Genomic DNA, 72,089 nt, shown 5'->3' with positions numbered 1-72,089 from the left:
TACTGAAATAGAAGAACAGTGTGCTATGTTAAAATTTAATAATATGAGTTTGGTAAGCCAACTAAAGAAAACAGATGCTTCTGATAGTAAAGGGATTAAGGAAGCTCCAAAACTTCAAATTGAGCTTGAAGATAAGCTAAAGAATCTTAAAAAAATCTCATGAATGCACTCTAGAAAAATGAGGAGTTAGACCTAGTCTGTTTGATGAAAGAACTTACAAATCCCTATAATGGACTACATCCTCTCAGATTTTTTCTAATGTGACTGGTCAAGGAGTTAATTATGGTAAAGGTTTTGGGAATTAGTACAAAACTCAATCGCATGGGTCTCATGGAAAGGATACTCAAAATACTAAGAGCAAAGTTCACAAGCCTCTATGTACTCACCGTGGTAGAGATGGACACATCAAAGAAGATTGTTAAAGCTGGATCAAAGCACCAATGATTAATGAAAAACATATCCAGGAGGGGAGTATCTATCCTAAAGTTTTAATACCTTTGAAAAATATTAAAAAACTCTCATTACCTAGATGGACAAAGAAGGATTTAATCACACCTCTATCTTCTTACGTGGAACTCAAACTCAAGTGGGTTACCAAGTCTAACAAATAATTGTAAGTGTAGGAGGGAGAAAGGGTTTTCCATCATAACAATCTTCTTAATATGAAATCGTTCAAGGCCATGAATGGAAGGTTTGAATGTATTTTCTTTCTTGAGACACTTCAAGGTGAAGGTGTATTATGTGAATAGATAAAAAAGGTCAAATATTGCATAAGTCTAGAGGAAAGAGTGTAAATAAGAGCCTAAGTTAGAAATCCCATGGTTTTTTTAACACTCTTATCCTAAAGATGAGCTCACAAAGATGTTAAATAAGGTGTCAAGTTCAAAGAAACACAGAAGGAAATATAGACATTTGAAGAATTACAAGTCTAGGACTTGGTCCTCAGACCTATTTTTAGAATAAGTCATGGTATGATGTGGTGTAATGAATCTAACAAGCTGATGCTGGGATTAATCATATTTTCCTGACATACTATGAAGTGAATTAGTGTCTCCTCACAAAATTAACTATGTTTAGGAAATAGGTATCCTTGGTAAATTAGGTACCTATTGTCCTAACTCAGTACCATACCTTTGTAGGTACACATCTATGGGAGAAACTTTGGAGGTGGAAAGATGTGACGAGAACAAAGTTAAAAATTCACTTAAACTAGAGAGAGACCTGGTCCCATCTTTCAAGTTAGTAATGTGTGCAAATTTTTTCTGTTCAATCAAGAAAAAGCCATATCCTCCATGTCCTCGTGTAAGAAAAAAGGTTGTCCTATTCTAAAAGGGAAGGTGAGTCACCTAAAATCTGATATTGATTATATCTTGTTCCCTCAGAAAATCATTCCTTGTTCTTATTATTTCTTAAATCTTGCTGCACCCATTTGTTCTTCTATCAAAAAGGAAAATCCAAAATCTAAATAGCCCTTCAAAGAAAAAGATCTTCTTGATGGCTGAAGCTCTCCCCATTTTATGTCCTCCAAAGCATTTTGAGCTTAGCTTTGTGAAAAATCCCTTCCCAAACCGTCCTGAAAGACATCCTTCTTCTCTTACTCTTCTAAAGCTTAACTCTTTCATCACTCAACCTGTTAATAAAAAATCATCCCCGAATCTTCAAAACAGTATGATAGTGTTGTAGTGGATGAAACCTGGGTTGTTGAAAATATCATCTTGTTGTCAAATAGCTTAGGAAAGAGCATTGTTGATAACAAGAAAAACAATGTTAAAACACCCAAAATTTCTAGAAAATAGTTTGGAAGTTTTACTGAGAAACAGTTGACTCTTGAGAGATCTGGTCCTAAGAAAAGAAAAGTAGCTGAAAGAGAATCTGCGATCAATTATGCTAGAAGAAAGAATGGGTAGAAAAGTGACGTTGTATCCATGAAATTTACAAATAGGTTCTTAAAGAATCAAAAGGTGTTAAATGGAAGGATTTTTGATTCAAATATGCTAACAAAACCTGGTATGGTGGAATTAGTTGAGCTGGTTAAATATCAAGGTTGGATGCATCTCATGGAAGGACCTATTCCCATTATTTTTGATGAGATAGGTAGGGAATTCTATTTCACTTCTAAATTATGAGAAGATGGGATAAATCTGACTACAAAAGTCAAAGAAAAGAAAATAAAGCTAAATGAGGAAACACAGGGAAGAATTTTGGAAGTTCCTATATATGTGGTGAGAACTATCTCCAAGAAGCTGCCTTCAATAAAATTCTTAGCTAATGCATCAAAGGTCAGAGGAAAATTAGTAGCTGTAGTGAATAGGAAATCACTTAAGAGTGAGTTTGAATTGGTATTTGACTTTATGAATAAGGTGATTCTGCCTAGATCACAAAAGAAAAACATTGCCTCAGCCACTAACTTGTATGTAATGGAATGCCTTAGTAGATTTGAATTCATTAATCTACTTGATTTAATAATGGAACATATTTAAAGTGGTTTTTGGAAAAAATGGAAAACATGTCATACCTTATGGATATTTTTTAAATAAGACATTTGACTATTTTGGTATTTTCTGTGGAAATAAAACCCAAGGGACTGTGTTATAAATGCTTGGCATGAAGACATTAGTCAAAACTGAATGTGTCAAATCAGGTAGTATTTTCCAAAGGGAGCTTAGCAAGGAAATAGAGGAACTAAAGTTCAACCTAGCTTCTAAGGATGAAGAAATCAACAAGCCCAGGTGATAATTCAGTATCTCTCCATAAGAAGCCCATGTGAAACTGAAATGCTCAGAACTGAGAATACTGAACTGAAGAAGAGGGTGTCAATCTTAACTGATGAGGTCCTTAGCCTGAATGCAGAGATAAGGCATCTTAACAACAACCTGACCCTGTCCCTTTAAAATCTTTTTCCCTGTCCTTCACCTATTAATCCTTCTTAATTATTGTGGCTTTTTTCCTAGAACATTTAAATTATGCCCTACTATAATACTTATCCTATACTTATAAATGAATCTTTTCTTTGTATGTTAAATTTGTTCCCATTAAATTGCAAAGTTAATCTTCATGTTAGTGTGGCCCTAGTGGCTATGAGTTAACTAATTTGTGCTTATTTTACTCTTGGTTTACTATACTTTTTTTTCAATGATTCCAAAAGGGGGAATACTGACTTTATGTAGTAGGGACTAGGTACCCGTTGAATTAGGTTGCAGATTTAAATGGCATGCTGATAGGGGAAGTAAGTGATGTGCTTAATAGATGAATAAAGGAAGTCATGTTTATAGGGAAAAGTAAGCAAATGCACTAAATGAAGGTGCATGATGACAGAGAGAAGAAATCAAAGTTTTTTCTACAAATGACAATAAGAGACCAGGTCCCTGTGTTGAATGATGATGGAAGCATGATGATGGGGGAACATTCATATTTAGAGTAGTAATCATACTAATTAAATATGATGGATGTGACCAAAGATGTATAGTTGGTTTGAAATCATCAAAAAGGGGGAAATTTCTATATGTAGTTTTGATGATGAGAAACTAACTCCAAGAGACTAGGTCCCTGGATGTTCATGGTACAGTACAGTTGGTACGCATGTCTACACAGTTTTGTCCTCATGTGTAACAAACTTGTAGGTGTTGCTTGTACTAAATAAGATGCCTAGTCCAATGAGATTTTAGCCTTAATAATCACCCATATACAAAAGGAAAATGAGGATTCTTCATCAAATAGTTTTTGCAAAAATCTAAAGAGTTAAGAGAGGCGACAAAAACTCCACTTCAAGATTGCTCATATTCTTATCGTTTTAGTACGCTTAAAGAGTGAGTGAGTGTTCTTGAGTGCTAATTTTTAATTGAACTACTCATGCTATATGAGTAGTGTTTGCTTTGTAGTTGCTAGAGAGTTCTTAGGTAGAGTTTCCTAAGTTTGACATTGATTAGAGTTGACCAGTGTAGAGGGTTATTGGTAAAGTTACTGAGATGAGCTTGTAGTAGAGTTATTACAAGCAAAAAGAGCCTGGAGTTGGGCTGAAGTCGACTCTGTAATCAAGAGATTGATTATAGTGGATTTATTTGGTGCTGGTGAGGGCAAGGTATGGTTTTTTCTCCCTTGAGTAAGAGGTTTTCCATTTTAAATCTTGTGTAGTTATTATTTTCCTACACAACCTTTAGTTTTCCTGCACTTTATTATTTGATTGCCTGTGATTGACTTTGAGGGACCTAGTCCCTTACTCTGTGGTGAAACCCCCAAGGGTTCCAATAATTGCTTAAGTGGTCACATCAATAACTTGATGCACCAGATTTCTTCGAGTTCACAATGGACTCTGATCGAGTGTTCGAGATTCATTCGGAACCCCGTGCAGGCAAAAAAATATGTTATCATACCAAGTTAGACATTCCAATCTCAATGGAACTATCAAAACTTTCATCTGAGTCATTTTGACAAAGTGTGGGGCGTATATCTATAGTTCTATTTTTCACGTAATTTGCCTAGTAGCCCAAAATGAGTCTGGAAGTGTTGGGACCTAAACCAAGGATACACCTAGCCTAAAATTATTGTCCTAGAATTGATGGAACTATTAGAATTTTCATCTGAGGTTATCTACTTGGAGTTTGGTTTGAGATCGAATCCTAAACAAAGAAAGCTCTAAAAGAGGGAAATAGGCCTAAAATTTAAACGAACTCTTTGATTAACGAATTGACAGTTTTGGAAAGTTATAAATGATCTGTAGCCATAGTGGGAAAGCTTGAAAATCCAAAAATACTTCCAAATCAAGGAAATGACCTGAAGGTTTATTATAATCTCAGACTAAAATTCCTAGTAGACTACTTCAGATAGGAATTCCAACCAAACCATTAGATTTGGAGTATTGATTTTAGGCTTGAAGGATCTTTGGTTCAGGTCCCGATACATTCTAACTAATTTTAGGCTATTAGGTGAATTATATGAAAATAGAACTATAGGTGTGGGTCCCATATTTAGTCAAAATAATCTTGGTTTAAAGTTTTAATAATTTCATTGAGTCTGAAATATCGCATCTTGTATCGTATCATAGTTCGTTTAAGCTCTTGGGTTTTGAATAAATCTCGAGCATACAACCAAGTACATTTTGGACTTAGCAAAATCTTGTATCTCGTAACTAATATGACCACTTTAGCGGACATAGAGCTACTTTAGTAGCCAGTGCTTTAGTTCCTATGAGACTCTTAAGAGGCCTTGGCCTTTTGGAGAAGGCCCGCTTTAGCGGCAACAATGCCATATAAGTGGACCCTGCTTAATCACCAATAGGTCTGCTTTAGTGGTACTCACTCCTAGCATGCAAGACCGCTATAGTGGTTTAGATGATACTTTAGCGGCAAGCTCTTTGGCGGTTGGCTTACTATTTTAGCAGTACCCGAGGGATTTTAAATCCTCTTTTTTCACCCAATTTTCCATCATTACCTCCACTATTATCACACCATTCGAGATCTTGAAAAGAGGGAAAAATTGGGAAATAATCCATTGAAGCTAAGGTAATGTAAGACCCCACAAAGTTCCCTCGTTGTCCGAGCCTTAGAGCGTGTCAAGTGAAGTGTAATTCTAGCCCTAACAGATTGAGAAGAGACTTCCTAAGTTATTTGTATTTAAAACATATAGAATTTTCATAAATTTGACTTTTTTTAATATAGAGAATTGAATTATCTTTCCAACAATACCAACTTCATCCAAATCCGATATCGGGGTGAGAAGTTATGGCCATTTTACTGAGAGTTGTCGGAACTGCCCAGGTGCGACGGACAGGTTGATGGACCATCAAGTTTGTGATAGAACGTTGTCCGAACCATTGCAACCAAGGCAATAACTCCCTTTCCTGGCCTAAGTGCAATGGCCAAGATGACGGATCGTCAAGGCTGCGATGGACCGTCGCTATGACCATCACCACTGAGGCAGTGTTGTCTCATCCTGGCCAACGTGGGATGGACAATCTGATGGACCATCAAGACTCTGATGGACCATCTCACCAAGTCAGTGTGTTCTTTTTCTGACCAACGTGTGACGGATGATCCGACAAACCGTTAGACTAGCGACGGACCATCGCAGCTTCTGTTCAGTATTTTTAACTCATTTTTAAAAGGGCTTTTTGGTCTTTTCCACTCTTTTATCTACCAGATATATTCCAAAACAAGAAAATGACTTCATTCATCATCCAAAATATAAGAGAGCTAGGGTTTCTCTCTCAAGATCAAATCTAAAATCCTTCTTTAAGAAATCCAAGAACTCACCATAGATTCTACAAATTGAGTTGAGATTTAAGTTTTCCAAGTTTAAGGGTTGCAAGAACCCTCTCTCAAGAGTAAGAAGAAGAGTTTGAAGTTAGATTTTTCATCTAATTTTATAATCTAAGGTATGTGGGGTTTTGAACCAGGGTAATCCTTTCACCCTTGTGCCCAAAGGCTTATTTAAACTATGATTATCTGTAATCTATAAGATTTTACATGATATTGAATTAGGGTTTTTCACCCATTGTTATTGATTGCAATATCTTGATGTTTCCCAAGAATTGAAAGTCAAATAACATGATTTTGCATATTCTCTTAAGAAATTAAAGCTAGGTTTATACCCTATGTTGTTAATCCTTAAGAATTTAAGAGTTTTAATGTTCTAGAAATTGAACTATATGAGTATGTTGATATTTTGAGACAAATTGCTATAACTTCCAACTTACTACATGAATTATGAATCTATATGCTATCTATTATGCATTATGATGAGTTTTAACTTGAGATTGAATTATGGGTCATTAAGCCCTAGTTGAGACTTGCAATTTTATGAACTATTGTGCTATAAGCACCCATGATTTGAGTATTTTGAGATTATTGAGAAATGTTTTGACCTAATGGTCATAGAGTTTTGAAATCCACTCTACCACATGAGATTATAGATTTGATTATTGGGTTCTTATGAACCATGAGATTATTTTGAAAGTGGATTTTCATGAGATGAGTGAGATAAACTAAAGGGAGTAGTATTTAGCACCGAGTTGGGTATTTTACCACAGTTTCTTATCCTAGAACTATGTGCCACCATAGGTTTGAGATTTTGGGCTTGAGGTCGAGATGATTGGGCCCGAGGCAGAGATAAGTAATCACTGAGTTGAGGTTATACTCTTTGGCAAGAGTATGACTCCTCTCCCTAACATGAGGTTTCTTTCTTAGGAGGATAAGACATTGGACTCCATGTAGCTCGCATTATTTATGTCAGTTAAGAGAGCCTCCCTAAACTAAAGTATTTTCCATGATATAGAATATTTTTCCCTAAAGCTTTGAGATGAGATATTTTCTAAAGTGAACGAATTGCTTTTGAGTATTTTCCAAAGAAGGAAGTAGTTGCCTCTACTACTAAGAGTTGATCATCAGTTTTTAAAAAAAATTCATATGATTCCGAGTTCCAAGTGTTTGAGTTCAAAAGAGTTATAAGTTCTTGAGCATGAAAGAAGTTTTACTCTCCATAAGACATATGCATGAGTTGAAAGTATTGTTTAAAGCTTTGTTTAGTATTTGAGTAATGAGAATAAGAGGAGAGCGCAGATTTAAAGCCAAAGTATAATAACTCACGAGATTTGTACTACAAGCTTAATTCTACATAATTTATGAGCTTTACATTTTAGACTTATTCAAGCCATGTGAGTCATTCCTATTTGTATGCATGATTTGATTAAAGAGTATTGATATTGGTTTATGTAAATTCATACACCCCCATATACTTAGTACATTCCCAAGTGCTGATCGACAAATATGTCTATGTTCTAAATTATCTTATAATGTAGGTTCAGGTGCTTAATCCCAACCTCATCAGTGATTCTCGAGTACCTTCGTCTACATTTCTACAGTGGTGAGTCCTCATGGTTCAAGGACCTATCTTCAGACATTTCAGTATTCGAGTGTTTATGTTATTACTTTCAGTTCAGTTTGAGTCAGTTGGGGACCTATCCCAACGGCTCTCAAGTTCATGGAGTAGTAAAGGCTTTGTCTAACTAGTTATCAGGTTGTTGTTGTATTGATATTTCTAGTATTGTGGTCATTTGGACCGAGTATTACCTTTGTATTCCCTTTTATTTGACATGAAAGTGCCAGTGTTTTATATATTTCTTCTTGAATGGGCTATTATCAAAAGTAATAGGCTCAAAGGGTAGCCCTAAGCACCGTGTGACATCTCGGGAGGTTATTTTGGGTTGTTACAAACTTGGTATCAGAGCCTAAGGTTTTAAAGGAGTCCTAGGGAGTCTGACAAGCCGCGTTGAGTAGAGTCTTGATCATTGGTGTGTAGCGTGCCACATCTATGAGCAAGAGGCTACAAGACATTTTAGGAAAAAGTTGTTTCCTTCTTTCAGATTCTATTATTCCTATAGTTGTTCCTCTTATCTAATAATTCATGCTCTTCTATTTTATAAAATGCCTCTCCAAAGAGCGAATTCCCATGGAAACGATGATGAGCAACCCCCACCTATTGATCGTTTGAATAAGACCGTTTCTCATGCTGAGTTTTGGGTGGCCTTTCAGGCGTTATCCCAAGCACTCACCACTAATGTTCAGGCCAATAACCAGCCTGTAGTTGCAAATCATTAGGGTAGTAATGTAACTGCTTTTATGATCTGTGATTTCATATGGATGAATCCGCCAAAGTTTTATGGGTCTAAGGTAGGGGAAGACCTACAGTTATACCTTGAGAAGGTGAGAAAGATCATACAGGTGATGTATGTTTCTGAGAAAGAAAGTTTGAGTTGGCATCTTACAGGTTAAAGGACATAGCTTATGACTAGGTTGTATTATGGATGAAGGGTAGAGGTGAGGATGCTGCTCCTATGACTTGGCAGATTTCCAAGATGCATTCTTGAACAAGTTCTTTCAGCTTGAGATGAGGGAAGCAAATATTGAGGAGTTTGGCATGGCTCCATAACTATTAAGGCGTACTGCTTGAAGTTCAACCAGTTTGCCAAGTATGCTCCTGATTTGATTTCTAACACCCGAGCTAGTATGAGCAAGTTCATGGCAGGTGTTTCTGGTTTGGTGCTGAAAGAGTATAGGACTGCAATACTACATAGGGATATGGATCTGTCTAGGTTGATAATGCATGTATAGTAGGTAGAGACAGATAAGATTAGAGATAGATATAGTGAGGGGTAATAAGAGGGCTAGATCTGAGTAACATGAGTATAGTCATCCTAGGTTCTAAGGAGGAAACCGCCCTTAGTTTCTGAGACGTCCATCTATTCCAGTGCTTTCATCAGTTGGTTTTCTCGTGCCTAGAGGCAGGCAGGAGTAAGAGAGCAGGTCTTTTATTTCTAGGTCGCAAAACAGTGTTGGTAACAGGCCCCGTTATCCTCCTTATTCTAAGTTGGTAGGTATTATCTTGATGCTTGTTTTATAGATTTGAGGGGTTGTTTTGGTTGTGGCAAGCAGGGCTACTGACTTAGAGATTGTCCGCATGCTAGGCAGGGGACCAGAGATGCCCGACCTCAGGCACAGACTACTAGTACACCAACTCCTGTCCTTTATCCCTCCCCTATTTAGGGCACTTCATCTAGCACTGCTAGAGATCAACACTAGAATAGATTCTATGCCTTACCATCCTGTTAGGAGCAGGATGACTCTCCCGATGTTGTTACTGGTATGCTCCGCGTCTTTTGTTTTGATGTTTATGTGTTGTTGGACCCCGGGTCAAGTCTCTCCTATGTGACCCCACTTTTGGCTGAGAATTTCAAAATAAGTCCCAAAAAGATTCCTGAGCCTTTCCTAGTCTCCACACTAGTAGGGGAGTCAGTTGTTGCTAAATAAGTGTCTAGAGATTGCCCTATTACTGTCCTTCATAGAGTCACACTTGCTGATTTGATAGAGTTAGACATAGTGAATTTTGACCTTATTCTGGGTATGGATTGACTTTATTCTTGTTATGTATCTATAGACTGTCGTACCCATGTGGTCAAGTTTCATTTTCCTGATGAACCAGTTTTTCAGTGGTCTGAGAGTTTGGTATCTCCCAAGAGTCATTTTATCTCCTATCTCAAAGCTAGAAAGCTAATATCTAAAGGTTACCTCTATCACTTAGTTAGAGTCAAAGACACTAAGTTTGAGGCTCTAACTATTCAGTTAGTCTATATTGTTAATTAGTTTCCTGATGTTTTTCTGGAAGATCTCCTAGGGGTACCTCCCGATAGAGAGATAGAATTTGGGATTGACCTTTTTCCCGACACTAGTCCCATTTTTATTTTTCCATACCGAATGGTACCTGCTGAGCTTAAGGAGTTGAAAGAGAAACTCAAAGATCTTTAAGACAAAGGTCTTATTAGGCCCAATATTTCTCTTTGGGGTGCACCTGTTCTATTTGTGCAAAAGAAAGATGGTTCTTTGCATATGTGCATTGACTATTGTCAGGTTAACAAGGTCATGATAAAATATAAGTATCCTCTTCTGAGAATTGATGACCTGTTTGATCAGTTGCAAGGTGCAAGTTATTTCTCCAAGATAGACCTTAGATCTGGCTATCACCAGCTTAAAGTGAGGGAATATGATGTTCCAAAGACAGCCTTCCAAACCCGCTATGGTCACTTTGATTTTCTAGTTATGTCTTTCAGGATAACCAATACCCCAGCAGCTTTTATGGACCTCATGAATCGAGTGTTCAAGCAGTATCTTGATATGTTTGTCATAGTGTTCATAGATAACATCCTTGTCTACTCTTGCAGTGAGCATGATCATGCGGATCACTTTAGAATTGTCTTGCAAACTCTTAGAGGTCACCAGTTTTTCACCAAATTCAGTAAGTGTGAATTTTGGCTAAGGTATGTAGCCTTTCTGGGTCATTATTTCAGCCGAAGGTATTAGAGTTGATCCCTAAAAGACAAAAGCTATAAAAAATTGGCCTAGACTTATCGATCCATTTGATTAGAAGTTTTTTACGTATAGTGGGCTATTACTGCCATTTTGTTTAAGGTTTATCTTCTATTGTGTCTTTCATGACCCGATTGACCCAAAAAAAAGTTAAGTTCCAGTGGTCAGTTTCCTATGAGAACAGTTTTTAGGAGTTGAAGACTCAACTTATTTCAGCCTTTGTGTTGACTTTTCCTGATGGTACAGATGGTTTTGTGGTGTATTGTGATGCCTCTAGAGTTGGTTTGGTTTGTGTGTTGATGAAAAGAGGAAAGCTTATAGCCTATGCCTCTAGACAGTTAAAGCCGCATGAGAAGAATTACCCAACCCATGATCTTGAGTTAGCTGCTGTGGTCTTTGCTTTGAAAATCTAGAGACACTATCTTTATGGTGTTCATGTTGATGTGTTTACTGATCATAAGAGCCTGCAGTATATGTTTACTCAGAGGGAGTTTAATCGTAGGCATAAGAGGTGGTTAGAGTTGTTAAAAGACTATGATATGAGTATGTTGTACCACCCGAGTAAGGCCAATGTAGTAGCGGATGCCCTTAGCAGATTATCTATGGGTAGTGTTGCTCATGTAGAGGAAGGTAAGAAAGATTTAGCTCGTGATGTGCATTTTCTAGCTAGATTAGGTGTTAGGTTGCTTGATTCATAGAGATCCTAGTTTGGTCAGACTGAAGGAAGTAGTTAAGGACCAAAAGGTAGAGGTTTTCTCCCAGGGGGGAGATGGCGTGTTGATATTGTAGGGCAGATTGTGCGATCCATATGTTGATGGTCTGAGGTAGAATTATGGCTGAAGTACATGGCGCACGATATTCTATTCATCCCAGCACTACCAAGACATACCGCGACTTACGGGAAAGCTATTGGTGGAATGGTAGGAAGAAGGATATCGTTGAGTTTGTAGCAAAGTATACAATGTGCCAACAGGTTAAGGTAGAGCAGCAATGACCAGGTGGTGTGATGCAAGAGTTTAGTATACCCACTTGGAAGTGGGAGGTGGTGAATATGACTTCGTGACCGGTTTACCTCTTTCCCATCATCATTGTGATTCTATTTGGGTTGTTATAGATAAGATGACTAAATTCGTGCACTTTTTGCCCGTACATACATCTTATACAACTGAGGATTATGCTAGATTTTATATCTGGGAGTTAGTCAGGTTGCACGGAGTTCACTCATCTATCATTTTAGATAGGGGTACTCAATTTACATCTCAGTTTTGGAGGGCATTTCAGCAGGGTCTTGGTATCCAAGTTCTTTTAAGTTCTGCTTTTCATCCGCAGACAGATGGTCAGGCTGAGAGGACTATTCAGACCCTAAAAGATATGTTGAGGGCATGTGCTCTTGATTTCAAAGGTATTTGGGATGAACATTTGCCATTGATAGAGTTCGCCTATAATAATAGTTACCATGCTTGTATCGGGATGGGACCATTTGAGGCCTTGTATGGTAGAAGATTTAGATCACCCATAGGTTGGTTTGAAGTGGGCAAATCTACCGTGATTAGGTTTGATGAAGTGTTTGAAGCTATGGAGAAAGTTAAGTTGATTAGAGAAAGGTTGAAGATAGCTCAGAGTCGTCAAAAGTCATGTGCCGATGTGAGGAGAAGAGATCTTGAGTTTGAGGTGGGTGACTTAGTGTACTTGAAGATTTCACCCATGAAAGGGGTGAAAAGGTTTGGCAAAAAGGGAAAGCTTAGTCCCTATTATGTTGGTCCATGTAGAGTCTTGAGCCGTGTAGGTAAAGTAGCCTATGAGGTTGAGTTGCTCACAGAGTTGTCAGCCGTTAATCCTATTTTTCATGTCTCCATGCTTAAAAAACATATCGGTGATTCCATTGTGCTAGATCCTTCAGAGAGTGCTGATATTCAAAATAGTCTTTCATTCAATGAGATTCCCGTTGAGATCCTAGATTTTCTGATCCGTAGACTGAGGAACAAAGACGTTCTCTTTGTCAAAGTGTTGTGGCGGAACTAGTCAGTTGAGGGCGCTACTTGGGAGGCAGAAGCAGACATACGAGCCAAGTACCCGCAACTTTTTTCTACGAGTTTAGATCAATCCGAAGGTATTATTCTTCCTTAATTTATCCCTTCTAATCTAAAGTTCAGCTATATATCTATTCTTGCAATTTCTGAGGTATTCAAGAGTTTAGAGAGATTTTGAGCTATTTAGCAAATTACTTCAGCTTTGTGTACTTTATTTTCCAGTGTTCCTAGTCTAACTAGTGACATTCAAGGACGAATGTTTCCAAGGGGGAGATATTGTAAGACCCCGCAAAGTTCCCTTGTAGTTCGAGCCTTAGAACATGTCAAGTAAAGTGTAATTTCATCGCTAAAAGATTAAGAAGAGACTTCCCAAGTGATTGGTGTTTAAACCATATAGAATTTTCTTAAATTTGACTACTTGTCATGTAGAGAATTGAATTAGCTATCCAACGATACCAGTTTCGTCCAAATTCGGTATTAGAGTTAGAATTTATGGCCATTTTACTAAACGTTGTCGAAACTCCCCAAGTGCGACAGACAGGTTGACGGACCGTCGAGTTTATGATGGGCCATCGCCCGGACCATCGTAACCAAGGAAGTAACTCCCTTTCCTAGCCCAAGTGCAATGGCCAAGATGATGGATCATCAAGGTTGCGACGGACCGTCGCTGTGACCGTCGCCACTGAGGCAGTGTGGTCTCATCTTAGCCAACGTGCGACGGATGATCCAATGGACCATCAAGGCTACAATGGACCATCGCTTCAACTGTCATACTAAGGCAGTGTGTTCTTTTTCTGACCGACGTGCGATGGACAATCTGACGGACCATCAGACTAGTAACGGACCATCGCATCCCCAATTCAGTATTTTTAGCTTATTTTTAAAAGGGCTTTTTAGTATTTTCCACTCTTTTATCAACCAGATATATTCCAAATGAAGAATGACTTCATTCATCATCCAAAACATAAAAGAGATAGGGTTTCTCCTTCAAGATCAAATCTAAAACCCTACTCCAAGAAATCTAAGAACTCACCATAGATTCTACAAATTGAGTTGAGATTTAAGTTCCCCAAGATCAAGGGTGGCAAGAACAATCTCTCAATAGTAAGAAGAAGAGTTTGAAGTAAGCTTATTCATCTAATTTCATAATCGAAGGTATGTGGGGTTTTAGACAAGGGTAATCCTTTCACCCTTGTGCCCAAAGGCTTATTTAAACTATAATTTTCTGCAATCTATGAGATTTTACATGATATTTAAATAAGGGTTTATACCCTATGTTGTTACTCCTTGAGAATTTAAGAGTTTCAATGTTCTAGAGATTAAAGTATATGAGTATGTTGATATTTTGAGACAAATTGCTGTAACTTCCAGATTTCTACGTGAATTATGAATATATATGCTTTCTATTATGCATTATGATGAGTTTTAACTTGATATTGAATTATGGGTCATTAAGCCCTACTTGAGACTTGAAATTTTATGAACTATTGCGCTACAAGCACCCATGATTTGAGTATTTTGAGATTATTGAGAGATATTTTGACCTAATGGTCATAGAGTTTTGAAATCCACTCTACCACATGAGATTATAGATTAGATTGTTGGGTTCTTATGAAATAGGAGATTATTTTGAAAGTGGATTTCCATGAGATGAGCGAGATAAACTAAAGGGAGTAGTATTTAGCACTGAGTTGGGTAAGCTACCACGGTTTCTTACCCCAGAACTATGTGCTACCGTAGGTTTGAGATTTTGGGCCTTAGGTCGAGATTATTGGGCCCGAGTCCAAGATAAGTGATCACTGAGTTGAGGTTATACTCCTTGGAAATAGTATGATGCCTCTCCCCGACGTGAGGTTTCTTCCTTAGGCGGACAAGATATTGGACTCCATGTAGCTCGCATGGTTTATGTCGGTTAAGAGAACCTACCTAAACTAAAGTATTTTCCATTAAGATTGAATATTTTTCCCTAAAGCTTTGAGATGAGATATTTTCTAAAGTGAACGAATTGCTTTTGAGTATTTTCCAAAGAAGGAAGTACTTTTCTCTACTAATAAGAGTTGATCATCAGTTTTTAAACCAAATTTATATGATTCCGAGTTCCAAGTGTTTGAGTTCAAAAGAGTTATAAGTTCTTGAGCAATAATGAAGTTTTACCCTCCATAAGACATATGCATGAGTTGAAAGTATTGTTTAAAGCTTTCTTTAGTCTTTGAGTAATGAGAATAAGAGGAGAGCCCAGATTTTAAAGCCAAAGTATAATGACTCCCGAGATTTGTGTTACATGCTTCATTCTACATGATTTATGAGCTTTACATTTTTGACTTATTTAAGTCATGTGAGTCATTCCTATTTGCATGCATGATTTAATTAAAGAGTATTGATATTGTTTTATGTAAATGCATACACCCCCATATACTCAGTACATTCCTAAGTGCTGATCCACATATACGTCTATGTTCTATATTGTCTTATAATATAGGTTCAGGTGCTCAGTCCCAGTCTCGTCAGTGATACTCAAGTACCTTCGTATACATTTCTACAGTAATGAGTCCTCATGGTTCGAGGACCTATCTTCAGACATTACATTATTTGAGTGTTTATGTTATTACTTTCAATTTAGTTTGAGTCAGTTAGGGACCTATCCTAACGACTCTCGAGTTCATGGAGTAGTAGAGGCTTTGTCAGACTAGTTATCCGACTGTTGTTGTGTTGAGATTTCTAGTATTATGGTCGTTTGGACCGAGAATTACCTTCATATTCCCTTTAATTTGATATAAAAGTGCCAGTTTTTTGTATATTTCTTCTTGAATGGGCTATTATGAGAAGTGATAGGTTCAAAGGGTTAGCTTGGGGCTACTTGTAGCCCTAAGCACCATGTGACATCCCGGGAGGTGATTTTGGTTCATTATAGGTAAGCTAGCCTAAGACTCCTTGGTTATTTCCCATTGACTTTCCCGTCAATTTCCATTCTATTTCATGGTAAATTCTTAGTAATTAGGTCCTTAAATCCCTAAACTTCAGGGGTTGTTATGGGCACTAATTCATTCACCCTATGTGCTCAACTTTTGAGCACACATTCCTTGTTCTTTGAGGGACCTCGTGATGGATTCAATTTAAATTCCATTTGCAGGCTTCACAAGTCCATTTTTAACCCAAAATTTGACCCGACCCTTAATATTGAAATAGTGGGTTTTTATTTCTTCAAATGATCTATAGATTACTATTTTGAGAATATGGAAGCAGTTTGGGATCATGGAGTAAAGACGGATGATGTGTGAGAGATTCAAGGATCAACAATTTTGTATTGATGTATGCTTCTGTCTTCTTTTATTCATGATATAGTTTATTATATATACTACATGTTAGGTATGAATTTTAGGGTGTTATTATGGGTAGAACACCATGAACTATCCTGAACTAGAGTTGGGGGGATAGAATATTAAACCCACCCTTAAGATGAAATACTTGTTATGCCAATACGATCCTATTACCCTAAGTTACTAGCATGTTAGACCAAGTTGAGGATTAGGACCTTCAACGTATAGTTTGCTACTTGAATTTTTGGATTATCATCTTTTCTATGATTATAGTACTGTGGTTAGTCTATATATATATATATATATACATATATTATTAGGCCTAGATTCGTGATGACAATATTAGTGGATTCTGAATGTTCGAATTATCCTTGTAAAGGACATAGTCGCAGTGGAAGGATATTAGATGCTTATGATTGTATTATTAGGATATTGGTGATTGCCTTGCATAGATTTGGTACATTCATGCTTACTAAATAGTACGATTCAAACTAGAAAATGGTTTTACTACTATTTATCCTAAAATGGAATTTATTCCCACTTTTCACTTTTAAAAAAGGTTTCTTTCATAATGGAAATCATACCACCTTAATGGATGATTGATGAGATTTTGGAACTAAAAGTAATGTTTTGAAAAATTCTACTGAGATAGATTTCCATTCATGGCTTTATCACTAGTATTTAGTTTGGTTAAGAGAGATTCCGCCCTTTTCTACACTTTTATGATGATTTTGTCTCAGAGTTTATCCCAACAAATGTATTTATGAACTTTCACTCTTTTAGACATGGTTTGAGTCTACAGATTATATTTGTCCATTTATTATGTATATATTTCTTTGATATGGGATGGTACAAGAGCTAAGTATCTTGTAGAGTTCAACGGATCAGTGCGGGGACATCCATAACCCATCTTTGGGTGGCTACAAGGCATTCTAGGAATTTCTATTCTTAACTCCTTATCATGCGTCTGCATTTCTATGAGCCACAAGTATATTATTTAACTCTATTCAGTCGTAGATGGATGATATGAGGTTATTAATAGATGCGGATGGGACTTTGACATGCATTTTTAGAGTTTCAGTACAATATCTGAGTAAAGAGTCAAAAATGGATATTAAATATCTTATGAATCGGTCAGAGGGTTTAGGGTCGGCCTAGTCTCAAGTAGAGTTTATGATGACTTTAAAATTAGGGATTCTAAGCTTTTTTACGGATACATCACAGATAGGGATAACATTTGATTTATTGAGTAGTTATAAGGTTAGAGTTGGGTTTGTTAGCATTCAGCAAGGTTCCTTGTAGGTTTTAGAGAATGAGATTGGTTTTCTTGAGTTGACCATACATATTCCTAATCTATATCCTTTAGGGTATGAGATGGTGCTTAGGTTTATTAAAAGACTAGCTTCACCACTCCATTTGGCATTCGAGCATTTGATAGCAGCTAGGTCTTCTTTCTCTCAAGTTGTTGATAACACGAAGGACACAAAAAGAGAAAATTTTGAGATGTAAGATGGTGATGTTAAAAGGTTATGTCATTAGTATAGTTCTATTGGCATTCTATCTGGATCCTCTCGGTGGAGGTCAATGATGTTGGGTGTATTTATACACTATAGCGTTACTATTCTAGCCTTTTTAGCCTTGTTTTGAGGATGATTCTTATGATATATGTGTTTATAATGATATAAATGAGTATAGATGTGTCCAAGTATGTTTTTACAATGTTTAATGGTGGTTTCACATGAGTTTTGATTCAATTTGAGCATTTAGAGTTCAACCGAGAAAACTAGTGTAACTAGCTTGAGCTAGGTGTTTTCTTAGTCTATTATGTTGAGTTGTAATGTGTTTTAATGAGTTACTAAGGTTGTTATTGTGTATTTATATGTAAAAAAAACTTAGTTATAAGGTTCAAGGGACAATTGAATCAAGAAAAGAGTCAAAACAATGAGTTAAAGCTCAATGTGAATTTAGCCTATGCTTAGCTCGTGTTTCTAGTTCATCGTTGAGGATGTTGTGCTGTTTTGAGCTCTAAATTGTTGTGTTTAATACTATAATATTCTTTTTAAATGCATTATGATGTTATATGAAGGATATACAAGCTTTAAATCAAGTGGAAACAACTTAAAAGGTCTCAAAAATGACCACGGAAGCACAAGATGGAAGCTCGACACCAATTTGGACCCCTGGATAGTTTTGAGCGCGTGTGGAGTCTGTGTTTGTCCAATTGGTGCGTGATACATTCCATTCGATTCATAATGGGCCCAAAATAGTGAAACACCATGTCTCGGAGCCATCCCAATTTGAAATTGTCCAAAACAGTGTCTCAGCGTGATTGCACCACTTAGCGCCAATGACCAAAATTAAGAGTTAAGTGCCCAGTTGTGCCCAGGATGCCATTTGACATTGTGGTGCGATGTGACAATGATCAAAATCAGGAGGAAAGTCCCTAACTGAAAGAAAACAACATGGAAACCTAATCCAAGTGGGGTTATGACTCATATACTACAAATATAATGTCTTAAAACATGTTTTCGTACATCTTTGAAACCCTAGATCACTTGGAACAACATTGAAGGCTACTAAAACTTCTTTATAGGTTTTTATTTCTTTAATTTAGGTTTCTTTTATGGTTTTAATCATTCGTGCAATTAATTGGATGTTGATTATGGCTATGAATGGCTTAAAAACTCCCTTTCCGGGGTTGAAGCCAAGAACATGATTATTATTCCAGTGGATTAATTTTTTTCATTGCTTTTCAATAGTGGTTGTTTATTTATTCTCGTTTTAACTATTTTAAGGATTCGCGACCCTTAGAATACATCCATTGTCAACCTTGTGAACTTAGGAAAAGGAATAGGGCGATAGAATATGAGAATAAACAGTGTATGGTTCTTGATTCTTTATAAAATAAGAAACTTGAATTAGTATCTAGGAGAAAGATGTACTTAGATACCTTACTTGATTTATATGTAGGATGATATTTGTTGAGAACTTAAGTGAATTATTGCATCCCCGCTCATGATGTAGGTGTAAGGTTCAATTTAGGTAATAGATTAGAAGTTGGGAAACCATAATTGCGCAATTAACCCTACGAATCAACAACCAAGATAAGCAAGTTAACTAATTAAATCCAATAGCATAATATGATTGTTTAGAGTGCTTCAAACCTGGGTTTTCTCCTTTCGATTGTTACAAGATCTTTACTTTACGCATTATTTAATTTACTTGTAATATACAAACTCAATTCTCCTTTTTGGTTACTCTCGCATCAAGTGAATCTAATTTGTGAACTTAAATCAAATCGTTGCCAAATATAGTCTCTGTGGGATCTATAACTCGACTTTCTTGAAGGCCACTATATTACTTGTTAGACCACGTACACTTGCGTGTTCACTGTCAAGTTTTTGGCGCCATTGCTCGGTATTTGTTATTTAGAAATTGTTTATTTTTGTTTTACTTTTAAATTTATTTGGTGTTTTTTACGCTTGGTCTTGGTTTTGTTTTTATAGGAAACAAGTTTCAAATTTTATAAGCTGGCAAGGGATTGGGAGTTGGTAGAACCAAGCCTAAAACTTGAGCAACTTTACCATCAATGCAGGAGAGAAGCAATCCTTCTCCCCAAAATTCCACAAATCCAAGAAGGCCAAGAAAATATTGTTCCTATAGCTGAACAACAAGCAGCTGGTAGGAAGGTTACGGAAGTGACAGTCCCATTTCCAATAAAATTGACTTCCTCAATTCAAAGACCGGCAGCTGGGGGGGAATTTTGAGTTAAAATACAATATGGTGCAGCTTCTTATTAGCAGTGGACAATGTAGAGAGCTTTCACACGAGGATCCACAAGTCCATTTGCAAACCTTGATTGAGCTTACAGATACATTCACTCTAATTGGGGTGACCTGTTTCCCCATTCACTTATTGTGGAAGCTAAAACGTGATTGAATGTGGAGCCGACCAATTCAATCACAACATGGGACAACTTAGCTAGAAGATTCCTCATCGTATTCTTTCTATCAGGAAAGACTGCGAGACTTTCTAGTGAGATAGTGAGTTTCAAATAGAATCCTGATGAAAATCTATTTCATGCTTGGGAAAGCTTTAAGGCCCTTCTTCGGGATTTCCCACACCACCAACAGTCTAATGAGGTACTTGCTCATACTTTTGTAGAAGCTCTTGATCATAATACAATGATTTTACTAGATTCAGCCGCAGGTGGTCAAGCATTAGAGCTAACTAATGATGAGCTATACACATTGCTGAACTGTATAACACAAGGAAATCCAAAGTGGGATTCAAATTCTAAATGTGCCACAAAAAGAATTGCAAGTGTGTTGGAGGTGGACCAATTCACAACCCTATCACCTCAGGTTTCTATATTGCAGAATTTGATCAACAAACTTTCAGCACCATAAAGTTGGGAGCAGTACAACCTGCGGCCACAACCAATGCTATCCAACAAGCCACAAGTTGGTGTGAGGTATGCAGAAATAGTGGTCATCAGAGGCCATTTGTGCTTTAAATCCAAAATCTGTGATTTATGTGGGCAATGCTCAAAGGCCAAATTATAATAATGCCTACAAAATAAAGTGGCAAACTTAGCCACTAAATCAGTCATAGAATACCCCACAGCCACAGGCCCAATCGAGTCAATCAACTAGCAACATGGAAGAGATAATAAAGCAACTCATAGATGGTCAAACATAATTGATTACGGATTTGAACAGTCAAAGGGAAGAATTACAGAATCAGAAAGTGGCACAGAGAAATTTAGAGTTGTAGGTTAGGTAGATACAACAAGCGTTAAATACTAAACCACAAGGTGGTTTTCCCGCTGATATAGAAAATTCAAAGCAAGTCATGGCAATTACCTAGAGAAGTGGTAAGGATCTTGAAGGAGAACCTCCAGAGGCAACTAAGAAGGTAGATGCTGATGTGGTCACCCAATAGGTAAATGATAGAGTTGATGAAAATTCAAGAAAGTCTGAGCACTTGAATAAAAAGTTGCTGACCCAGAGGTGAAGAAGTGGCTGCCACTACCCTTCCCTAAAAAATACATAAAAGCAAAGGAGGATGCCTTGTTCAAAAAGTTCATTAACATATTCAAAGAGCTTCATGCTAGATATTTTATAGAGCATGCCTAAGTATGGAAAGTACTTGAGGGATGTGGTGGCTAAAAAGGTAAAATTGTAGGACATGGGAGCAATAACACTCACTAAAGAGTGTAGTACGATGATCACAAAAAATCCCTGAGAAATTAAAAGATCAGGGGAAGTTTTTTATTCCCATTCAACTTGGGAGTAAAGAGGTCCATGCACTAAGTGACTTGGAGGTAAGCATAAATTTGATGCCTCTATATCTTTTTGAAAAATTAGGCTTGGAAAAGCCTAGATCGACCACCGTGTTTTTGTAACTAGTAGATGGTTCCATGGCATATCCAGAATGAATAATTGAGGATGTTCTCATTAAGGTTGGTAAATTTGTTATTCCTACTAATTTTTTTGTTCTTGATTTTATAGCAGACGAACAGGTACCAATCATATTGGGGCATCCATTCTTAGCAACTGGAGGAGCTTTAATTGATGTCAGAGAAGGCACACTCAAGATGAGGGTAGATAATGAAGAGGTGGTATTTGATGTTTTCAAGACCCCCATTGAAAATCCCTTATATAAAGATTTATGTAGGATCAATGTGTTTGAAAGGGATAAGTGTGGGGTGCCTAAGCCACTAAAGACCTCTTTCGAATACCTTATTGAGCGGCCTAAGATGAAACCACCAATTTCCAACATATTTAAAGGTAAAAGAGGTTTGAAACGAATGAAAAAATGGCTCCAAAAAATGAGTAAAAGGGTAAAGGAATATGGTTGAGTTGATATGGGTTGTGCCACAACACTAAATTAGACGATATTTGGGAGGCAACCAAATTTTATTAGGTATGTTTTATTTTTAGTTTTTTAGTTTTTGTCTCACGTAGTTTTTGTTTTTGGTTGAGTCATAGGTTCATGGGAAGTCTGAGTACCATAAACATGATCTAAGGAGCATGGAAAAAATTGAGTGTGGGGTTCCATGGATCCCATTTATGCAATAAAAGATGCTACTAGCTAGGTCTAGAGGCCTCAAGGATTATTTCTATTTTTCACTTTTAAATTCACTTTGGGGACAAAGTAGATATTTAAGTGTGGGGTGGGAAAATTCCCAAATTTTGGCTCAATTTAAAATATTTATTTAGGTTAGGAATAAGTAAGATGTTCTTGTTGGTGCTATTTTTGATCAACTGGTGCAAGTGTTTTGTTTGGTAAAAGTATGTTAACTGAATGAATTACTACTTTTGAGACTCTTAGGCTCATGTTTTTGACTTTTGTACTTTTTGGCTTAATTTTGAATTTGTGCTTTTGTTTGGTTAAGAGTCTATGATGATCCTATTAAGTTGAGCATGTGCCATGCGTGTGTAAAGTTTTTTGTATATTCCTTATGAATATGATGTCTAGAACTTTCCCTGTGTGTGTGTGAAGTGAAATAAAGAATGTGGGTTTAGGAGATGATTTAGGCATTTCTTTAATACCCTTAGTTCATACTTTCTATTTGTCCTACCCTTTGTGCATTATCCTAGTTAACCCCCGTTGAGCCTTTAGTATTTTCTTTTGTAGCTTCATAAGTAGCCTAATCCCTTCTTTGATAGACCATAATTTGATCCAAATAAAAACTCTTAAGTGCTTTAATAAAAAAAAATTAAGGAGAAATTGAAGAAGAAAAAGGTGAAATTAATGCCCTAAGGTAATATTTATTGGTTTTTATAATTGATGTGTGGTGGATTGATTTAGTATAAATGATGTTAGAAAGATTGCTATGATTGTGAAAAAATATAAAAATTTATTTTTGTGGTAGTAAACTATGCGTCCACCAAGTGTTTGTGAAAATATTTAAAAGAGATTGGGCAAAAATAAAAGGTATGGGTGAATGAAAAGGTGTAATTTGGTTCTTGGAGATTGGTTTTAAATGAATAATGTAGTGTATTAAAGCGCTTCAAGAGGTTAGTCACTATTCCCCAATAGTTCTTACCCATCCCTTACCCTACATTACAACCTAAAAAAGTCCTAATTGATACCAAGCTTTACATTCGACTATTAGTGGAGCACTACACTAAGGGAAAACCTATGGTTCATTATGTGTAACTTGTAATTCTTTGTGAGAGTGAGTGTAACTTGATTCCTATGCCCATCATGTTATGAATTGCGTAATTTTGAGTGATTATGGGTAACTATGTTGTTGTGAGAGGCACATATTTGATGAATGCAGGTGATTTGTATGATGTCCTTGAGTAAATGATATGCATGAGTTTTCTACGTCTGGAGTCCATTCTTGAGGATAGGATGTTTTGGAAGTAGGATTCTTGAGCTTTCAATTGTGTATAACATGCTTAGTGTTGTAAACTTGCATTCCGTGTAGTCATTGTAGTGCTAGCTTGAATTTCTTGCATATGTTATAAGTGTAGAGTCTCTTCAGCTCATGGTGTTTATATTGAAGAGTTGTCCGAGGACGAACAAAGCTTTAAATGTTGGGTGGTGATGTTGGGTGTACTTATGCACTCTATCGTTACTATTCTAGCCTTTTAGCCTTATTTTGAGGATGATTGTTACGCTATATGTGTTGATAATGATATAAATAAGAATTTATGTGTCCAAGTATGTGTTTACAATGTTTAGTGGTGCTTTCACATGAGTTTCGATTCAATTTGAGCATTAAGAGTTCAACCAAGAAAACTAGTGTAACTAGCTTGAGCTAGGCGTTTTTCTAGTCTATTGTGTTGAGTTGTAATATGTTTTAATGAGTTAATAAGGTTGTTATTATGTATTTATATGTAAAAAAAATTATTTATAAGGTTCAAGGGTCAATTGAATTAAGAAAAGAGTCAAAACAATGAGTTAAAGCTCAATGTCAATTTAGCCTATGCTTAGCTCGTGTTTCTAGTTCATCGTTGAAGATGTTTTGTTTTTTTGAGCTCAAAATTGTTGTGTTTAATGCTATAAGATGCTTGTTAAATGTATTATGATATTATATGAAGGATATACAAGCTTTAAATCATGTGGAAAAAAATTAAAAGGGCTCGGAAATGACTACGGAAGCACAAGATGCAAACTGGACACCAATTTGGACCCCTGGATAGTTTTGAGCACATGTAGAATCTTTTCTTGTCCAATTGGTGTGTGATACATTCCATTGGACTCATAATGGGCCCAAAATAGTGAAACACCACGTCTCAGAGCCATCCCAATTCAAAATTGTCCAAAATAATTTCTCAACGCGATTGCACCGCTTATCACCAATGACCAAAATCGGGAGTTAAGTGCCCAGGAAGCCATTTGACACTGTGACACGATGCGCCACTGATCAAAATTGGGATAAAAGTTCCGAACTAAAGGAAAATGACATGGAAACCAAATCTAAGTGGGGTTATGACTTATATACTATAAATATAACGTCTTAAAACACGTTTTGGGATGTCTTTGAACCCCTAGATCACTTGGAACAATATTGGAGGCTACCAAAACTTCTTTTTAGATTTTTATTTCTTTAATTTAGCTTTCTTTTATAGTTGTAATCATTCATACAATTAAATGAATGTCGATTATGGCTATGAGTTGCTATAAAACTTCCTTTCCGGGGTTGAAGCAAAGAACATGATTATTATTGCTATGGATTAAGTTTGTTTCTTTGCTTTTCAATATTTATTGTTTGTTTATTCTCGTTTTAACTATTTTAAGGATTTGAAACCCTTAGAATACATTCATTTTCAACTTTGTGAACTCGAGAGAGGGAATAGGATGATAGAACATGAGAATAAACAGAGTATGGTTCTTGATTCTTTATAAAATAAGAAACTTGAATTAGTATTCAGGATAGGGATGTACTTAGATACCTTACTTGATTCATATGTAGGATGATATTTGTTAAGAACTTAAGTGAATTATTACATACCCGCTCAATGATATAGGAGTAAGGTTTAACTTAGGTAATAGATTAGAGGTTGGGAAACTATAATCGTGCAATTAACCCTATGAATCAATAACCAAGATAAGCAAGTTAATGAATGAAATCCAATAGCATAATATGATTGTTCAGAGTGCTTCAAACCTAGGTTTTCTCCTATTGATTGTTACAAGATCTTTACTTTATGCATTGTTTAATTTACTTGCAATATACAAACTCAATTCTCTCTTTTGGTTACTCTCGCATCAAGTAAATCTAAATTGTGAACTGAAATCAAATTATTGCCCAATCTAATCTTTATGGGATTGATAACTTGGCTTTCTTGAAGGCCACTATATTACTTGGTAGACAACATACACTTGCGTATGTGCTTGGATGCTGTCGGTCAACTTTACTTTCAGCCTATCAGTCCTACGTAAGTAGAATTTTTAATTATAGTTTGCTCTTAGATTAACCGTGGTGATCACAACAGGCGAGGTTCTCATCAGACCTTGTGGAGTAGTTGGTATATCATGTAATGACCCTTCAAGTAATTTCTTATGATTTTTCTTATCTTCGACATTAGAGTTTTTTCATAGCCACCCCAAGTCATTTATGACTTGCTAAAACTGATAGTTTGATTACCAGGCAGTCTGTTTGGTTTCTAAAACCATTCCCTATTTAGATGTCTTTGCTAGTTTCAAATGGCCATCGAGAAAAAGCTTCAATTAAATGATACCAGATGTGAAATCTGACCGTGCTTTCAGCTCTAAAATATTGATTTTAGGTTGGGTAAACCTTTGGTTTGGGTCTTGCTACATCTAAATACATTTCGACCAGTTGGTCGGATAGTTGATAAATTGGAAATTTAGGTGTAGGTACCATATTTAGTTTAAATAACCTCAAATGGAAAATTTGGCTTTACCAATGCCTCTAAAACATCAAAATCAGTATGGTTGCATATCTTGTTTGCCCATAAGGGACTCTGGATGCATCCTGAGGCCTTGGACAAAACTTGAAATCAAATTCCACGTTTCAGCCATCGTCAAGTGCAGTAAGATACCATAATCATGAAGGACTTGGTGCAATCCCAATGATAGTGATTGCAGCAGACATGGGTGTGTGATTGCACTAACTGAGGGTCTAGTATCGTATTGTTTAAATGCTCTTCTTGGCAAAGAATTGGATATTTTCTCCATTTGTCTTGAGTACCAAACCCTAATAGAGAGTGCAGACCTCAAAATAAGTCTTGGGTGTTAATTGAGATCTTGAATAACTTGCATAATCATGTTTGACATAACATCTAAGGTATGAATCCTTTAATTTTAGTGTTGAATTCTTGAATGTTTGACCTAAAACCCCTAATGACTTAAGGATTGATTTTAACCCCAAATATGGGTTATTGGCACCAATTTCTTGAGGTTTATAACTCCCTAATGATATTTAAATGATGGGTTGGTCTCAAAAACTTGTTTTCCATATGCGGGACCCACTTGGGGGTTTTGGAGTCAATTTGGACCCGAAGCACAATAGTGAAATATGGGTGTTTATATTCTTGTATTGATGCATAGATTATGTTTTTTATAGCTTGGCATATTGAACAAGCTTTGAGAAAAAGAAAAGCAAATATTGTTGGTTCATGAGATATATTTGCATTCAAGGTAGGTTAGGATTACTTTTGTTAGATTGAGCTTTATTGTAGTATAATTGTGATATCTTGGTAAGATTGGTCAGGGTCTTAGATATTGAAATAGTAGATGGTAATTTTTGGGTTTAGTTGAATTACTTAGGATTTCGAACACATAAAGTGTGATATTTGATTCATAGTCTAGAACCTTGGTTAGTTGGACTTGTTATCGCAGGAATAGTATGAGAACGCTCTAGTTTCTCTAGTTAGCGAGTGGCCTTTTTCACTTACCTTAAGAGTATGTTGACCTAGATATGCATGGTTTTGAATTGCCTTTAGATGCTTTGGATATCTTAAGAGTAAGACTTGTGGAAGAATTGTCCTATAGAACTAATATGGATTTATAAACCTTTGATACATGATTTAGATAACTTAGTCTAATTCCGGGTAGAACTTAGACTTGAAGAAGATAATTTGGGATATTAGAAGAAGAATGAGACCCTCATTAAGCTTGGACTATGTAGGTTCATTAGTGACCTAGATACTTGTTGAATGCCTAGAATATGCTTTTTGTAATATGATGGCTACACCCGGTAAATGGTTTATTCATGAAGCTGATTTTGGGTATAATATGTGCACTTGATTGATTATCTTATTGTCGTTATTTGGATCGCATTTGAAGACTTTATGAATTAAATCTATGGCTATGCTATCACATGATTTATGGGCTATTTTACTATGCGAGCCTTGGATTATGTCACTACTCATATTATTCTCAAGTTTAGTGACTAAACTTATGTTTGTGCCAAAGAACCCCTTTTATGCTAGTATTATGAATCATGCCTAATAAGAGATATTCTAGAAAGTATAACCACAAATTATAATTGACTATGCTAATAATCATGTCAAGCTTTGTGATGTATTGAGTCTTCACACTATATGGATATGTATATTCAGGCACTTACTATTAGAATTTATTGATAATAAATGGTGAGATACTATGATATGTATTTCCTTTCTTCTCTTACAGTCTATTATTTGTGGGGATTGTACTTGTCAATGATTTTGCTACAAATATATATATTATGACGCGTGATAAGTTCAGAGGATATATTAATGATATTGTGATGCATGATAAGTTCGGAGGATATATTAATGATATTATGATTCCTGGTAAGTATGGAAGAAATGTTGATGATATTATGATGACCGGTACATCCAGAGGACATATTGATGTTATGATGATGCCCGGTAAATTCAGAGGATATATTGATGATAGTATGATGCCTATTAAATCCAGAGGATACATTGATCATATTATGATGCCTGATACATCTGAAGGATATATTGATGACATTATGATGCTTGGTATATCTGTAAGACACATTAATGATATTATGATGCCCGGTACATTCGAAGGATATGTTTATAATATTATGATGCCCGGTACAACCGGAGGATATGTTGATGATATTATCATACCCGGTACACATGGAGGATATATTGATGATATTATGATGCCCGGTACATCTAGAGGATATATTGATAATATGTATGGTAAACATGTGCATATATATTTATGTGTGATTAAGTTTTTATATGATTATATCCGTGTGTGCCTTGAAGATATGATGCTAAGCCTGAGATGTTGGTTATAGTTCTTCAATCCTAATCACTTTTTTAGTGGTGTAGTTCTCACTAGTGTTAAATGGTGAGAAGAAATAGAATATGCCAAATATAGAGTTAAGGCTACTTGGCGAGTGACATCCTGTGTAGAAATAAGAATTTACCTATTGGTTATGTTTTGCTTGAATAAAGGGATTAACTTAGGAATATTGCCTATTTAAATGAGTTGTGTGGTAACTAGTTGACTACTAAATAACTAATTTACTTGATGACTAGAAGTCTAGAATGATAGATAATGGACCTTGTTAGTTTAAATATGATAACAAGAAATTGTGGTTGTTATGTGGTTAATGGTGGCAGTAGGTTAGCATTGGGGATGAATAATGGTATCGATGACTAAGTATAATGTTTTTGCGTGGTTAGATGAGGATTTGTAGATTATGATGCTTGATTAAAAAAGGCATTGGTTGATAGTTAGATAGGTGCATTTGAGGATATGTAAACTTTTTCTATATAATGACTAGTGCGCCTAGGATAACTAGAAATAAGCTTAGGTCTAATGGGGTCTATGGATTAGCAGTACACCTTGAATAGGTGTTGATTTTGTCTATTTGGTGAATAATAGTTAGTGCTAACTCATGGTTGAGGTTTATGCAAAGAATCAGTTAGGCCATAAATAGAGATGCTATGATGACTAATAAATTAGTATCTTAATAATGATAAGCATTGGTTAGTTAATGATTACTAGATAGAGTGTATTAATATCATAGATATCTAAATGGCTATATAACTATGGTTATGATTACCTTGGTATAAGTTATTTCAATTTTGGTGGGTGATGATTATTATGGATCTTGGTAAATGACCGTTGATGGGGTTTGTGGAAATTGTCGAATAATGAGAAGTTGGTTTATGTCTATATACGTTGATGATTTGATCTATTGTTGCACTCTCTAATTGTATGGGACATCGTGATGAGTTCTTTACTTTATGTCTTTTGGGTGTATTCCACAGTGGTATGGGACGCCGTTGTGGGTTCTTTTACTTTATGTTCTAACGGATGTACGTGCATTGAAACTTGGTATTAATGTGGTTGCAATTGTGTATACATGCCGCTTTATGCTTTCGGATTAATTACTCATTTATACAATGGTATTAGTATGTATTCATATGAGATGTCATATTATTGTTCTAGTTGATTAGTTATTTGTATAGTGATGATGACGATTTAGGTTTGATTCTGTACCTTGACTTAGAGATATTATCTTACTTTATATAATCTTTATATCGTAATTAGCCCAGTTGGCCGAAGATGTATTCTGAGTACCCGTTGTTTTGGGACTCATACTACACTTTTGTACCTTCTTGGCATAGACTCGAGTACTAGTTGCCGCCATTGAATTAAGATTTTATAGTGTTGATCATTCAAAGATAGGGTGAGTGTAATATCCGTGCCTTTTCCTAGCTAGAAATCATCTCAAGAATGCTAGGACCTCCTTTGAAATGCAAATCTGTTTTTGTACATGCAGTATTTTTGAGATTTTCACTTTCTATTAGTTGGGAAATTGAGTTGTCTTTCCAAGATACGAATTTCGTCCAAATCTGACATCAAACAAAGGAGTTATGGACGTTTTACTCGAATCTATCAGAATCGCCCAGGTACGATGACCCAGTTGACGGACCGTCAAACAAGTGATGGATCACCACTTGGAGCGTCACTTCTAAGGTAGAAGGGCCCAATTATGGTTAATGCCTAACGGCCAAGTTGATGGACCGTCAACTTAGTGACGGAACACCACTTGGACCGTCAAAGCTATGCCAGTTGAGCCATATTCTGGATAAGGTATGATCGACGAGTTGACGGACCACCAGATATTTGACAGACCATCGTCCATACCGTCAACCCTTATCCAGTTAAGCCTATTTTTGGTCCACGTCTAATGGGCTAAATGACGGTCCACCAAGAGTCTGATGCACAGTAAGTCGGACCGTCACACGCCATGTTCAGTTTATTTCCAGGTCGTTTTAATAGGGGTATTTTGGTAAGTTATCACTCTTCTATATAAACCAATTACACCCGATTTCAGCCACTTTTCATCATTCTTTACTACAAACAACTAGGGTTTCTCCCTAAATTAAATCTTCAAGACCAAGACTCAGTCTTCTTTAAGAATCAAAGGATTTCAAATCCTTCCAGTTCAAAAACATCAAGAACCTTGAGTCAAGTATTTGTAGTTTTCATCTATGGACCCCTTTCGTTCATAGAGTTCAAGAACCATGATTTTAAATGAGAAAGTTTGATTTCCTTGTTGCTATGTGATGTAGTTCATGTCAATGACCATTGTTTAAACTTCAAACTATTATTTTAAGATGATTTCCATGAAGTATTTATGTTTGTGGTTAAAACCCATGAAATTAGGTGGTTCAAGATGATTAACATTTGTTGAGAAAACCTATGCCCAAGGTGTGTATGCAAGGTGTTTGTTAAAATGCTTAGGATGCTAGAAGTCTATGTTTACATGATTTTATGATACCTAAATGATAAGTCCATATTAGCTATACACTCAATATGAATTCCATGATATTTATGTGTTGCTATTGTTGTGGTGTGAAGCATGTGTGATAATGGAATTATAGAACATATACATGAAATGTATCCATGCTTTCCCTACCATGTTTGAGATGTTGAATAGACTCATGAAGTACATTATCCCTTACTTATGATATTATGAATTGTGGACTCAAATCTTGTGATCAAGTCATGTCATGTGTGTTAGTTTCCATCTATCACGTCCTGGGGGTATTCGTACCCGAAACTATAGTTGTGTGCCTAGAGCCACGTCATGTTGTCATGATATCTTTAGTCAAGCCATGTTCCATAGAATTCAGTCAGTTATGTGACTCAGGAAACCTTAGAAACCTCATGATCTCAGTCAGTTATCAGTATTATTCCATCAGTCAACGGAAATTCAGTAAACCCAGTTCATGTATAGTCAGTTAAGTCATGTTCAGTCTCTTCAGATGGGAGTAGGAGTTAGCACCAAGCGAACCCAAGGATGGAACTTACCTGCTTCAGATGAAGGTGTGATTCTTAGAAGCAATCCTTTTGTTCCAAAACTATGTAGCCAGCATAGGTTGAGACATCAACACTGCCAGCTTGAGGGTTGATGGGGCGGATATCTGCCGTTCTCTTTTAGGAAAACTGCCAGATTTGAAGGTCACTCACAGCATGTATTTTCCCATGGAACGGTATTTACACCCTTCTAATCAGGGTAGTAATTGGCCCCCAGTTCTGCTACTTTAGCATACATGGGGCATGTCAGTTAAATAACTACCTCCTACAGTTTCAGACTCAATCTCAGTAAAAGAACTCAGACAGTTCTTCAGATATATGTATACCAGGACTGTTAGATACAGTCAAATCAATAGTCAAATCTTAGTTATAGTAAGGAACTCAGATAGTTCCATCCGATTCAGGACTTTCAGTTACAGTCCCTCATGCTATCAGAACTACATTTTTAGCCATATATTAGCGTACAAATTTTGCAATCACGTACTCACGATCTCAGTTACTATATATGTATGTTTGCACTCTTACATTTATATCAGTCATTTAGTTAGCATTATTCATGCATGTAAACCCTTCGTATTTGCCTACCTCACTCGTATACTTAATTCTCTAGTTGTACTGACGCATTTGTGCTATGGTGCTTTCTTTTCATGTTACACTATAGGTTCAGAGACATGAGTTCTAGACCAGAAGTAGCAGTCGCATTCATAATACAGAGTTGCAGTGATTCCTCTTTATTAGAGAAAGATATTACTTGATTTATTCATTTATTAATTCAGTTAGTTTTCAGTTTATGGAGTTAGTTGGAGACATGTTCCTTCAACTCCTTATTCAGATAGTACTTAGAGGTTTTCAGATTTACTATTTAGATTTAGTTCAGATTCAGTTGTTTTGGGTATTTGCTACCCACATGGATGCCATATTTTGGCAGTTTCTTTATTCAGTTGAACCTTATGGCCTATTGTTCATGTTTTCCATATTTTACAAGTATATTATGCAGTATACAGGTATAGATATCAGTCATGGGTTAGCTTGTGATCCTTCAGGGTCATAAGCACCGTGTAGCATTCTAGTTCAGAAAATCATAGCGTTACAAACTTAGAATTAGAGTCTAAGGTTCAATAGAGTCCTAGGAAGTCTGAAAGCCACATCTAGTAGAGTCTTGTACATAGGTGCGTTGCGCGCCACATTTATGTGCAGGAGGCTATAAGATTTTTTAGGAACATTTTTCCTTCTTTCAGTACTTATGTCGTGATAGTTAGCATAATCTCAAGTTAAACTCTCAGTCTAATCCATCCTTCTCCTATTTCAGAATATGCCTTCAAAGAGAAGAAACCAGCCAATTCCTCAGCCCGAACATCCTTTGAGAGAACATGTTTTCCATGCGGAGTTTAGGGTTATATTCACCACACTTTCTCAGTCTGTGGCTTCCCATAATGAACGGCCACCAGCTATTCTGGATAATCCAGTGGCAAATTCCGCAGCAGCTATGATTCTGGACTTTACCCGGATGAACCCTCCATCTTTCTTCTGGTTTAAGTATGATAAAGACCCTCAGGAGTTCATTGACCAAGTCCAGAAGGTAATTGACATCATGGGTGTTACTTTTGTTCATAGTGCTGAGTTAGCTGCATATCAATTGCAAGATGTGGCTCACACTTGGTACAAATAGTGGAAATCCGAGAGGGTAAATGGTGCAAATCCTATTGAGTGGGAGGAATTTGTCATGGTTTTCTTAGACAAATTCTTTCCCCAAGATCTGAGTAAAGCCAAAGTTCTTGAATTCATCAACCTCAGGTAGGAAAACATGACGTTTAGGGAGTATTCTCTCAGATTTACTCAGCTAGCCAGATATGCCCCTTATGTGGTTGCAGACAATAGGACTAAGATGAGCAAGTTCGTGTCAGGGGTGAACGATAGTATGGTAAATGAGTGTAGGTATGCAATGCTGAACAGTGATATGAACTTAGCCCGACTCATGACCCATGCTCAGCAGATAGAGGAGCAGAAGGTTAAGACTAGAGAGAGGCAGAATAAGAGAGCAAGATCAGGCAGTTTTACTTTTGCTCCACCCAAATCTTAGGGAGGAAATTGTTCACAATTTCGTCCCAAGTCATCAGCTCCAGCTCATTCTACAGCCAGTGCTTCAATTCCTAAGTTTAGAGAGGGTAACCAAGATAGAGCCCCAGGCTCTAAGTCTCAGGGCAGTGTTAGCAGTGCTCGAACTAATCCCCTATGTCAGACTTGTGGTAAGAACCACAAGGGTATTTGCAGAACTGGTAGTGATGTTTGTTTCGGATGTGGTAAGCCAGGCCACAGGATCAAGGATTATCCTCAGTCAGGTAAGCAGAAATATCTCCATTCCCCAGCTCAGTTCGATCGCCCGAATCAGCAGGGTGCCACTTCCAGTGCGAATAGTTGGCAACACCCAAATAGACTATATGCTCTTCAGACCCGATAGGATCAGGAAAATTCTCCTAATGTCATTACTGGTACATTACATATTTTCCATGTTCATGTTTATACTTTTCTAGATCCAGGTACATCCTTGTCTTTTGTTACTCCCTTTATAGTAGGTGAGTTTGGAATCAGTCCAAAAATTCTAGCAGAGCCTTTTTCAGTCTATACCCTAATGGGTAAAACCAACATAGCTCGGCGGGTATACAGGAACTGCCCGGTTATGATATTTAAGAAAGTCACCTTAGTAGACTTAGTTGAATTAGAGATGACTGATTTTGATGTCATTCTCAAAATGGATTGACTTCATTCCTGCTATGGCACAGTCGACTGCAAAAATAGTATAGTTCAGTTTCAGTTTCCAAATGAACCTGTCTTAGAGTGGCAGGGTAGTACTTCATCTTTTAAGGGTCAGCTTATTTCCTAGCTTTGGGCGAGGAGAATGATATCTAAGGGATGTTTTTATCTCGTGCATATTAAGGATTCCAACTCTGAATCTCCCATTCTCGAATCAATCCTAGTGGTTAACAAATATTTTGATGTCTCAAAGATCTTCGAGGCATTTCTCCCGAAAGGGAAATAGATTTTGGCATTAACCTTCTCCTAAATACTCAGCCTATCTCTATTCCACCTACAGAATGGCACTAGCAGAGCTTAAAGCCCATAGTTAGAAAGTATTGAAAACTACAAGGTGGACATAACCTTAACTTGCTATTTCTCTAAATTTGAATACTACTACACATATTTCATCTTGTTAAACTGAAACCATTAATTTGTGAGCTAAACCAAATACCCCTATTTATTTTACGGAAAAAAACAATTAAAAGTCAACTAATCTGCATATAACTTAATTAGCACCATATTCCCTGTGGAATTCAACCTCAACCTAGTTGGGTTATATATTTGACAATGACCGCTTACTCTCTCATAAGAGAGGTGTAATTTGAGCATTTTCAGTAAGGTTGTCTTTAGGTTCCTTGGTGAACTGGTTATAAAGTGGGAGGGTAGTTCCCTAGCTCCTAGAAGGAGGTTAATTTCTTATCTTAGAGATCGGAGATTAATCTCCAACGGGTGTCATTATCAATTAGTCTGGGATAAAGATTCTAACTTGGAAAGTTCTTTTTTCACTCGATTTCAATGGTAAATGTGTCTCCTAAGGTTTTTCTGGACGATTTTCCTAGTGTTCCTCCAGATAGGGAAATTGAGTTTGTTATTGATTTGGTTTTGTACCCTTGTCCAATGTCTATTACTTCTTATAGAATGCCTCCAGCCGAGTTGAGGGAACTCAAGGAGCAACTTAAGGATCTTCTAGATAAGGGGTTTGTTCATCCTAATGTATCCTTGTGGGGTGCACGGGTGTTGTTCGTGTGCAAGAAGGATGGTTCCCTTCGGATGTGCATCAACCCTAAATCTAAGCAATGGAAGCTTCACTCTCTGTGTTTCGTCATCGGGCGTATTCCTGTTACTATTGAAACTATGATTAGCATTTCCTTCTTTGGGAGCCGGGTGTCGCACGGAGCTTCATTCTTTATTTAATAGTGCTAAGTAGCGCCTTCTCTTTTCTTACTCGAGGATTGCTTTGATTAGGCTCCTTTGCATTAGGGAATACCTTTCGCATTACTAGATCCGTTCTTGGAAAAATAGAGCATAAACCCAGATCAGTTATTGACCCTTTTACAGACCAATATCCGATCCCCCCACGAAGCACAATCTGAGAAATGAGGATTAGCGAGAATTGATAGTTGAATAAGGTAACGATTAAGAACAATTATCCTCATCAAATGATAGATAACTTGTTTGATCAGTTTCAAAGTGCAAAGTTCTTTTCTAAGATAAACCTTTGATCTAGGAATCATCAGCTTAAGATTAGGAAGGAGGATATCCCTAAGATGAATTTTCATACTCGATATGGGCACTTCAAATTCTTAGTTATGTCATTTGGCTTGACTAATGCCTCAACAACATTTATGGATTTGATAAATAGGGTTTTCAGCCAGTTCTTGGATCTTTTTGTCATTATGTTTATTGTTGACTTCTTGGTGTATTATAAAAGTGAGGTGGATCATACCAATCACCTCTATATGGTGTTACGGACCTTAAAGGAACACCAGTTGTATGCTAAGTTCACTAAGTTTTGAGTTTTGGTTAAACACTACAACTTTCTTGGGTCATATTATTTCTAGTGAGGGATCATGGTGGATCCTCAAAAGGTGGCTGTGGTTAAAAATCCAACCAACATTCAGAGTTTCTTGGGTTTGGCTGGGTATTATTGGCACTTTATGGAAAACTTTTGTTTGATAGGTGTTACTTTGACTAAGTTAACTTAGAAGAAGGTAAGATTTTCTTAGCCGAAAGTATGTGAAGAAAGTTTAGAGAAGCTTAAAGACAAACTCACTTTGGATTCGATTTTGACATTGCCTAAAGGTAATGAGGGGTTTGTGGTTTATTGTGATGCATCTAGGGTAGGACTTGACTGTGTTTTAATATAGCATAGGAAAGTGATTACCTCTGCTTCCAGCCAGTTGAAGATGATGAGAGAAACTATCCTACTCATGATTTGGAGCAATTGGTGGTGGTTTTTTCTTTGAAAATCTGGCGGCATTATTTTTATAGAGTGAACGTAGATATCTTTTCTGATCTTAAGAGCCTGCAGTATGTGTTCACTTCGAAGGAGCTAAATCTTAGGTAAAGGAGATGGTTGGAACTTCTTAAGGACTATGATATGAATCTTCACTATCATCCAGGTAAGGCTAATGTTGTTGCTAATGCTCTTAGCTGGTTATCCATGGGGATTTTAGCTCACGTGGATAAGGAGAAGTAGGAATTAGTAAAGGATATTCACTGCTTGGCTAATCTTAGAGTTTTTCTCTTAAACTCTGAGGATAGTGGTGTATTGGTACAGGAAGAAGTTATATCATCTCTTGGTGCAGAGATTAACGAGAAGCAAGTGCTATATCCTATCTTGATAAAAATCAAGAGTGATGTAGGTAGAAAAATGGTAATGGTAGTTGAGATTAGTGGTGATGGTACTTTACGATACCAAGGGAGGTTGTGTGTTCCTGACATAAATGGGTTGCGACAAAGGATCTTGGATGAGGTACATGAATTGCGCTATGTTATTCATCCCATTTCTATGAAGATGTATACTGATCTCAAAGAGATATAATGGTGAACTAGTATGAAAAGGGTTGTAGTTGATTTTGTAGCCAAGTGCATAGTGTGTCAACAAGTTAAAGTTTAGAACATAAGGCCTTAAGGGTTGTATCAAGAAATTGATTTTCCTGAGTAAAAATAGGGGGTAGTCTATATGGATTTTGTTACCTATCTTCCTTGGTCGCAAAACTAATTTAATTCTATTTGAGTCATCTTGGATAGGATAACAGGGTCTGCTCAATTTTTGTCAGAGAGGACTACCTTTTTGGCAAAGGATTATGCGAAGTTGTATATTCAGGAGGTTGTGAAGCTGCATAGGGTACCTTTTTCGATTATCTCTGATCATGGTATGAAATTTTCATCTTATTTTTTTATGGTCTTTTCAGAAAGAATTTGGTACTAAGGTGAGTCTGAGTATGGCTTTTCATCCTCAGACAGATAGGCAAGCAGAGAGGACTTCTTAGACATTGGAAGATATGCTTCAAGCTTGTATGATTGATTTTTGTGGCAATTAGGTTGAGCATCTACCTTTGATAGATTTTACTTACAATAATAACTATCATTCTAGTATTGGTTTTGCCTCTTTTGAGGCATTCTATGGTAGGAGGTGTAGATTTCCTAACGAATAGTTTGAGATTGGTGAGGCAGACATATTTGGTCTGGATTTGGTTTATCAGGCTATGGAAAAGTTAAAGGTGATTCGGAATAGGCTTAAAGCTTCCCAGAGTTTCCAAAAGTCCTATGCAAATGTAAGGAATAGAGATTTGGAGTTTGAGGTTGGGGAAAAGGTGTTCCTAAAGGTATCTCCCATAAAAGGAGGGATGCAGTTTGGTAAAAAAAGAAAGCTCAGTCCCTAGTTTATTGGTCCCTATGAGATTTTACGTAGGGTTGGTTATTTGTTCTTATGAATTAAAGTTTCCTTCCAGCATAACCTCTATTTATACAATATTTCATGTTTCCATATTGAGAAAGTGTCTTTGAGATCTTTCTTTGGTGGTTTCCTTGGAGGGCTTGGTTATCTGAGATTCTCTATCTTATAAAGAGGTCATGATAGATACAAGATAAGTAGGTTCGTCGCTTTTGGAATAATTATGTGGCCTCGGTTAAAGTTCTATGGCAGAACTACAAGGTGGAAGAGGCTACATGGGAAACAGAGGAGGACATAAAGTTCAAGTATCCATATCTATTTTTTGCTCCTGGGATTCATGCGAAAGTTATGTGTTCTTGAACACATCTTTATTTTCTGAGTTTATTAAAGGAAATATTAATGTCTTTGCATATGTGTTTCCTAACTTGGTTAAAGGTTTGATTGATATTTGATAATGTAAATGAATCGTGCTTGTAGGTACCTTACCTTGTCCATTATTCGGGGATGAATGTTCCTAATGCTTGGTAAATTTCCTAGATTTGTGGTCTCTGGATAGGATACGAATAGCGGAAATGACTCATACACTGGGATACGAGTGGTATGGGTAAGTCGTATGCTGACTAGTGTTGGTTGGTGGTTTGGATTTGGTTTCTCGAATGGATATGACTTGGGTGGTATGAGTTGATCAATGAATACGGGTTGTTTGGTTACTTCACTTAGTCTTAGGCTTGTTAACTTAAGTATGATTAGAGTATGAATGGCTCACCAAGACCAGAAAGCCAGGGTACAAGTCGTACCATTGACTCGTATGGTGGTCAATGTTCAATTCTCTTGGGATTCTATTCTGCCAGGGATACGAATTAGGGGTACTGCTCATATACTTAGATGTGACATGGTTGGGGGTAAGTCATACCTTGGATAGTATTGGGTCCAAGGGAGATTGCCATGGGTACAAGTGATGGGTACCACTCATATTAGAGGGTACGACCGGTATGGATAGTCGAACCCACCTGACGGGATTTTTGGGAGTTTAAGTAAGGTAAATCTGGACATTTCCCCACTTAACCTAATAAGGCCCCATGACTTATATTCCTATTGGGAGATTATTTGCCCTATTATTTTATTCATTAACACTTAGAAATTTCTCTTAAACACTCTAAGAATTTTCTCTAAAGCTTTTTGGTAAAGGATGGCTAGGGTTTCATCTTAAGGATTACTTTGGGGCTTGTGTTTGTGATTTCTCTCCATCTTCTTGGTTTAAGGCATGTTATATTCCCTCATTGTTAGTTCTAACTAAAGGCATGATTTTGTACAGTGTTTTCATGGTTTGATTATTTTATGGTTTTGGATTTTCAATATAATTTGGGGGTTTTGGTTATAAATGCTTGGTCATGATTTTCCCCATGAGATGCAGTAACTGGTTATTTTACTCCTGTTACTTAGCAATCAAATATTCGGGATCAACTACTAGATTGAAGTGGTGAGCTTCCATCTTTCCAAAAAGCTCCATTTTATTAATTTTATTGTATACTTTGATTTATTTATGGATATTGGTTTTGGCTATGGTTGGGGGCATGTCCCAATAAGATTTTGGTATTTTTTTGTTAGATGCTTTTGTGGAGCTAATATGGGTTGGTATGGGTGGGATCGGTATTGCTGTCAGCATTAGCATTGATATTGGTATTGGGGATGATACCGTAGAACTAAATTTCTCACTTTTCCATCCTATTTTATTTTGGGATTATATATACTTGTTATGGAACTCATATGGTTATGGTTTGGTTAGCTTGGCTATTAGTTGGCTTCAGATGCTTGGACTCGATTGGGCAGGTCTCGAAAATATACCTATCCCAGAGTTTCTAAATTGGATAGTTATGTTACCTTGTTATATGCTTAAAATTCAGCCAACACAGGGCATGCAGCTGGAGGTTGGGATGGGTAATAGGGGTGGTCTCCAGTCCTGATCAAACTTGGGATGCCCATTACAATAAGGCCTCGGATCGAGTGGTGTCACCTAATTACTTATTCAGTGGTGTAGTTCTCACTAGTGTTAAATGGTGAATAGAAATAAAATATGCTGAATTTAGAGTTAAGACTAATTGGTGAGTGGAATCTTGTGTAGAAATAAGAATTCACCTATTGGGTATGTTTGGCTTGAATATAGGTATTAACTAAGGAATATTTCCTAGTTAAATGAGTTATATGGTAACTAGTTGACTACTAAGTTACTAATTTACTTGATGACTGAAAGTCTAGAATGCTAGATAATGGACCTTGTCAGTTAAAATTTGATAACTAGAAATTGTGGTTGTTGTGTGGTCAATGGTGGCAATAGGTTAGCAATGGTGATGAATAATGGTATCGATGACTAAGTATAATGTTGTTGGGTGGTTTGATAAGGATTGTAGATTATGATACTAGATAGAAAAAGAGTGTTGGTTGATAGATAGATCGGTGCATTTGAGGATATGTAACCTTTTCCTATATAATGAATAGTGTGCCTATGATAACTAGAAATAAGCTCAGGTATCATGACGTCTATGGAGTAGCAGTACATCTTGAGTAGGTGTGGATTTTACCTATTTGGTAAGTAATAGTTTGTGCTAACTCATGGTTGATGTTTATGTAAATAATTGGTTAGGCCATAAATGGAGATTTTATAAGGACTAATGAATTAGTATCTTAACAATGACAAACGTTAGTTAGTTAATGATGACTAGATAGAGTGTATTGATATCATAGATATCCAAATGGCTATATAACTATGGTTTTGATTACCTTGGTATGTGTTATTTCAATTGTGGTAAGTGATGATGATTATAGATCTTGGTAAATGACCGTTGATGGGATTAGTGGAAATCATGGAATAATGAGAAGTTTGTTATATACCTATATAAATTGATGATTTGATATATTGTTGAACTCTCCGATGGTAGGTTATGCCATGAAGAGTTCTTTACTTTATGTTCTTTTTGGTGTGCTCCCCGGTGGTATGGGACACTGTGGTGGATTCCTTTACTTTATATTCTAATGGATGTATGTGCGTTGAAACTTGGTCTTAATGTGGTTGAAATTTTATATACATGTCTCTTTATGCTTCCATATTTATTACTAATTTATACGACATTATTGGTATGTATTGATATGAGATACCAAGTACTTTTGGACTTTTTGGTGGAGACCCAAGTACTAGTTGCCGTCGCTGAGTTGAGATCGTGCAGTGTTGATCATTCAGAAATAGGGTAAGCTCTAGGAGTTTTAAGTCGCCTGTTTCCTTTCTATCTTTATTTAGTCTTTTTTATTCTGAATGGATGTCTAAGACTATTTAGACTTGAGTTGTATTTCCTATTGTCTACTTAGATGCTCTTGTACTGATATTACTGGTTATGGGATTGGTATCCTTTGTTGATTGTCTTTGGTGGAACATTGTTGTTTCATCATTTTGTTCATCTATGGTGGAACTTGTTAGGCATTTCAACCAAAGAACCCATTGCCTTAGCTCTTGGTTACGGTGTTGCCATACCTATTGGTGTGTCTTAGTAGGTACCATCATGACTTGTGAATTGGGTTGTGACGTATAGGTTCTTTGGCCATGGAATCTGTTATGGATTAGTAGAGGTAGCACCTCAAAGTACCTTAACAGCTTCTTATGGTTATGATGAGATTGGTCATTGGTCTAGAGAGCACCCTAAAGGTGATTTGGTTAGTCAGACAAAGTTAACATATGATCCCTGCCATCCTAGGACTCCTTAGGTATGTTATGATTGTGGGGAGAATTGTCATCTTAGTAACGAGTGCCTCCAAAGTTGATTGGTCATCCAATTGAGTTTTGCTTGTATTTCTTGTCAGGTTTGGGATTTAAGTGATTTCTATGACTGTAGAAAGATTGTAACTTATCTAGAGAGTGTCCCTAATATGGGATTATTAATTATTTAGATTGTCCAGAACGATCTCATTGTGTTATGGAACCTTCAGTTAGAAACATTTCACTTAACACCTTAGTTGATGATCAAAATGCTCAGTTTAAGTTTGGACCCACCCAGATTCATACTCTCTCGGGCATATGGCATCGGAAGTCAAATTTCACTATGATAGGCACACTTTTTATTTTCTATGTTCAACTTTTTGTTTGAGTGTATTGGGGTTTTCATACCCATCGATAATTATGTGCCGTGGTAGGTTTATACAGACTGTTGTATGCCTTGGTGTAGAGGTCATAATTATATGACTGCCTCTATTGATTAATTCTTTTAGTAGTGAATGAAGTAGATCAATATTGATATTTCCTTAGGGGTGTAGCATTTACATTCGAGGCCCATTTTCCTTGGCATATTGGCCTTCTTATGGCCCTAAAGTGGTACTTTTTATCAATGTTCGTATTTGGTACCACCTATTATTTATACTGATGTTTATATTTCTATGGTTATTATCTTCATTAATTTTTGTTGATCGATCCTTACTAGATAGACAGCTAGACTAGCATTATCTAGTTAGAAATTTCTTCCTTGTAGTTCTATTCATTGGAATAGGTGGCTAGCTCGATTGAATGATTTTTCTTTTGTAAAGAGGTAAGGTAAGTCATTTTTTCTTATGTTGTCTATACAAGACTGATTGTTGAGTGGGTTATGGCGGTGAAAGACTTGCCTTCTAGTTCGTGGAGATTTCAGCATTAGCTAACGTCCTCTATACGACCCATACTTAAGGTTGACATGTTTTGGGATCCATTCTTCTAATTTGACTAGTTCATCTCCCGATAATGTCTTGATGTTGATGTCAAGATATCTTGGATTCACATTTTAGGTGTTTTTCATTCGCCTCCTAGTTTTAGTATTGGTCTTAGTAGTGGGGTGGAGTTTGATACTCTGTCCCTACTGTGATATAGTTCTTGATCTAGTGGAGTTAAGAGAGGTTGAGATAGGTGATCTTTCTTATGACTGCTTCTTAATTTGGTAAATTGGGTATTCACTACTGAGATGGAGTATTAGATTGACCAATTTCCATGTAAGGTTGCTTTTCTCTGAGTTGCTTGAGTTTTGGTTATCACTAGTATCACTTGCAACCTTAGTGGGGTCTTGGGAATGTTTTAGTGATTCATTCCCTCCAGTAGGTATATAGTTAAGTTCTTATGCTTTGAACCTATGATTATTTTCCATTGTGATTTTTCTCTTCAGCTAAATTTTGATTTCGGCTTTGTCATGATCCAGTAAGGATATGTCTAATATATATATTAAGGTTGATTTTGCTGTTTGGCGTTAGTTTGTACTTGTCGGCTCTGACTTTGAATGTGATGCCTTGGAATGGCGACTTAGAAGTTATGATAGATTTGGAGTATGGATGCTTACTAATCTATAGGGTAGTTTTGGATAGTTGAGATTGGGTTGTTCAGCCTAGGTATTGATACATTAGCTGGAAGAAGTAGAGTTTAGGTTTAACCTTTGACTTTAGATTTATCTTAGGCTGTCTAAGACTACTCTTTAGCTACTTTCTCGGTCTTCGTCCATTCGAATGGATAGAGGTTAATAGATGTTCAAATTTTGCCCCATTGGCGCTTGAGGATTGTTTCTTTTGCTCTTAACCTTGGTCTTCAATTTTTGTTGCAATTTTGGGTTATGTAATCATCAGGAGTAGTATGCTCAGTTAGATTCAGCTAACTTCATTCTTGGTTGATGGAGAATTCTGGAGAGGATCATCCAATGGTGAATATTTGTTGGACTCCTAACTATCAATTTTGAGGGTCATTAAGACTAGTTATAGCATTGGCGTAGATTGCAGACTTTGACCATCTCCATTTGTATGCTAGCTAGCAGCTTATGACCATATTCTTATGCTTGACATTGTGGATTTTTGTGGGTCAGCTTCAGTTCTTCGAGGATAGTGTGACAGAGTTGCGCTGATAGGATTCGAGTGACCATCTTCTTGGTTTAGAGGTGATAACAGGTTTGGAAGGGAAAAAGAAGGCTATATTGGGTATTAGAGTTAGTCGTATGACTCATGCCTTGTATTATTTTTATTTTGGATTTCTTCATTTGGTTATGCTAGTGTTCATGTGATATTAGTGTGTTGTGGATTGTATTTGCATACGTCAACCTTCCTTGGTTAAGTTGGGGGGCGGTTTATTGTGGATATTGAGTTTTGTCTGTTTTAGAACTGACAAAAAGAAGTTGGGCGAAAAAGGAATACCAATAGAAAAATCCCTTGGAAGCGTTGCTTTTTCTTAGAGGTTATCTACAAAGTCTAGCTTGGAGCATGCGATCCCAGTACCTCATCCCTTCGATTTGGTTGGTGGGGTGGATTTGGTTTATGGAATTGATACTACTTGGGTGGTACGAGTTATATTGGTGGATACGGGTTGTTTGGTTGCTTTATTTGATCTTAGGCTTGGTAACTGAAGTTGGATCTGAGTACGAGTGGCTCACCAAGAGTTGTAAGCCAGGGTACGAGTCTTACCATAGATTCATATAGTGGGCAGTGTTCAATTATTTTGGGATTATATTCTTTTAGGTGTACGTATCATGTGTACTAGTCGTACACTTTGATATGACATGGTTTGGGGTGAGTCGTATCCTAGACAGTGTTGGGTCTAAGGGAGATGTCCTTGGGTACGAGTGGTGGGTATAACTCATATTAGAGGGTACGACTGGTATGGATAGTCGAACCCACAAGATCGGATTTTTAGGAGATCAAGTGAGGGAAATTTGGACATTTCCCCACTTAACCTAATAAGGCCCAGGACTTATATTCCTATTGGAAGGTTATTTTCCCTATTATTCTATTAATGAACACTTAGAAACTTCTGTTTAACACTCTACAATTCTCTCTAAGGCTTATGGGTAAAGAAAGGCTAGGGTTTCATATTAAGAATTAGTTTGGGGGTTGTGTTGGTGATTCATCTCTATCATCTTCTTGATTTAAGGCATGTTCTATTCACTCATTGTTAGTTCCAACTAAAGGCATGGTTTTATACAATGTTTCATGGTTTGATTATTGTATGTTTAGGATTTTCAAACATATTTTGTTTTTTTTTATAAATGCTAGGTTATGGTTTTCCCAAGTTTTAATTATGCTTTTATATGATTTAATGGTGGTTTTAGATAATTAGTTGCATGGGAATGGATATTTTGTAATTGGCTTTGGTTTTGGAAATTCTATACCCCTAATATGTTTGATAAAATTCCTATGAGAATGTTTTCACTACATTGTTGGATTTTAATCTAACTTATGCATGGCTTAAACTTGGTAATGGAACCCTAAATAGTTAAATGGTTGGGAATGGTCAAAATGGAATGGTTTTGGTTTAACAATCATTCTTGTAGGGTATAATGGAATCTCCCAAGTGATGATAATAATGGAGCAATTGTGGGGTACATGGGACTCTCCCAAGTTAATTGGATAATGTGATACATGGGTACATGGGAATCCCTTGATCCCAAAAAGGTTTGTCTAAGGACAATACTTTCAAGTTATAGTTTGTATGAATAACAATAGTTTTGTTGGGTTGAAATGGTTTTAATTAGGAATAGTGGTGGGGTGTGATAGCTAACTATGAAAGCGAGAGTTCAATGAACGAGCACTAGAAACTCATGGTTACTGATATGAGGGGTAGGGTATGGCAACCCTTTATGATACTATGAGGTACGCGGGAATTCTCTAAGTACATTGTACATATGTATCATGGAGGGTGAGGGTTCTTGGGAATATCTTACTCTTATGGTATCTCCAATTCATACGGTTACACATATCGGGGCCCGTTTAGGGGGTTACATTAGACCCATATAGACCATGGGTCATTAAGGATGGTTAAGCTACACATACCTAATTTAATTGTTTTAAAATCATGCGAAACCCAGTTCTCTTTCCTGGCATGGTTATATAATAGGTATGGTTTATATGCATATGGTTGGTTTACTTGGTTATACTGGTTGGCATTAGTTTATCCTTATCCAGAGTTCATGCTAGCATTCACCCGCTAACTCATCTTCGGGTGGCTTTATCCCTACGCGGTGTAGGAACCGACCATTCTACTCCTCCTTCTTAGCTATCGGACATTTGGGATCAACTACTGGATTAAAGTGGTTAGCTTCTATCTTTTCGAAAGGCTCCATTTTATGGATTTATTTTATACTTTAGTTCATTTATGGATATTAGTTTTGGCTATGGTTGGGGGCATATCCCAGCTAGATTTTGGTATTCCTTTGGTTAGAGGCTTTTATAGAACTACTATTGGTTGGTATGGGCAGGATCGACATTGGTTTTAACCTTAGTATTGGTATTGGGGATGACACCGATTAACTGTATTGCTGGTTGTTCCATCTTCTTTTATTTTTGGGATTATATTTAATTATTACAGAACTCATATGGTTATGGTTTCTAGTTTGGTTTGGCTATTGGTTGTGTTCGAACGGTTTGGTCGGTCTTGGTAATACACTTATCCAAGAGTCTATAATATGGATAGTTATGCTATCTTGTTATATGCTCAAAATTTAGCCAACTCAGGGTGGGCTGCTGGAGGTTTGGTTGGATAATGGGGGTGGTCTCCGATCCCAGTCAAACTTGGGATGCCTATTACAATAACGCATCTGGTCGGGCCATGTTAAGTTGGTATCATAGCTTTAGGTTTATGGTCAATTGGGAGTCCACAAATCCTTCTCTAGTAGAGTCTCTTTTAGAGGGGTGTAGAACGCCACACTCATAAGAGAAAGGCTACAAGAATGGTAGGAATGCTTCACTTTCTTGGTATTCTATTTTCAAGCTAGGAGTCTAAGTACAAAAATTTCCTCTAATCCTTGTTTTTTTGCTTTTAAAATCATGCCTCGTTAATCTGGAATAGAAGACAATCCTTTTGTCCTATCAGGGGATGTTGTTGATGGAGTACGCCCTATACCTTGAGTTCGCACTATATCAGGGTATGAAGTTAGAGGAGGATCCTTAGAGTTTCTTTGATGAAATAGAGAAAATTTTTAGAGAGATGTAGGAACTAATATGGAAGGGGTGAATTTTACAACTTTTCATCTCAAAGATGTTGTGTACCAATGGTACGAAGAGTGGGATAGGGATAGATGTGACGTTGAGGAGTTATATTTGTGGGAGGCCTTTTCTAATTCTTTTTTGGGTTGCTTCTTTCCGAAGGAGCTGGGGGAATAAAAGATGGAGGAGTTTGTGAATCTTAAGCAGGGAAAATGTGTGTCAAGGAGTACGCCATGAAATTTCATCAGTTGTCAAGGTATGCTCTAGATTTGGTGGCTGATATGAGGGCGACGATAAGGAATTTCACTTCTGGGCTATCTCAAGATTTGATCCTTGAAAGCAAGACCTCTTTGCTAATTAGAGATATGGACATTTAGAGGTTGGTTATCCACATGCAACAAGTGGAGGATGAAAAGAGGATACACACAGAATTTGGGAAAAGGGAGGGTATGGGGATTAGGTTCTCTGAGCAAGGTGGTGCTCTGCCTCATGATGGTTAGGATGGCAACAAACGACCGTAGCAATAGTGGGGGAGTTCATGTTCATTCCCTACTGCTAGCGCTTCTTACCCAACACAGTCGAGTGATATGCATCATCGAAGTGGTGATAATTTCTGAGCATAAGGTGCCCAATCTCAGGCTAGTGGGGCACAAATGGTTTTCTCCTGTCCTTTTTGCTAGTTCTGTGGTCATATTTATCGAGGCTTTTGTGATGAAAGGAGAGATAGATGTTTTAAATATGGCCTGCCAGGGCATATGCTCAAAAACTATCTGGTTGGTAAGGGTGCTTCTATAATGGTCAAGGATCCAATTGCTTTATCTTCTGTTCCTACACCAAGTTGTGCTGCTTCTGCGTCTGCTCCTATTTTTGGTACCAGCACTCGTCGGAATAGGTTGTATGCTCTTGTATCTCAGCAAGAATTTGAGGCATCACTTGTTGTCGTGGCTGGTACATTATGAGTTTTCTTGTGATGTGTATTGTTTATTTAATCTATGTTCCACTCTTTCCTATATGAACCCATGCGGCTATGTGTTTTGGTTTTGATCCTGAGGTTATTTTTGATCCTTTTTTTGTTTCAAACCCAGTAGGTGACTCAATTATTGCTAAAAAAGTCTATGGGGGTGTGTGGTATCTGTTGGTAGCAACTAGATCTTGGTAGATCTGTTTAAGCTAAATATGGTGGATTTTGGCGTTATTCTACGGATGGATTGGTTACACTCTTATTAGGCATCCTTAGATTATTGGACTCATAAGGTTGTCTTTAGGTTCCCTGGTGAATCATTTATAGAGTGGTAGGGTGGTTCCCTAGCTCTTAGGGGGAGGTTTATTTCTTAATGTAGAGCTCGGAGATTAATCTCCAAAGGGTGTCTTTATAACCTGGTCCTGGTTATAGATTCTAAGTCAGAAGGTCCCTCTTTGTATTCGGTTCCGATGGTAAATGAGTTTCCTAAGGTTATTCCAGATGATCTTCCTGGTGTTCCTCTAGATAGGGAAATTGAGTTTGGTATTGATTTGGTTCCGGACAATCATCCAATATGTATTCCTCCTTATATAATGACTCTGACTAAGTTGAGGTAACTCAAGGTGCAACATAAAAATCTTTTGGATAAGGGGTTTATTCATCCTAGTGTATCCCCATGGGGGTTCACCGGTGTTGTGTGTGTGTAAAAAGAATGGTTCCCTTCGGATGTGCATTGACTATCGGTAGTTGAATAAGGTAACTATCACGAACATATATCCTCTTCAGAGGATATTTGACTTGTTTGACCAGTTGCAAGGTGCCATGTTATTTTCTAAGATAGACCTTTAGTTTGGGTCTCAACAACTTAAGATTAGGGAGAAGGTCGTCCCTAAGATGGCTTTTCATACTCGGTATGGTCACTTTGAATTTTTGGTTATGGCTTTTGGCCTGACTAATGTCTTGATGGTATTTATGGATTTGATGAATAGGGTTTTCACGCAAATCTTGGATCTTTTTATCATTTTGTTCATTGATGACATCTAGGTGTATTCTAAAAGTGAGATGGATTATGCCAATCACCTCCGTGTGTTGTTTCAGACCTTGAAGGAACAACAGTTGTATGCCAAGTTCACCAAGTGGTAGTTTTGGATGAGCGCTATAACATTCTTAGGTCATATAGTGCTAGTTTTGGATGAACGCTATAACTTTCTTGGGTCATATTATTTCTGCTGAGAGAATCAGGGTGGATCCTCAGAAGGTGGCTGTGGTTAAAAGGTGTCTGTTGTTAAAAGGTGGCCTAAACCCATTACTCCAATCGACATTCAGAGCATCTTAGGTTTTGATGAGTATTATAGGCAGTTTGTGAAAATCCTTTCTTCGATAGCTGCTTCTTTGAATAAGTTAGGTTAGAAAAAGGTAAAATTTTCTTGGTCAGAAGCGTGTGTAGGTAGTTTTGAGAATCTTAAGGATAAGATAACTTCGAATCCGATTTTGACATTGCCTGAAGGTAATGAGGGGTTTGTGGTTTATTATGATGCATCTAGGGTGAGACTTGGTTTTGTTTTAATGCAGCATGGGAAGGTGATTACCTATGCTTCTAGGCAGTTGGAGGTGCATGAGAGGAATTATTATACTCATGATTTGGAGCTGTTGGCAGTGGGTTTTGCTTTGAAATTATGGTGGCATTATTTGTATGGAGTGCACGTAGACATCTTTTCTAATCTTAAGAGTCTATAGTATGTGTTCACTTAGAAGGAGAAAATCTGAAGTAGAGAAGATGGTTGGAGCTTCTCAAGGACTATGATATGAGTTTTCACTATCATCTAGGTAATGCTATTGTTGTTGTTGATGCTCTTAGCAGGTTATCCATGGGGATTTTAGCTCATGTGGATAAGGAGAAATGGGAATTGGTGAAAGATATTCATCGTTTGGCTAATCTTAGAGTTCGTCTCTTTGACTCCGATGATGATGGTGTTTTTATATAGGAAACGGTTAGATCGTCTCTTGGTGTAGAGATTAAGGAGAAGCAAGTTCTAGATCCTATATTAATGAAAATCAAGAGTGATGCAAGTAGGCAAAAGGTAATGGTATTCGAGATCAATGGTGGCGGTACTTTATAGTACCAAGGGAGGTTGTGTTCTCCTGGCGTCAATGGGTTGCGATAAAGGATCTTGGTTGAGGCGCATGAATTGCTCTATGTTGTTTATCCCGATTCCATGAAGATGTATCATGATCTCAAAGAGATATATTGGTGGAATGGTATGAATAAGGATATAGTTGATTTTGTAGCCAATAGGAGATCTACACCTCCTACCATACAATGCCTCAAAAGGGGATATCCCAATGCTAGAACGGTAACTATTATTGTGAGCAAACTCCACAAGAGGTAGATGCTCAATTACCACCATAATCAATCACACATACACGAAGCATATCTTACAATGTCTTAATAGTTCTTTTTTCTTACCCATCCGTGAGCGGGTGAAAAGTAGTACTCAGACTAAAGTTAGTATCCAACCCTTTCTAAAACGACCGCCAAAAGTGAGTTGAAAACTACGTACCATGCTAAGAGATAATCAAAATAGGTATGCCATGCAGTTTCACAATCTTATGAAGACACAACCTCGTATAATCCTCAGTCAAAAAGTTAGTCCTCACTGGCAAGAAGTGAGTCGACTTTGTCATCCTATCCATGATGACCCAAACCAAATCAAATTGGTAACAAGACCAAGGCAGACCGGTAATGAAATCCATATTGATCACCTCCCAATTTAATTCAGGCAATTCAATTTCCTATTATAAGCCTCCAGGGCTTATGTGCTCATGTGCTCAACTTTCGCTTGTTGACAAACTAAACACTTGGCCACAAAATCAGCCACATACTTCTTCATACCATTCAACAAATACATCTCCTTTAGATCATGATACATTTTCGTCGAACTGAGATAAATAACGTAGCATAATTCATGCACCTCAACCAATACCGTTTCGTGCAAACCATCGACATCAAGGACACATAAAATCCCTTGGTACCGCAAGGTACCATCACCACTGATATCAAATACCATTACCTTTTTCCCACCTACATCACCCTTGATTTTTATCAAGACAGGATCTAGCACTTGCTTCTCCTTGATCTCTATACCAAAAGATGACCAAACCACTTCCAGTACAAACACACCACCATTGTTGGAGTCAAAAAGGCGAACTCCAAGATTAGCCAAACAGTGAATATCCTTCACCAACTCCCGCCTTTCCTTATCCACATCAACTAAACTCACCATGGACAACCTGCTAAGAGCATTAGTAAAAATATTAGCCCTACCTGGATGGTAGTGAAGACTCATGTCATAATCTTTGACAAGCTCAAGCCATCTTCTTCGCCTGAAATTAAGCTTTTTCTGAGTGAACACATACTGTAGACTCTTATGATCAGAAAAGATGTCTACGTGCACTCCATACAAATAGTACCTCCATATTTTCAATGCAAACACCACTGCTAAAAGCTTCAAATTGTGAGTAGGATAATTCCTCTCATGCACTTTCAATTGCCTAGAAGCATAGACAATCACCTTACAATGCTACATAAAAATAAAGCCATGTCCCACCCGAGGCACATCACAGTAAACCACAAGCCCCTCATTGCCTTCTGGAAAGGTCAAAATCAAAGCTGAAGTTAGCTTATCCTTCAGTTTTGTCGAAACTACCCTCACAAGAATCCGACTAAGAGAACTATACCTTCTTCTCAGTCAACTTAGTCAATGGGGAAGCTATCGTCAAAAAACTTTCCACAAACCTCCTATAGTATTCGGCTAAGCCCAAGAAGCTCCGAATATCGATTAGAGTCATGTGTCTAGGCCACTACTTAACCACCGACACCTTTTGTGTATCCACCATGATCCCCTCATTAGAAATAATTTGACCCAAAAAAGTGACACCATTGAACCAGAATTCACATTTCGATTATTTGGCATACAATTGCTGCACTTTTAGATTTTGCAACACCACATAGAGGTGATTGGTATGATCCACCTCACTCTTAGAGCACACTAAAATGTTATCAATGAACATAATAACAAAACAAATCCAGAAATTGATGGAATACCCTATTGATTACATCCATGAATGCCGCTAGGGCATTGGTCAAATCAAATGACATAACCAAGAAATAAAAGTGCCCATATCGAGTATGGAAAGCTATCTTAGGGATATCCACCTCCTTAATCTTAAGTCGATGATACCCAAACCGATGATCTATCTTAGAAAATAATTTGGGACCTTGCAACTGGTCAAACAAGTCATCTATCCTTGGAAGAGGATACTTGTTCTCGGTCGTCACCTTATTCAACTACCGTTGTCAATACACATCCAAAGGGAACAATTCTTCTTACGCATGAATAACACCAGTGCACCCCACCGAGACACACTAGGATGGATGAAACCCTTATCCAAAAGATCCTTAAGTTTCTCATTGAGTTCGCTCAACTCAATCAGAGTCATTCTATAAAGAGGAATAGATATTGGATGAGTGTCCGAAACCAAATTATTCCCAAATTCAATCTCCCTATTTGGCGGAACACTAGGAAGATCATCCGGAAAGACCTTAGGAAACTCATTCACCAATGGAACAAAATGCAAAGAAGGAGGACCTTCCGAGTAAGAGTCTTTAACTTGGACCAAATGATAGAGACATCCTTTAGAGATTAACCTCTAAGCTCTAAGATATGATATAAACCTCCTCTTAGGGGCTAGGGAACTACCCTCCCATTCAATAACTGATTCACTGGGGAACTTAAAGACAACCTTATAGGTCCAACAATCTAGGGATGCGTAGAACGAGTGTAACTAATCCATCCCTAGAATGACATAAAAATCCACCATATCTAATTTTAACCAATCCACCAAAGTTTCCTTACTACAAATAGATACCACATACCCCCTGTAGACTCTTTTAGCAACCACAGAGTCACATACCAGGGTAGAAATAGAAAAAAAATTTGAAATAACCTTTGGATGAATACCAAAATAGACAACCACAAATGGGATCATATAAGAGAGAGTGGACCTCAGAGTAAGTAAACAATATACTTTACGATAAAAAAGTTATAACATACCAGTCTCGATATCAGGCGATGCCTCAGACTTCAGTCGGGGCGTAAGAGCATATAACCTATTGCAGCCTGTGCCAGCACCGGAAGTAGGAATAGATACAAAAGCAACACCCATGGGTGCAAGAGCAGATGAAGAGAAAATTGGAACCTTGTTCCCACCTGAAGCACACTTACCAACTAGATAATTTCTAAGCATATGGCCTAGTTGACCATATTTGAAGCACCTTTCCCTCCCCTTATCACCGAAGCCATGATGTAATCGACCACAAAACATGCAAGAAGGACATAATAAGGTCGACTGAACACCACTTTTCTGATATTGGGCTCCCTGGGACCTGAAATTGTCGCCACCCTGCAGACGCCTATCACCCAACTATATCGGGTAGGGAGCACTAGTTGTAGAGAAACAACCAAAAATCCCCCACTTTTTCTTTGGCCACTTACCATTATCTCGACCACTTTTATATTGTCCACTCTACTCAAAGAACTTGAAATTCTTACCCTGCCTTTCACCTACCTCAGCTTGCTTTCTCTATTCCTCCTCCATTTGTTGTATATGAATAAGCAACCTAGAGATATCTATGTACTTAATCAGCAATGCATTCTTTCTTTCAAGGATCAACTCACGAGACATGTCCTGAAGTAAACTTTTTTATCCTGGAACTCATATCAGACACCAATTCTGGAGCATACCTAGACAACTGGTGAAATTTCAAGGCATACTCCTTGACTGACATCTTCCTCTGTTTCAGATTAACAAACTCCTCCACCTTTGCTTCTCTCAACTCTTGAGGGAAAAAGCAGTCTAGAAATCTATTAGAGAATGTATACCATAGAGATGACTCATCAACCTCACCCCTTGCCTGATCCAATTCCTCGTACCATTGGTACGCCACATCCTTTAGATTATAGGCATTAAAATTCACCCCTTCCACATTCATTGCCTGCATGACCCTAAAAATCTTTTCCATCTCATCCGAAAAATCCCGAGGATCCTTCTCTACCCTAACACCAATAAAAGTTTGAGGATTAAACCTCATGAACTAGCCAACCCTTGTGGCGTCAGAAGATCCAATACCAGATGAAACGCTTAGCCTGAGAAGCTACCAATTGAGCAATCACATGGATCGACTGATGAAAGATTGCATTCATTACGTCTTCCTAAGGAGGGCTAGATGGAATTGAGGGAAATCTAGAAATATCAGTGACAGGCCACTTAGACCGAGTATAGATCTTCTTAGTAGAATGTGTCCCATCAATATTGTCCCCAGTTGGGACAAAGGAATTTTCATAAACTTTATATCATCGAGGCATGATCTGAAAGACAAGCAAACCCAAATTCAAAAAAATCCAAGACCTTAGACTCCAAACTTAAAATTAGAACACAAAGAAAAAACATTCCTAAATGCCTTGTAGCCTCTCTGTTATGAGTGTGGTGCACGAAACACCCTTAAAAGAGACTCTAGTCGACATTGATTTATAGACTTCCAATTGACGATAAACCTAAAACTCCGATACTAACTTGACACGACCCGAACCGGGGCCTTATCATAATGGGCATCCCAAGTCCAACCTGAACTGAGAACCACCTTTGTTACCCAACCCTATCACTAAATGTATACCCTGAGTCGGATGAATTTCAAATATATAATTAAATAGCATATTTGTACCAATCCAGACTCTGGGATAGGTCCATAACTATGACAAACCCAAGCAAGTCTAACCATCCAATATCCAACTAATAACCATACCAAAACCAAAACAATAACCAAATACAAGTCCATAACAGAAAAGGATAAAACAATCATAAATACAGTCAAATGGTTTAAGCCCAATAACAATGCCATTACTAAGGATGACACCAATACCGACACCATCCATTCCGACTCGTAGTAGTTCCATAAAGCCTCTAACCAAAAGTAAAATAATATCTGGTTGGGACATGCCCCCAACCATAGCAAAAACCGATATCTATAAAATGACCAAAGTATGTAAAACATTCGTGAAATAAAATGTATCGTTTTGAAGTATGGAAGCTCGCTACTTTAATCCAACCGAGCTGATCCCAAATTTGATCATTAAACAAGAAGTGTAGAATGGCTGGTTCCTACATCACGTGGGGATACAACCGCCTGAAGACTAGTTAGCAGGTGAACACTATCATGCTCTCAGAATAAGAATAAAATAATGTAGACCTTTTAGACTAAGTAAAATCAACCATATGTATCTAGAACCATACATACATATAAATAACATGCTGGGAAAAAGGATCGGGTTTAACATGCCTTTAAAACCATTAACTAGGTATGTGTAGCTTAACCATCCTAATACTGACCATGGGCTATATGGGTCCAGTACAACCCCCTGAGTGGGCCTCGATGTGCGTAGACGCATGAACCAGAGATACCATAGGAGTAGAGGATTCTCGAGTACCCTTCGCTCTCCATGATACATATGTACAGGTGTACTTAGGGGATATCCATGTACCCCGTAAGTATGATATATGGTTGCCATGACCATTACTCATGTTAGTAAATATGAGTTTCTAGTGTCCGTCAATTGGACTCACACTTTCACAGTTAGCTATCATACCTCCCTATTATTGCCCAATTAAAACTATTACCATATAACCAAACCACCATTCCATTTATTTTAACCAAGGGTATAAGTAGTTGTATTGTCGTACCGACTATAGCTTGCAAACAATGTCCTTAGCTACCTTTTTAAGATAAACGGATTCCCATGTACCCGTAGATTACTTTATTAAGTTCACTTGGGGGAATCCCATGTACCTCATAAGTAACCATTATTATGTTTCCTTAGGGATTTCCTTGTACCCTACAAGGCTTTCAATTAGACCAATCATAACCACCAAAACCTTACTATTTAACCATTCCAAACCATTTAAAGCATTTATACCATTTAGGGTTCCATTACTAAGTTATACACTGAAATAGTTCAATGAAAGTCCAATAATTTGACAAAAAATAGTCTCATAGACATTTATCAAACATGTTTGGGGAATAGTGTTTCAAAAGCCAAACCGTGTAATAATTAACCATTCCCATGCAATAATATTTTCAAACCACAACAATAATATGAAAAACATAAGTAAAAGACATGGGAAAACCATAACCAACCATTGTAACCAAAACCCTGATCATATATTTGAAACCCTAAACTATACAAGCTTTATGCCATGAAAACAATTCGTAAAACATGCCTTTAGTTGGAAATAACAATGAAGGAGGAGTAATCTGCCTTAGATTACGAAGATGACGGAGAGAAATCACCCTTGTAAGTCCCAAATTGATCCTATTAATGAAACCCTACCCTTTATTGACCCAAGAGCTGTGAGAGAATTTGAGAGAATTTCTAAGTATTTAAGATTAGAATATTAGGGTAAATAATGTCCCAAGAGTGATATAGGTCGTGGGGACTTAAGAGGTGAAGAGGGGAAATGTCCAGATTATACCCAATATAAACTATATAAAATTCTCGCAGGAGGGTACAACTCCACTATACAATCTGTACCCTACCATACGAATGGTACCTACCAATCGTACCTTAGGAATCCCTTGGATCCCCAACACTGACCAACATATGACCAACAAGCCCCAATCATACCTAAGCATACAACAGGTATCCTTAACCTGTACCTTAGGCAGAATAAAGAGGGGTTAACACTGTCCAACATACGAGTTGGACTATACCACTTGTACCCTACCTCATGACTCATGGTAGGCTACTCATACTCAGATCAAAGTTAAATTACCAAGTTTTTGATTAAATTAAGGAAAAGTTAAACCTACGACCCATCACCCACTATACGACTTGTACCTCCCCAAGTCATACCTATTCCAAAGTCTCAACTACCTAACATCACCCAACACTTGATGACATAAGACTAGGTCACCTGACTCGTACCCTCACTATACAACTAGTATGGTAAGTCCAATGATGTTCAAAAAGTCCAAACCCAAGAAATTTCTATAGACCAAATCTCAGGGTGTTTAGAAGACATAAGTGAAAATAGATTAAAATACAAGTTTAAATTGAAGAATTCTTAATTTTAGGCTTTACGAGCCAAATTCCCAAATTTTTACCTTCGAATTCAAGTTTAAAAGGATTTAAATGACAAGAAGTGAAGAAAAGTAATTGAAATAGGAGTTTTGGAGCTTACCCAAGCTAAAGATAGAATAAATTAACCAAAAACTCGATACTTCATGCTCCAAATTTCAAAAATAGTGAAAAAATGTGAAAATGGGATATAATCCACCTAGGCATTGCTTAAGTGACCACCAGGTTGATGTAGGGACCATCGCTTAAGTGACCAGGAATGGCTTAGGCGATGCCTCCCTTGTTGCGTAAGCAACCACGCTGTTGCTTAAGCGACAATTGCTTAAGTGAGCTTGGTTTTGCTTAGGCAACACTTCGGCTATCAAGACAAGTCACTTAAGTGACCAAAGTGATGCTTAAGAAATACACTAGCTGAGTGGTGCATAACTGGAGAGTTGGAGAATTCCAAGTCTTCGCAGACCTCTTAGGATTCATTTAAGACAAAGAATGCAAATGGACTATGTTACTGGACTAAATTCGACATGCTTGACTCAATTACTTTAAAAAAGTTGACCTTTAAAAGAAAATTTCATAACTTTTTAAACCGAGGATTGAAATGAGATATAAAAGTTGTGAAACCACACTTTATGCTACCAATCTAAAATCAACATTTTTCTGTTTTCTATCCGATGTATAGATCAATAAATGTTGACCAAAGTCATCTATGAAACCTTTATAACCACCAAAAACCATAATCTTTCAGAAATCACACTGAATTACATTAGGAATTGTGCCAATCCTTCCCACACCCTAGAAATACCACAATGCAACCACAGGGTGAGGTAAAATGATCAATTATCATGGATATGAATAATTCACATAAATGACAAAAAATTAGGTCATTACATTATCCACCACTAAGTATCTAGTTTGTTCTCGAACTAATGATAAGAGAAATACCAGAATCAATGAAAATCTAGGGATAACTACCACACAAATTAGACTCGACCTCCCAAGTAGACTCACCCACAAGGTGATTTCTCTAGTTGACCTTAACTACTGGAATATCTCTGTAACAAAACCATCTCAAATCCCTCATAAAGATAGAGACAAGATCCTCAATGAAAGACAACCTCTTATCTAATTGCACTAAATCCCAACGAATGACATGAGACTCATCTAAAATGTAATGTTGAAGCATAGAAACATGAGAAATTATATGAACAATTGATAAATATGGGGGAAAACATTCCTAATAGTCTAAATAATCTCAAAACGCCTAATATACCTGGGGATAAGCTTTCTCCTATTCCTAAACATCATCACACCCTTCATGGGTGAGACACAACTTGGAAGATTTAATAACCAACACTAAATATCAGGGTATGAAGTCTACAATCCGCATAGCATTTCTACCCACTTTAAGCCTTTCAAAGTGTATCCTAAATAATTTGAACTCTATCCAAAGACTCACGAAGCAAGTCCGTACCTCGAGGTCTAATCTTAAAAACCTTAAGCTAACCAACTAGAGAGCGACAACTACTAACTTACAAATCCTCAAAAGGAGCCATCTCAATACTTGAATGGTAGCTATTATTATAGTTAAATTCTACTAAATCTAGATGTTACTTTCTCTGACCATCAAAACTGATAACACAAGAATGGAGCATATCCTCTAAAATCTGAATAGTCTGCTCCAACTACCTGCCTGTTTAGGGGTGAAATATTGTACTAAGATTAACTCAGGTACCCAACTCCTTCTAAAAATCTTCCAAAAGTTAGATGTGAACATTGAACCTCGATCTGCAATGATAGACACTGGCACACCCGGAAGTCGAACTATCTTATGAATATAGATACGATCCAACTTCTCAGCACTGAAAGAAACCTGAATCTAGATGAAATAAGAAAACTTGGTCAATCGATCCACAATGTCCCAAACACTATCAAAACCACGAGAAGTATGAGGTAGTTCAGTTACAAAGTTTATAGTGATTCATTCACATTTCCACTCAAGAATGGGTAACCTCTGAAGCAAACCACCAGGTCTCAAATGCTCAGCCTTCACTTGCTGGAAACATAGGCAGCGAGCTACAAAATCTGCTATATCCAACTCATACCACCCCATCAATAATGCTATCTCAAGTCATAATACATCTTAGTCACTTCTGGAGGATAGATTACCTGGACCAATGTGCCTCCTCCAAAATTAGATTAATCCAATCACCAATTCTAGGTACACTAACTCGAGCTCTAATCCTTAAAATACCATAGGGATCAAGTGAGGTTTTCTTAGCCTTTTTATTCAATACTTTATCCTGAATCACTCTCAACCAACAATATTAAACTGATGAGCCCGAATCTACTCCATCAAGTAAGACTTTGCCTTAACAAATGCCAAAATATACCCGAGTGTTGAATATCAAGACTAACTATCTGGTTAGCTAAAGAATAAACCTTTAAGGACAAAGGTCTCTACTGAGTCAAAAGATAAGCCAAGGTACCCATGCTAGTTGATTTTCTACTCAAGGCATCCATAACCCTTTTTGCCTTGCCTAAATTATAAAAAATAATGAGATCATAATCCTTAAGAAACTTAAGCCAATGAAGCTGCCTCATATTAATATTTCACTAGGTGAAGAAATACTAAAGGCTATGATGATATGAGAAGATCTTACAAAGGATTTCATACAAGTAGTGCCTCTACAAATTCAAAACGAATACAACCGCGCCAACTCCAAATCATGGTAGGGTAATTCGTCTTATGGGGATTCAACTGAAGAGAAGCATATGGAATCACCTTACTCTCATATTTCAACATAACACCTAACCTAACATGTGAAGCACCATAAAAGATTGTAAAACAATGCCCTCCATGGCGTAGGTCAAACTAGGAGATAAAGTCAACAATCCTTGAGCTTTTTAAGCTCGCCTTACAAGAATCAAACCACTGAATGGAATCTTATTCTTAGTCAACTTGGTCAATTGAGATGCAAAAGATGAAAAACCCTCAAGAAGGCACCAATAGTAATCGAGCAAACCAATAAAACTTTAAATCTCGATAAGGAAAGTAGGTCTATCCCAATGATAAACTACTATAATCTTGGAGAGTCAACCATAACAATATACTTGGTTACCATATGACCCAAGAAAGAGATAGACTCAAACCAAAACACACACTTAGAGAATTTAGTGTACAACTTCTCATCCCTCAACCTCTAAAGCACAGTATGCAAATGCTCGTCAGGGTTAGCCTCACTCTTGGAATGAACCAAGATATCATCTATAAATAAAATTATAAAAAAGTCAAGATATAATTAAAATAATCGGTTCATCAAATCCATGAATAAAGTTGGGGTATTCGTCAACCCAAAGGACATGACCAAGAACTCATAAAGACCATATCGAGTCTGAAAAGCTATCTTTGTAATATTTAAAGATTTAAGTCTCTACTGGTGATACGCGAATCTCAAATCAATCTTTAAAAACACCAAAGCACCATGAAACTGATAGAACAAATCATCAAGATGAGGAAGAGGATACTTTTTCTTATTAGTCACTTTATTCAACTACCAATAATCAATACACATACGCATAGACCCATATTTTTTCTTCACAAACAAGAAAAGCATACCCTAAGGTGATACACAAGGTGGGATAAATCCCTTGTCAACCTTACTATAACTGATCTTTTAATTTTATTAACTCTGTTCGGGACATCCTATAAGGTGGAATATAAATAGGCTTAGCACTTGGCTGAACTTCAATAGGAATGTCAATTATATGATCCGAGGCCTACAAGATAAATTTTTAGGGAAAACATCTATGAACTAATAGATAATATAAATAGAATTCAAAGAAGAAGGTAGAGCAACACTATTATCATGAATAAAAGATAAATAAGAAAAAAAATCCCTTCTCAACCAAGTGATGAGTATGAAGAAAAGATATAACTCTCTTGGAACCTGAATGAAGCACACCATTCCAAGTTATCCTTGGCACTCTCGACAAAGTTAAGGTCATGGTCTTAACATATCAATCTAGGACAACATGATAAGAAGATACCAAATCTATACAAAATAACATAAAAATTGACCATATCTAACAAAATCGGATCTACCCAATTTTCACACCCAGAAAAATTCACAACACAAGATCAATACACTTGGTCAACCACTAAAGAATCTCCTACAGGGGTAGATGCATGAATATGAATGATAGAAAGCTCACTAGTAAAATTAAAATCCAAAGAAAAATATGCAGACACATAGGAGAAAGTTGATCCCAGATAAAATAACACAAATACATATCTAAAACAAATAGGGGTAATACTTGTGATAACGGCATCAAAAGCCTCCACAAATATAGATCTAAAATAAAAAGAGATGATACTTCTAATAATGGCATTAAAAGCCTCTACCTTTGGTTTGAAGGGTATAACATAGCACTACCTATGACCACCACCTAGCTATGTTGCCTTGCAACTACCACCATGAGCACTACTACCTCTGTCTTGCATTGTTCTAGTAGAACCTATACCTCTTATAGCTAATATAAAAATAGGCTTGAATACATAGTAGGGATAGTACTTGGCTGAATGACTAAACTTATCAGACACATAGCAACCTCTATGATCCAACTCAATTGGAAGATGTGCGACTGAGATTGAACGACCACCCAAAGCTACTGAAATAGAAAACCCACTATCTAAACTGTCATGACCTGAGACTACCTCTAGGTGTAACATTATGCTTAAGCCTATGAGTGACCCCAAGCTAACCTATGATCTGGAATAAGCCGTAAATACTGAAGGAAGATAACAAAATAATATGTGGAAGTCATCTAATTAATATTTAAATATTCCATTCAATAATAAATGAGTATGAAACACCTCACCAAAAACATAATTTACTGTTTGACTATCTAAAAGCCTCTAAACATGATGAGTTGTTGGGATAGGTCCCCAACTATCCCAGACTACTAAATTAAACCTAAACTAAAATATTGGAAAGAATGATAAATAATACAATTAGTCCTCGACTGATGATAACTTACCAAATAATGTAGCTGAGTGGCACATGAACTGTATAAGTACAATCAAGGAATTAAGTATCCGAACCTATCATGTAAAACAACATAACACAAGAAAATGTATGCAATCAGTACTTTAAATATACTGATATGGGAGATATAGACTAGCTAATATGTATATATGAAGTGGTACTGACCATGAATGCATGAACATAAAAATCGAATGCAAGAACAAGTAAAGCATACGCTAAAAAAATCTATAAAACTATTAAACTAATTAAATAATAGATTAGATATTTGGTCATGAAAACCTAAACTGGTATAATTTGAATGTTGTACTGAGAATGTGGGAGCTAACTACATTGACATACCCCAATCTATTGAAAATTGGGGTCCATCTAGAAACCCTAGTTGGATGGGTGTTAGTACCTTGCTAGGGGTACAAACACTGGTAGGCGTTGATCTACTAATATGTTATTCGAAAGGACGAGGTTCTCATTCCTCTATTGATTGGGGATCCCTCAAAGTCTACGGTGGAGCCATAGGTGTGGAACTTAGGGACTACTACTAACGGCTCATGCGAAGCTACCCTCACTGTGTTTACTCAAAGCTAAGTATTACTCCCGATTGAATGACACTGGTATTACTGATTATTTAGAATAATTTGGTACTAATAAATAATTAGTATGATAATAATTTAAATTTAATGAAACAAGCATAATCTGAGTGACTTACAACCTGAAAATTGTAAAATGCTTGATTTTCCTAGGTATCGGGTGTTTATAACCAACCAACACTATTTAATATAAAATTGAACAAACTGTGGCAGAGGAAAAATCATGATTAACACCAATATTTCAATGATTAAGCATGGGGTAGACATTTTTATTATCAAACATATAGAAACACCATTATCATGAGGGAGTATACTTTCATGGTTTAGAATAAAAACAATTGAGGGAAAATTTATAAAATTCATAATCTATATGAAATTTCACCAATTAAGAGAAAAAGGTTTCTACTTGCAAAAATAAGGAACTCTTGGGACTCAATGGGTAGAAGGGATCCATTGATTAATACCTCATATACCTAGGTAGAAGAGCCATAGGGAATTCCTTGGGAGTGTTCTTGTTCTTTAGAAACCTTAATTTGCTCTTGAGTCAAAAGGAAACCACTCCTTTTGATTTCCCTGAGTTAAATTACGATAATTGATGGAATAGGGGGTTTTGGGTCTTTTATACCTCACTTTTGGAATACTAAACAACATGGGTTAGGCTTTAAAAAGAGTGGGAAAATGCTTAAAATTCCCTCTAAAAATGTACAAGAAATTTGGTTTGCAATCATTACAACTCATCCTATGACTCTTTACGACCAGTTGAAAGTCGTAGTCTGAGTCTCTGAGGCTGGGGCCATCAGAATCATAACTATGACTCACTACCCTAAAATTCATTAGATAAGACTACAATTCATTTGCTGGGGTCATAGTTTGAGGCTAGGTTTTTAGGTAGCATATTATGTGACTATGAGCCCCTCCATACTGTTCGTAGCCACTTATTATGGATCATAGTGTAGTGTTGTAGTTGCAGTGCTATAGACAGGAGGTTCTCTGAAGTGACTATGACTCGCACTTGATGATTCTTCACGAGTGGTAATGACTCGTTACCTTGATTCATTGCCATGGTAGTGTCTCAGGCCCTTAAGGAAAATTGTCAACAACTTTTTGCCACGACATCAGATTAAGGCAAGACTTAAAGAATTGGAAAGATAAATTCATACCCTATCTTTTAAGGGGTATAGAGCTTTAAAATTTGAATTATTACAATATCTCCCCTCCTGGGATCATTCATCCTTGAAAGAAACTAGTTGATCTGGGTTACTAGGAAAAACTAAGATCGTGTATTGAAGACTTATGAGCTGAATCATGGTTCAATATCTGAATCTAGAACATTATGCTTGGATTGAATTGAATTCATGAATGCATGTTACAATATGTGGATGGATGAATAGATGGGATAGAAAATGAGAAAACTATTACATAAAGCTGAATCTGAATTCGTAGAGAATAGATGCAGATACTTGGCTCGTATATCAGTTTTTTCTTTCCAAGTAGCTCCCTCAATGGACTGATTTCTCCAGATAACCTTAACCAAGGTAACCTCCGTATTCCTCAACCTATGGATCTGACAATCTAGGATTTCTACTAGGACTTCTTCATAGGAGAGGCTATATTTCAAACCCACACTCTCCAAATGAATGATTGAAGCTAGGTTATTAATGCATTTCTTTAGCAAATAGTCATGAAATACTGGATGCACTTATGCTAACTCTGCAGGCAACTCTAACTCATTAATACCTTTTCAAAATGGCTCAAAATCCTATTTGGACCGACATAGCGGATACTGAGCTTCCCCTTCTTACCAAAACTCTTCACTCCTTTCATGGGTGAAATTTACCGATATATAAAATCTCCAATGTCAAATTCAAGCTCTCTTCTCCTTATATCTGCATATGATTTTTGTCGACTTTGGGTTGTCTTCAGCCTTTGTTGAATCAATTGAACTTTCTCCGTTGCCTCATGTTTTGAGTCAGGCCCTATCAAAGAATCCTTACCAACTTCAAATAAACCAATAGAAGATCTACACCTCCTACCATAGAGAGTCTTAAACAAAGCTATCTAGATACTGAATGATAGCTGTTATTATAGCCAAACTCAATCAAAGGTAAGTGATCATCCTAACTAACCTTGAAATCAATAACACAAGCCTTTAATATGTCCTTTAAGGTATGAATGGTCTCTCTACCTGGCCATCTATCTATGGGTGAAAAGCTGTACTAAGATAAACTTGGGTATCAAGACCCTTCTGATAAGCTTTCTAGAAATGAGAGGTAAACTGAGTACCTCAATCTGAAATAATTATCAATGGAACTCGATGTAATTTCCCCAACTACCTGAGATAGAGTCTTGAATAATACTAGGCTAAATAAGAACTATGGAATGGCAAGAAATTGGCTGACTTGGTCATCCTATCAATAATGACCCAAATCATATAATGTTGACTCATACGAGGTAGAACTATAACAAAATTCATATTCTCCACTTCCCACTTCTAAGTGGTAATGTTGAACTCCTAAAGTGTACCACTAGGTCTCTAGTGCTCAACCTTCACCTATTGATAATTTAGACACTTAGCCATAAATTCTATAATATCCTTCTTCATACCATTCCACCAACAGACTTTCTGTAAATTATGGTACATATTAGTGTTTCCCGAATGGATACAATATCCTGAACAATATTTTTCTGCTAATATTCAGTGCCCTAAACCATCCACATGAAAAACACTTAACCTTCACTAATAATGAATTCTAATCCCAAACTGAGTCTTTCAACTAAATAAGAATAGGATATCCTACATGCTTTTTTTTACCTCGGAAACTAAAAAAGATTCAAAACTATTCTAAACCTATACAATGCCTTTGATGGAATCAACTAACCGTACTCCCAATTTGGAAAGATATTGAATCTCATGAACTAACTCTTTCTTATCATCCTCGACATGGGCAACACTTTTCATAAATAATCTGCTAAGGAAATTGGCCACAACATTAGCCTTACCCAGGTGATACAACACACTCATATCATAGTCTTTAATAATTCAAGCCGTATTCTCTGACGAAGATTTAGTTCTTTCTGTATTAATACATATGCAAGCTCTTGTGATCATTAAACACATCTACATGGACACCATAGAGGTAATTCCTCCAAATCTTTAAGGTAATGACAATCGCTGCCAACTCGAGATCCTGAGTCAGGTAATTCATCTTATAAGGTTTGAGCTTTCTAGAAGCATAGGCTATGACCTTACCACATAACATCAACACGTATCTAAGACCAACCCTGTAAGCATCACAATAAACTCAAAACCATCTGAACTATTAGGTAGAGTCAATACTAGAGAGGAAGCGAGTGGAGTCTTCAACTCCTAAAAACTCTTCTCACAGGAATCTGACCATTGAAACTTTAATTTCTTCTGAGTCAGTCTTTACATAGAAGAATAACTAAAAGAGAATCCTTTCATAAATCATCTATAGTAACCTGCTAAACTTAAGAAACTCTTAATATATTATCGAGAGATGGGTCTAAGCTGGTTTCTCACTACTTTAGTATAGAATCAACTGTGATGCCATCACAAAAAATGAAGTCATTAAGGAAAGCTACAGATCAAAACAAAAATTCTCACGTACTAAACTTGGTCAACAACTAATGATCCTTAAGTGTTTGTAAAACAATACTTAGGTAGTTTGCATGATCACCTTTACTATGAGAGTAAATGAGAATATTGCCTATAAAGACTATGATGAACATGTCCAAGTAGTGCTTGAAAACTCATTTCATCAAGTCCATAAAAGTTGCAGGGGAATTTGTTAGTCTAAAATCCATAACTACAAATTCAAATTGACCATACCGAATTATGAAGGCCATCTTTGGAATGCCACATTCTATTATTTCGAGTTGATAATAGCCAAATTTGAGGTTTATCTTAGAGAAATAATTTTCTCCCTTAAGTTGGTCAAACAAGTCATCAATCCTGGGTAAAAGATATGGTTCCTTTTTTTTAGCTAGTGTTTCTTTCTCAAAATAATTGGGTGATAGGCGGCATAAAGGTGGATGTAATTAAGGAGCACAGGACACCTAATCTTAGGCAAGTGGGACTTGGTCAGCCTCATAATGCCCTCTCTGTCGGTTTCGTAGTAGGTTGTATTGGGGTTTCTATGATTAAGGGAGGGACAGGTGTTTCAAATATGGGCAACTAGTCCATATGCTTCAAAATTGTTTAGTTGGTAAGGGTACTTTGGGGGCAAGTAAGCCTCCAGTGGCTTCATCTTCAGTTTCTGCACCAAAGGGTACTACTTCTGCATTAGTTTCTGCTTCTGGTAATGGCACTGATCGAAATAGGTTATATGTTTTTGCTACTCGGTAGGAATCTAAGGTATCAACTAATGTGGTGACTAGTACATAATAGATCTTTTATTGTGACATATATTTCTTGCTTGATTTGGGGTCCACTCTCTCTTATATGACTCTATTTGTGGCTGTGTATTTTGGTTTTGATCCTAAGGTTATTTTGGATCCTTTTCTGTTTCTACCCTGGTAAGAGACTCTGTGGTTTCTATGAAAGTCTATAGGGGGTGTGGTACTATTGGTAGTAGGTAGACTTTGGTGGATTTTTTTGGACTTGATATGGTGGATTTTGATGTTATTCTAGGGATAGATTTGTTACACTTTTGTTAGGCGTTCTTAGATAGTCAGACCTGTAAGGTCATCTTTACTTTCCCTGGTTAATCTATTATTGAGTGGTAGGGTGGTTTACTAGCTCTTGTGGGGGGGGGGGGGGTTACATCCTATCTTATAGCTTGGAGATTTATGTCTAAAGGGTGTCTCTATCATTTGGTCTGGGTTAAGGATTCTAACTCGGAATGTCCTTTTCATTTAGTTCCGGTGGTGAAGAAATTTCCTGATGTTTTTCCAGATGTTCTTCATGGTATTCCTATGGATAGGGAGATTGATTTTTGTATTGATTTGGTCCCGGACACTAATCCAATATCTATTTGTCTTTATTGAATGACTCTGACTAAGTTGCGGGAACTTAAAGAGCAACTGAAGGATCTTTTAGATAAGGGTATCATCCATCCTAGTGTGTCCTCTTAAGGTGCACCAATTTTATTCATGCACAAGAAGGATGGTTTTTTTCGGATGTGCATTGACAATCGACAATTGAATAATGTAACGGTCAAGAACAAGTATCGTCTTCAAAGGATAGATGACTTGTTTGATCAGTTACAGGGTGCCAAATTCTTTTATAAGATACTTCTTCAGTTTGGGTATCATCATCTTCAGATTAGGGAAGAGGATATCCCTAAGATGGATTTTTGCACTCGGTACGAGAACTTTGTGGTCTTGGTTATGCCATTCAGTTTGACTAATGTCCCAACAACATTTATGGATTTGATGAACATGGCTTTCAGGTAGTTTCTGAATCTTCTTGTCACTATGTTCATTAAAGACATTTTGGTGTATTCTAAGAGTGAGGTTGATCATGCTAATCACCTCCATATGGTGTTACATACCTTAAAGGAACCACAACTGTATGCCAAGTTCTCCAAGTGTGAGTTCTGGTTGAACACTGTGACTTTTATTGGTCATATTATTTCTAGTGAGGGGATCATTGTGGATTCAAAAAAGGCGGCTATGGTTAAAAGGTGGCCTAGACCTATGACTAACAAAAATTTGAAGCTTCTTGGGTTTGGATGGGTATTATAGGCATTTCGTGGAAGGTTTCTCAATGATAGCTGCCCCATTGACTAAGTTGACTCAGAAGAAGGTAAAGTTTTCTTGGTTGGAAGCTTGTGAGGGGAGTTTTAAGAAGCTGAAGGATAAGATAACTTTGGCTCCAATTTGACATTGCCCAAAAATGATGAGGGGTTTGTGGTTTATTGCGATGCATCTCGGTTGGGACTTAGTTGCGTTTTGATGCAACATAGAAAGGTTATTGCATATGCTTCCAAGAAGTTGAAGGTGCATGAGAGGAATTATCCTACTCATGATTTGGAGCTTTTTGCGGTAGTTTTTGCTTCAAAAATCTAGCAACATTATTTATATAAAGTGCATGTGGAAATCTTTTCATATCATAAGAGTCTACAATATGTGTTCACTTAGAAGGAGCTAAATCTCAGTTAGAGGCGATGGTTAGAGCATCTCAAGGACAATGAATTGAGTCTTCACTACCACCCAGGTAAAGCTAGCGTGGTTGCTGATAATTTTAGTAGGTTATCCATGGAAAATTTAGCTCTTGTGGAAAAGGAGAAGTGAGAGTTGGTGAAAGATAGTCACCGCATAGGTAATCTTTGATTTCTACTCTTGGACTCCAATGATGGTGGTGTGATGGTACAGAAAGTGGTTCGGTCGTATCTCGGTGATGAAATCAAGGAGAAGAAAATACAAGATCCTATCTTAATAAAAATCAAGATGGATTTTGGTATGCAAAATGTTATGGTATTCGAGATTAGTGGTGATGGTACCTTGAGGTACCAACAGTGGTTATGTGTTCTTAACATCGATGGTTTACAATCGAGGGTTTTGGCTAAGGCGCATGAATCGCACTATGTTTTTTACACTGGTTCAATAAAAATAAATCATGATCTCAAGGAGATGTATTGGTGGAATGGTATGAAAAAGGATGTGGCTTGTTTTATGGCAAAATTCTTAGTGTGCCAACAAGTCAAAGTTGAGCACATGAGGCCTAGTAGGTTGTATCAGGAAATAGAGTTTCCAAAATGGAAATAGGAGGTAATCAATATGAATTTTGTTATAGGTCTTCTTCAGTCTCAGAATTAATTTGATTTGATTTGGGTCAAAGTGGATAGGATGAACAGGTCCGCTCACTTCTTGCTGGTGCAGAATAACTTTTCTACTAAGGACTATACGAGGTTGTATCATACCCTAAGTGCACATAAGGACTTAACCATTCAATGACATAACCACATATACACTGATATATTTGTATATACTCATTATATGTGACATCACCATAACACTAGTATATCCTGCGGGTTTACCGGGCATCATCATACATCAATATCTATTCTGAATTTATCGGGCATCATCATATCATCAATATATCCTCTGAATTCACTGGGAATCTTCACATTATAAATATATCCTATGGATTCATCGGGCATCATCACATCATCAATCCGGGCATTATCACATCATAATATATCCCGGTGACAACAATAAATACACACATATAGCCGAAGCAAGAATGAGTACAAGTCGCAATCCATAAAATGTAAGAAAAGTGAGGAAATACATATGAAGGTACTTAACCATCAGTCATCACCACATTATACGAGTAGATACATGGGAATGTATATATAAATGATATGAGCAATCACCACTCTTCAAAGTTTTATCATGATTATTAACCAGTCAATTATAAGTCATGGGTATGCCTTCTAGAATCCTTCTTTACCCACATGTTTCACAATACTAGAGAAAGAGATCCTTTTACGCCCATATTAGCTTAGTCAATACACTTAAATCATTATAAGGGTTATCACATAATTGAAGGCTCACATACTAAACTAGCCAACTAGTTACACGATAGCATAACCTTAGATTCAATTCACAAGACTTTCAAATACTGTCCATATCATGAAAAAAAGATGACCAATGAAGTATATACATTATCCTAATATTGGCAATATGCATTAACCATTTACCGGGTTTATCCATTATATTACCAAAAGCATAATCGAGGCGTTCAACACCTATCTAGGTCTCTATGAAGTAACATAGTTCAAGCTTAAGGCGGGTCAAGTTTCGCTTCTAATAATCCCCAAAGTTCTCTTATACAAGTCTAACTTCTACCCTAAATTGGGCTAAGTTATCTAATTCATACCTTGAGTTCTTACCAATCCACATTAGTTCTAGAGGACAATTCTTGTTCAAGCATTCCTCCTAAATCATCCCAAGCGCCTAAGTCATCCCACAACTAAGCATAGTTAAGTCAATAAATATTTAAGTGAGTGAACAAGGTAACTCTCATCTACTAGAACAACTAGAGTATTCTCATTTTATTCATGAGATAACAAGCCCATCTATCTGAGCTTCTAGGCTATGACTCAAATACCACACTGAACAAGTTCACTAGCCGAAATGTTTCAACCATCCCAAGCTCCATCTACTAATTCAACATCTAAGACCCCGCCCAATCTTATCAAGATATAACAATTCTACTACAATAAAGCTCAATCTAACACAAGTAGGGCTAACCTACTTTGAGTCCAATTAGATCACGAATCAAAAATCTTTACTTTCTCTTTCAATGAGGCTTCATCCATGATCCAAGATATCAACAACATAATCTATACATTATTATGAGAATAACAACACCCATATTGTACAGTTGTTCTTTGGGTCTAAAACAACACCAAAAAACCCTAAGTCGATTCCATACATAGAAAATGAGTTTTCGAGGCCAACTCACTATTCAAATACAATAAAGGAGTTATAACCCTTAAGAAATTAAAAAAAACAACCATATTTGTGGATAAAAACAAGACTCATGCCATATGGGGTTTTAGGTCTAATAATCATGAGATCAATACTAAAAGTTAAAGGATACTTACCTTATATTAATAGTAAGAAGAGATTACACAAGCTAATCATGCTCTCAATCCACCCACAAGACTCACTTTGAGGGTTTTACACTCTATTACATTTTTAGAACTCAAGAGGGAGGCATAAATGACAAATTCTAGGCCCAAAAAGCCTTTTAAATAGACCTTGCCTAGGCGCTCAGGAGCAGCGATTGCGGGCACTCGACAGCCGCGATCGTAGCCATCGCGATCATACCACTCCTTAAACAATCGCGATATCTCTTTCATTGGACAATGGCTAAATCTTGGAATTTTGATTCCAAGTTCTGGCCAAAGCCTCAGGATTCATTTGGAGTCCAATATGAACAAACGAGATATGCAACCACATAGATTTTGACATTCTGGATGTGTTGGTGCAGTCACAATTTCTATCCAATATCGCTTTACTAAAGTTTTTGCTCGGCAGCTTTGGGAACCGACAAAGACTTCTCAAAGGGGAAATGGTTCTAACAACCAAACAAACCGCCAGGTAACCCAAATATCGATTCCATCAAGTAATGAATTACTTGGGGCAGCCATGGAAAAGCTCTAACGACAAAATAAGAGAAAACATGAGAAATGACCTGAAGGGTCATTACGATAACCACAACTAAGGAACTTTAATCCTTGAAAGATATAAATGAAGGGAAAATTCGTGAAGTCTCAAACAAATAGGTATACTGGACCCGCATTTTACTCTCGATCTCCCAAGTAGCCTCTTTCATCAGGCAATGCTACCACTTAACCTTAACTATAATAATTTCTTTAGTATGCAACTATCTCACATCACTAGCCAAAA

This window comes from Capsicum annuum, chromosome 7 (genome assembly GCF_002878395.1).
Source record: "Capsicum annuum cultivar UCD-10X-F1 chromosome 7, UCD10Xv1.1, whole genome shotgun sequence".
In the NCBI taxonomy this organism is placed as follows: domain Eukaryota; kingdom Viridiplantae; phylum Streptophyta; class Magnoliopsida; order Solanales; family Solanaceae; genus Capsicum; species Capsicum annuum.
The sequence above is the reverse complement of the archived record's forward strand: the minus strand, read 5'-3'. Positions refer to the sequence as shown.